The 72,089-nt window shown below is 38.9% G+C and overlaps 3 protein-coding genes and 1 non-coding gene across 6 annotated transcripts; 2 read left to right on the top strand and 2 right to left on the bottom strand.

Annotated features, from left to right (window-relative positions):
- Positions 1 to 6,018: 6,018 nt before the first annotated feature.
- Positions 6,019 to 19,399, top strand: si:dkey-192k22.2 (uncharacterized). The gene is made up of 11 exons (XM_053480320.1): positions 6,019 to 6,281; positions 9,051 to 9,272; positions 9,384 to 9,746; positions 13,325 to 13,438; positions 13,556 to 13,621; positions 13,782 to 13,826; positions 15,754 to 15,798; positions 17,139 to 17,222; positions 17,358 to 17,390; positions 17,498 to 17,569; positions 17,975 to 19,399. Exons 1-11 carry the CDS (start codon positions 6,197 to 6,199, stop codon positions 18,037 to 18,039), a joined length of 1,194 nt encoding a protein of 397 aa, XP_053336295.1. The 5' UTR covers positions 6,019 to 6,196; the 3' UTR covers positions 18,040 to 19,399.
- Positions 19,400 to 19,415: 16 nt separating this feature from the next.
- On the bottom strand, positions 19,416 to 31,611 carry fam114a1 (family with sequence similarity 114 member A1). Of its 3 annotated transcripts, none has more exons than XM_053480319.1 (13): positions 31,534 to 31,611; positions 28,534 to 28,842; positions 28,355 to 28,439; positions 26,928 to 27,112; positions 25,870 to 26,004; positions 25,627 to 25,779; positions 24,992 to 25,154; positions 23,153 to 23,232; positions 22,790 to 22,978; positions 22,180 to 22,319; positions 21,865 to 21,937; positions 21,707 to 21,760; positions 19,416 to 20,647 (listed from the first exon to the last, which is right to left on the bottom strand). In XM_053480319.1, the coding sequence occupies exons 2-13, from the start codon at positions 28,834 to 28,836 to the stop codon at positions 20,510 to 20,512; spliced, it is 1,698 nt and encodes a 565-aa protein (XP_053336294.1). In that variant the 5' UTR covers positions 28,837 to 28,842; positions 31,534 to 31,611; the 3' UTR covers positions 19,416 to 20,509. The 3 variants fall into 3 exon arrangements, with proteins under 3 accessions (XP_053336294.1, XP_053336293.1, XP_053336292.1); XM_053480318.1 differs by having other exon boundaries at positions 23,153 to 23,238; XM_053480317.1 differs by having other exon boundaries at positions 23,153 to 23,238; positions 24,953 to 25,154.
- Positions 31,612 to 33,362: 1,751 nt separating this feature from the next.
- trnap-agg (transfer RNA proline (anticodon AGG)) lies at positions 33,363 to 33,434 on the top strand. The gene has a single exon. It is a non-coding gene; the product is annotated as a tRNA-Pro (tRNA).
- Positions 33,435 to 34,215: 781 nt separating this feature from the next.
- On the bottom strand, positions 34,216 to 49,286 carry klf3 (Kruppel-like factor 3 (basic)). Its single transcript, XM_053480086.1, has 7 exons — positions 49,170 to 49,286; positions 43,749 to 43,809; positions 41,380 to 41,739; positions 41,137 to 41,281; positions 40,392 to 40,500; positions 37,296 to 37,447; positions 34,216 to 37,195 (listed from the first exon to the last, which is right to left on the bottom strand). The coding sequence occupies exons 2-7, from the start codon at positions 43,788 to 43,790 to the stop codon at positions 37,014 to 37,016; spliced, it is 990 nt and encodes a 329-aa protein (XP_053336061.1). The 5' UTR covers positions 43,791 to 43,809; positions 49,170 to 49,286; the 3' UTR covers positions 34,216 to 37,013.
- Between the last annotated feature and the right edge of the window lie 22,803 nt (positions 49,287 to 72,089).

Raw genomic sequence — 72,089 nt, forward strand, 5'->3', positions numbered from 1 at the left:
TGTTTGTTTGTTTTTTGTTTTTTTACTCCCATAATGCAAAGTGCAATGCAAGTAAAAGCATGTATTACATCTAAAAAAAAATAAAATAAAATAAAAATGTACAATTGAATGCATGCTACAAATAGTCAAGCACACTGCAGCATCAGTGAATGCATGCTACTATGAAATGAGATAACTTAGTATATGGTGTTACAGGTTGCGTAATGAGCTGATCTGTTGATCTGGATTAATGGTTATTACTGTTCCGGCCTCAGGTCTCTGTGTTACTGTGTGTGTGTGTGGAGTTTGCATGTTCTCCTCGTGCTTGGTGGGTTTCTACCCAAAATCATGCAGGTTAGGCTGATTGGCATTCCCAAATTACCTGTAGTGTGTAAATGAGTGTGTGAGCGAGTATATGAATGTTGACCGGAGGTCCTACTACAGGTAGGATACAGGCAAGAAACATTATGTGAACCTTTTGGAATTTCATGCATTTGAAAATGTAATGTGATCTTCATCTAAGTCAAGCTTTTTTATTTTTTTTTTTTGAGGTCACCTGCGGTCGTGTAAGCATTTTACTGTACAGTGGAACCTTGGATTACGAGCATAATTCGTTCCGGAAGCGGGCTCATATTCCGATACACTCGCAAACCAAATTGAATTTTCCCATAGGAAATAATAAAAGTTTAAATAATTTGTTCTACAGCACAAAAAATAAATACATAAAAATAATTAACACAAAAGTAAAAATAAAACAAATTTACCAGCACTTTACCTTAAGAAAAAGGAAAAGGAAATCCCGACAGATAAGTGTTTCTGTTTGTGCACGCAGGCGCTGTGTATGTGAGAGAATCTAAAGTAAGCTTCCCTCTTCCCTTCTCGTCTTACACATTTACCCTTCCTCCACTCTTTACACACACACATGTGCGCGCAACTAAAACGCTGTTTTATCGGAAAAATAAACAAGAAATCTCTCTGATGACACTCGATTGAGCGATACACTAACACAGTACACACACGCATACAGACACAAAATAAAATATGTTTTACACACACACACATGGTCACAGTGTTGTAATAAACAGTACACGCGTGCACGGATGTTGATTATACCAGTAAGAGACGAGCACTAAGACCCAGCAGGGGAGACGATTACCCACAATTCCCCAGTCCAAGAGTGAGAAAATCCGTTGGCTCAGATGTGATCACGTGACGCTCAGTTTCAAAACAAGAAGCGCATGCGTGATACATGATACTCGGTACTCGTAAACCAAGACTTGTTCGTTTTCCGAGTCAAAATTTATTACAAATCTTTGCTCGTCTTGCGGAACACTTACAAACCGTGTTACTCGCAATCCGAGGTTCCACTCTTTATCGTACTGTGTATGACTGGGTATGTGACAAATAAAATTAGAATTTGACTATTGATAATTATAATGTTTCTAAAATAATAACACAAAATCTGATCTTTTATGTCTTTATTAAAGACACTCATTCAACATTTAAAATGGTAGTGGAACAAGTAAGTGAACCCATGAAATTAATAAATGGTGGACCCCGCCCCCTTGGCAGCAATAACCTCATCCAGGCGCTTCCTGTAGCTGTGGATCAGACCTGCACATCGTTCAGGAGGAATTTTAAACCATTCTTCCCGACAGAACTGCTTTAACTCTGTCATATTCTTTGGACGTCTCACGTTTATGGCTCTCTACAAGTAATTTCACAGCATATTGGGTTGAGGTCTGGGTTCTGGCCACTCCAAAAGGCGGATTTTGTTTTTTCAAGACCGTTCTGTTGTGGACTTGCTCTGGTGTTTTGCGTCACTTTCCTGTTGCATCACCAACTTCAACAGAGTTTCAGCTGACGTATAGACCTTCTCACATTTTCCTGAAGAACTTTTTTATAAACTTGGGAATTCATTTTCCTCTCTGTAGCTGTAAGCTGGCCACGCCCAGATGCAGCAAAGCAAATCCAAATCATGATGTATGACTCCACTACACTTTACGGTTTGGATGATTTAGTTTTTAAAGATTGTTTTTTTGAAGATGATATTCAGTATTTTTTGTTGCATCAGATGTAGTGCTGCGTGTTCTTTCAAAATAGTCTTAGTTTCATCAGTGCACAAAACATTTTGCCGATACCTCTGTGGCGTGTCAATGTGCTCTTTCACCAACCTCAGACATGCAGCAATGTTCTTACGTAAGCAGCAGCTTCCTTTGTGGTGCCCTGACATGGACATCCTACTTGTTTAATATTTTACGTACTGTAGACTCATGAACACAGATGCTAGCCAGTTTCGATGATGGTAGAGTAGCCACAGTCCCAAAGTGTGGAACTGTCGACTGGTGAATGTCTAAAGTCTTTGAAATCACTCGGTAAGCCTTTAAAGGTGCATGTAAATCAACTATTTTTGATCACAGATCCTCGGAGAGCTCTTTTTTGGCGATGCATGGCTCACATTAGCGTATTCTTCTTGAGCAAGGTAAGTTCAAAAAGTTTCAGTGGTTTTTATCAGTCAAAGTAGCTCTAGTCCACACCTCCAAGCTCATTATCTTACCAAGACTCCAGGTATGTTAACACCTGACTCTACTGTAGGTCATCACCTCAAGGGTTCCCTTACTTTTTCCACTACCACTATGAGGTTTTTATGGTTGTTCTCAATAAAGACATGAAGGATCAGATTTTTTTGTGTTGTTATTATTATATTTGTCAATACTTTTGACTCAGATGAAGATCAAATCACATTTTTTTAATTACAAATCAATGCAGAAACCCATAAAATTCCAAAAGGTTCCCATACTTTTTCTTGCCACTGTAGATGGATGTATGAAAGAAAAAAGGTAATGTAATGAGACAGGAGTAAAGGAGCCGGCCTGGGACTTGGAGGCATATGCCAGTACATACATTTATGCATGTAGGTCTAATAAGGTGGCCACTGTGAAGTAGGACAGATGAAATGATGAACAGGAACAGCCAGGTTCTCGTGCAGCACCATGTATTCTATTCTGCACGACTCATGGTACTGTAGATGCATGGACAGGTGTAAAATCGGACGTTTTATATTTATTCTTAATGTAGCCGGAGAAAAGCTTATTACTGTCATGTAAATGAATATGGCTGTTCCGTATATACGTAATTGTCCCTGCTATACTGTATATTATACAGCACTTTTTCTTGTTTGAAAAAGAAAATGAATGACATCTGTTCCCATTCTCTGACTTAGTTATATAAGGAATGTCCTAATGTCATTCATTTATGAATGAGGACAGAGGGGGGAAAAGTGAATAAATTGAATTCTTAATCACTGTGCACACATGAGAAAAGCTATTTTTGCACATCTGGGCTTTATCCAGGTCATGAATTTTTAGAAGGTTTTATCGCTGCATTAAAATTTCATTATTTATGCATGTTTTATAGCTACGTTATGATTGTTCTTTGTTTCTGGGTGTTATCCAAAATGTTAGATTATCTAATACATCCATCACACCATGCACATACTGTAGTTCTGGCATAGTTCATGATACATCACTAAACACCACTGCGCTTGTGTAATCTCCAGAGTAAAGCACCGAGCGAGAAATCGTGACTTCGGAGGCCATATAATGTTCTCTCTCTCTTTTAGCAAAAAGCTGGAAATCACCAGCAGGCCCCTCCAACCCTCCTGGACTATAACGATAAGAGCGCACCGTTCTCCAGGCACTCGTTTACCGCAGCGGGGTCCCGCAGGAACCTCATCCTGGCCTTGCACGATAACCGTGAACAAGCTCCGCAACAGCAGGAACGTCCTAGAGCTTCCCACAGAGAGCACTTTACCACTGCTGAGTGGATTGGGAGTGTGCATTACATTCACAGCTTCAGGCTGAGAGAAGGAAACGGACTGCAACTCAAACTGAAGGTTTTTATAGAGGACGTTTATAGTTACTAGAGCTCAGAGTTCCACCCCGGGTGGATAAAACACGAAGTCGGCATTACTGCTTTAGTGCCACAACGACTCCACATGCGATTGAAACACAGCGTAGGTGAATATCATACTTTAATATTACATAAACATAACTCGCGTAAATACAAAATGCAGTTTTTAAATGATGATTTCATTTATTAACGGGGGAAAATGTTTCTAAATCTACCTGGCCCTATGTGAAAAAGTCATCATCTGTTGGGACAAAAACTTTTTGGAAGGTGTGGGTCCCATTACATCTTACATTTAAGCATTTGGCAGACGCTCTTATCCAGAGCGACTTACATTTTTTATCTCATTACACACCTGAGCAGTTGAGGGTTAAGGGCCTTGCTCAAGGGCCCAACAGTGACAACTTGGTGGTTGTGGGGTTTGAACCTGGGATCTTCCGAGCCATAGTCCAATGCCTTAACCACTGAGCTACCCCTGGCCATCTTGCACGAAGCTAACGCAGTGTTTCATAAAAAGGACATTATACGAACAGTCAGATATAGCGGTAGTAGTGTGATTGTCCTGGACGACTTCGAGTTGTTTGAATTCTGCGCTCTACCAGAAAATCCTGAAGGAGAACGACTGAACTGAATCTACACAACTTCTGATATATTGAACTTTCACCTGCACAACACACTTGATGTTATTTCTATCTGTTATCACCCAGATGAGGATGGGTTCCCTGTTGAGTCTGGTTCCTCTCAAGGTTTCTTCCTATTGCCATCTCAGGGAGTTTTTCCTTGCCACTGTCGCCGTCACCCTTGGCTTGCTTCATTTCATTATTATCTAGACACATTTTTCTCACACATACACACTTCCAAATATTTTCTTTTCTTTTCTTTTCTAAAAAAAAAAAAAAAAAAAATCTTTATTTTTTATTTTTTTTTTTTTTTTGTGAAGCTGCTTTGGGACAATGACCATTGTTAAAAGCGCTATATAAATAAAATTGAATTGAATTGAATTGAATTGAGAATATCCGGCCATCAGATTGTGACCTCCAGCTCAAGCATGCAGTGGGTTATGCAGACTTAAATCCGATTGAGATGCTGTGGCTTGACCTTGAACAGGCCGCTCATGCTAGAAAGCTCCTCCGATGTGGCTGAATCAAAACGATTCTGCAAAGAAGAGCGAGCCAAAATTCCTCCACAGAGATGTGTCTGTTTGTTTTCTTTTCGCTTTTTTTTTGCATGCAGAACCAAAAAACTTCCAGCTCCATATTCATTTTTTTTTTTTGTCTTTTTTTAAATGCCTGGCATCTAGCCTTTCTTATGCATGTAAAGCTGGCTTGGAGTCAGGGAGGGCTGGGGTGGGTGCTATAGGGTTTATAAGGGGGTTATACATTTTACAGTATATTGAAACATTACATGTTTACCCTGTTATATCCCTGTTTAAAATCAATAAAAATATTGTTGAAAGAAAACTGTAATTTATATTTAACCGGATTATCTTTGTGTAATATTAAACATTTGTTTGACGATCTCATTTAAGTGTGACGAATATGCAAAAAAAAAAAAAAACATTAAAATCAGGAAGGGGCAAATACTTTTTCACAGCACTGTAGGCAGGTGGTTAGGGTTGGTATCTGGGACATGTATTTGAGGGTGAGGTGAATAGGTAGCTGAAATGGAAAAGAAAGAAAGAAAGAAACGGCAGAAGAGGTAAGGGAAGTAAGAATGCTGAAAAAACAGAATGCTCTTGACAGTGTGGCGGTTAGCAGATAGCGAGCAAGTAATTTGATTTAGCTCTTTCGCTCTGTGTGTGTGTGTGTGTGTGGTGGTACCACCAGACCACACGCGCGCCATGTGTTTACTCCCAGTTTCCTCTTCATCACCAGCATGTTACATAAACACAAGGCCACAGACTCCAGGCCTGCAGCACCACACTGACCTGTTTACTCTGAGCGCAGCAGCAGCAGCATCCGGTCCCAGGTGATCCCTCGTGCACTTTAGTCAACTTGCAAAATCCGATATGACGCTGTCTTTCTCTCTCTCTCTCTCGAGATGCGTCTTTCACTCCTTTCACATACTTTTTGCTGCTACAACAGGAAGAAAGACAGGAAGTAAAGCGACGAGACGGTTGCATTGTTTGCTCAACTCTGACACGTGTTCTCAAGCACAGGAAGAACCCGTGAAGTCAGTGATTAGTACTACTGTTAGAGCGTGCCATATTGGCTGCTGACCATCTGGTACTCCTTAGGGCAGAGATAGAGTGTGTGTGTATGTGTTTGTGTGAGAAAGAGAGAGGGTTGTCCATCATCACTTTGTGTCCATGACGAAAGCTACAATCGCCAAACTCGCCATAATCATCTTCCTCGCTTTCATCGTGTGCCTACCAGAGTTCTTCCCGTCAGAAGGTGAGAAGTGTGTGTGGTTGAAGCGTGAAGTGTGGTTCACTTAGTGCAGAATAAAGCATGTTTGTAATTATACAACATTAATTGGCTAAATGTAATTCTGGTCATATCAGGATGGCATTGTGATAATGGTCTCCTAGGCTAGGCATAGGATCTCACCTCACTATCATCTAAATCAGAGCTGTTAATAATCACATTATTTACTCAGACAAGAAATGCTTGATTAGGAGAAAGAAAGAGGGAATCAAAAAAATTGGCATCATCATCATCATCGTCATCATTATTAATCTTGTGCATATCTCGAAAACAGACAACGCACTTCACAAATCAGAATTATCCCACACCCTCGTCCTCACACATTCGAGCCGTAATCATGGAGGAAGAAACCAGCACGCGCAGGTCTGCCCAGGAGTAGCGTAAGCAATCTGCTTGCGAAACGGTTCATCCGTTCTGATTTGAGTCACGTGGTGATGTTTGTGCCATTTCGACGTCCTGTCTCAGAGTCTGCATTTTTCAATCGCTTACTCTACCAGATCATGTATCATTTGATTCTCGAGGCTTCCAAATTAATAACAGACAAACACATGGTTTCATAGTCCTGTGAAGGTTCCCAGTCATCCAGGTGAGGTCATCTGGGAGTTGAGTCGTGTGGAAACTCATCCAAGCAGCTCCTTCAGTCTGAAGAAAGTTCCTCATACTGTATTTGTATCCTCCTGGGTCAAAAGTGTTTTGTTATGTGAGCAATGGAGAAGGAGTAGAAGGTCGTTTTGAGAACATGAGTGGCCTGTTTAAGGATCTCAATCGAATTTAAGTCCGGACTTTGACTAAGCTACTCCAAAACCTTAATTTGGTTTTAGTTGAGCCATTCAGAGATGGACTTGCTGGTGTGATTGAGCTTATGGTCACGAACTGATGGCCGGACATTGTTGTTCAGGTCCTGAAGCTGCAAATCAGCCCCAGACCATCACACTACCACCACCAGGTCTAACTGTTGGTAGGATGTTCTTTCATGAGCTCCTGGATGTGTCGTCGTGTGCTCTTGGAGTAATTTTGATCCTGGGTGTGTCAAGTGAAATTTAACTCACCTCTTCAAAAAATGTGATTACTTTTTCACATACAGTAGGACCAAATTTATTTGTTGAACTGAATCATTTAATTGCAGCATTGTATTATATTGATCTTCTTATGGTCTGGTGTCCGGTTTTTGGGGTGGACGAGTCTCTGTCGTAGTATGTTTATTCGGTTTAAAATGAACTGGTATTTGGTCTTTGGCTGAAATAACCCTGTTTAAAAAGCTAAATCATAAACGAATCCTCCATGCAGCAAACATTTAGTATCGTAATAAACAAAGTATTAAAAATGCATGAATGCATCTCTGTGATTTAATAATTCTTACAGACATCCTACAGGCTAGTAAACGGTAACGAATATAGCTTAGTCCAGAAATCATATCTCATCCGAACATCACCTAAGACATAGCTACATAAATTACTAAAGAGCTGAGCTGAGATTTCAGTCTTCATACAGGTCTGAGAGTGCGTCACGCGTCTGGCCCGGCGCGGATCGATAGAAATGGCTCTCTGATGCTTTTAAAGGAAAGAAGCTGCAAAGTTACACGGTTTTGTTCGCCGCAGCCTTTCATCCAAGGTGACTTTTACGAGTGAGCCCGGATCTACCTGAAGCCCAAAAGCAGCCCACTGGCAGGTGTGGGATTTAAATTCACAACCTTCCCAGGACAAGGACGGGATCTTAACAGCTGAGCTGCTGCTTCCGTTTCCATGGCAGATCAACTAGAGACACGGAGACAGGGAGAGACAAGACAGAAACAACACCTGGGTGGCTGTATAACACTGTTAAACTGGGTGTTTGTTTTGCCATGAATTCTTAGAATGAACGTTCTATTGGTTTGTTGTTTTGTTTTTTCCTCAGAGGAATTTGTGATCCCGTAAAATGTTAGAACTGAAATGCAGAAATTTACCAAACATCAAATAACAGAGAATGTTTTATTTCAGTCTGTTATTAACTCAAGAAAAGACCCTAAAAATAAAACAAGCTTTACAGAAAACAGGTTAACCAATAAACTAGCATGATATTAAACAGAGTGACATTAAACTAGCATTACAGAGAACCGCCTAAATATAAACTAGCATTACAGGGAACAAGTGAACTAAAACTAGCGTTAGGGTAAACATGAAGTAAACGTGAAACATTTCTATCTAAGAAGTCCAGTTGACGTGATAGCATTGGAGTGAGTAAACAGGCTAACCCCTTAAACTAGCATTACAGTAAACAAACTAAAATACAACCTACCAGTATAGCAAACATGCTAATCCTTAAACTAGCACTGAAGTAAACAGGCTAACCACCAAACTAGCATTATGGGAAACAGGTAGCATTAGAGTAAACAGGATAAACCTCAAACTAGCATTGTAGCTAGCCCTCAAATTAGCATTATAGAAAACAGACTAGCCCTTTAACTAGCACTGGAGAAAACAGGCTAATCCATAAACTAGCATAATAGCAAAGAGGTTAAGCCAGGCTAAACAGGCTAAGCCCTTAGACTGACATTATAGCCAACAGGCTAACCCTCAAACTAGCATCATAGTAAACAGCTAACACTTACACAAACATTAGATTAAAAAACCTAACTCTTAAACTAGCACTAAATTAAACGGACTAAAATTCAAACAAGCGTTGCAGTAAACAGGCTAAAAGACAAGCTAGCTTACTCCAGCTAACTCTCTCTCTCTCTCTCTCTCCCTTCTTTTCTAGTGTTACAGATCCAGTTCCTTTGTACGCCTTTTGACCCTTGTGACCCTAATAACACGCATGGTCGTTATGACAGACAGGTGTGTGAGATGTATGAGAGTGCAGCTATCACGCGGCCGAGGTGTGTGGCGAAAAACACCACCAGTCAGGACGAAGCAATAAAGAAGTGGTTTGTGTGCGAGACCCAGGCCCTGCGTAGTCTCCGTGACAACGCCTCGATCTCAGGTGATGCTACAGTGTAACATTGCAATCTTTAGACCGGAATGTAAAATAATGTGGTTTTAAATTTTGTATATTATTGGGTTATGTGTGTGTCTGTTTTTTTTGTTTTTTCAGAAATGGGCATGGCGGTAATTGTTACGCTACAGATCACAGCTCCTCCTCTTCTGCAGAACATTACTCTGAATGGACACTTTAATCACAGTGGACTTCACATCGAAATACAACACAACATCACGCAGTTCGTCTGCTGCGCACAGAACGGCAGCACGCAGCATAACCGAGATGAAACACCGCTATCCAGCTCGTCCAAACACAACTCAGTGTCTCACAAACCAAACACAACAGAAGCAGGCGTCTTCCTAGCAGGATCTTCTGACGTAACATCCTCTGAAGGAAAAAACTCTGGTTCTAATCAGAACAGAAGAAGCCTTTGTCTTTTTCACGTCGAGAACATTCGGCTCATGGCTTCGAAAACAGGTGAAAATGATGATGAATATGTTCACGTCATGTTTTCTGATTCTCTAGAGATCCTTAAAGGTCTCGGCATACTTCATCTGGAGAAGACGTTCATCTGGCTTTTACAAACGATATGATGTAATTACGGCACAAAAAAATTACTACAAATAAATAAGGCGTGTCCAAGCTGATTCATTTCGTTTCAAGTACTGCATGGGTTTCTTCGGCATGATTAATTTTACCTGCTGATCTTATGCCTGTAGTCATAAAAATGGCCATGAAATCTTACTAGCGCCACCTACAGTATTGGAGTACTATTAAGAAACTACCAATATGAAACCCTTGAGATTGTTCAAGCTTGAAAGATGTTTAATGGACGTCGTCTTCACTTGTACAATGAGGCCTTACGCCAATCTCTGTTTATTTAATAATAATTTTATTATTATTATTATCATTATTAATATTATTAGCGATGTAAACGTGTTAATGCATGTTATGTTTTTTGGGATGTCAGTCTGTCAGTTGAATGTTTGTAGAACTGATATAGAGTTATCATTGTAAGAAATACAGAAGAAATAGAAGAAATACAGTATTAATATGGGTTTGGAATTGATTCGATCAGGATCAAGGTCACAGCAAGGTCAAATGTTTGAAAGGAGGAGGCTTGTTGACTGTCGAGGCATCCCTCTTGACATGGATGGTGTTGAGTTCTGTTTTGTTGCATATTTTTATGGTATTGCACAACTAATTTATTCTCACAGTGGCACTGAGCAGCATGACAGTTCAACTTTTGTTACATCACTTTTTTGTTTTTGCTACTCGTTTCTCACACCAATGCGCTAGCTAGCAGTATGGCTTCTCCGCTCCCAGCACTGGCTTCCTGTAGCTGCTTGCATCAAATTCAAAACACTGATGCTCGCCTACAAAGCTACAAACGGCCCAGCACCCACTTACCTCTCAGCGCTAATCACACCCCGCACCGCACCACGTTCCCTCCGATCCTCCAGCACTGCTCGACTGGTCTCAACATCTATCAGGGACAGAGAAAGACGTGCATCTAGACTGTTTTCTGGCACCGAGGTGATGAAATAACTTTCTCTAGATCTCTGTAGCCAAGTCATTGGCAGTCCTTAAGCCTGTGGTTCTCAAAGTGTGGGGCGGCCCCACTAGTGGGGAATCCAGACATGACAGGTGTGGCGCAATGAACGGGAGGGAATTAGTGGAAAGTAATAGGAAAGTACCTATTCTAATTCATGCTTTTCTTTATTGACAATAAAGATCGGACACTCGAAACTAAACAATTACACGCAAAGAAATAGATCACTAATACAAGTAAATTAAAATAACATCAGAGAAAAAGTGGAACCATAGTGCAACAATAACGGTTTAACGTCGGCGTGTTAATTGCAGAGAAATAATATATAAGGAAACATTAGGTATTATATATGTAATTTTATTTATTCCAATGTGTATGCTGATGTTTCTGTATTTTTGTTAAACATTAATATTTTATCAGGCAGTACTAGTCTGGCGTTTTTAGTTTCCAGTGTTGCAACAAAGTTGCTTTTTGATTCTTCAGGCGCTGAACAGAAGGGAAGATCAATATCGTTCTACGCTTTTTGTTGGTGTGCAGCATTTTGCGATGATCCCTAAATCATTCGTAGCATCATCAGCCTAATCAACCAAAAAGCCAGCCGAAAGGAAAACATGATGAAGCCTACTGTATGTTGCACTTGAATTCATGATGGGGATGGTAGGGGCAGAGGAGAGACCCGTGTGTGTTTTGTGTCTTAAACCGCTGGCAGCAGACAGCACGAGACCCAACAAAGTAGGAAGACACTTAGAGACAACACACCCCAGTCACGTTAATAAGCCACTCAACTTCATTAAAAGAAAGCTCTAGATAAGTGACAAAGTGTTATAACAATAGCATGTGTATTTTATCTGTTTTGAACTTGGTGTTATTTGATCTTATTGGTTTAGAAATTGATATTTAAATAAATAGTAAACTTGCCCGTTTTCGTTATCATTTTGTTGACAAGAGGGGCTTGAAAATTCGCCCACCCCCTTAAGTGGGGAATGACAGAAAATGCTTAAGCACTACTGCCTTAAGCAATGACTAAAGACCTATCTATAGACCCCCACCTGACTGATGGTACTCATAGTTAGTAACCTAGTAACCATAGTAACCAGTGTAAGGATCCATCCAACGATGAAGATTTCAAAGCACTTTTGTATAAGCACATCTATGATTATACTGTAGGATCCAAAGCTTGGTTATTTTTATATTTACACATCCAAGTGGAATTTCTGGATGACCCTAGACCAGCTAACAACAGCTTAAGGACAACATAACCTCACAGACACTCTTCCCAGGCAAGCAGAAATTATTCCCACACGAGTCCCAGACAAGGGCAGTGGGAATGATTTAACAGTTGCCTCTAAAACTCTAAAGCTCCAAACAAGTGTCTGTAAAGATTCTCAGTCATCCAGGTGACTGTTATCTGGGGGTTGAGTCATGTCAATTGAACCTAACTAACATGAGAGAAGAAAAGTCAGTACTTTTAGTGCGTTATATCAAAGGTACCAGTGATGATAATGGTTCTACTGGTAGTGTTTCCACATCACAGCTTCAGATTCCTTGATATAATCCTAGAACCTCATAGAGATTGCTGTCTGGGTGGCGTTTTGCCAAAATGTTGTTTTCCTCTGGATTCCTTCAACTTTTAAGAAACACACCTTCAGCTTGGACCATGGATTAGCTACTCTAAACTTCCCCAGGTCGAAATAAGGGTGTACCTGGTGCCCTGTAATGGAATGACGTCCCACCCACAACATGGTCGTCCCAAAGAAACTATGTCCAGAATAAACTGGCTCTGGATCCACCTCAACCGTCTCCAAAATAACTGAAGAATATTCACTCCAGCATATATTAAGACACACTCTGGATGGGTTGTACATGTACACCCTGAGTGTTGGCTTTTTTTTTCTTTGACGAAAAGTCTTCATTTCCTTCATGCTGAGTTTCAGAAGCTTCAGGATCCTAGACTCCCATGAGACAGCAGCCCACATATTCAATATCAATTTACCTCTTTCTGTCTTCCCTCCCTCCTTCCCTCCTTCCCTCCCTCCCTAGCTCTCCATCCTCATCGCTCCTCAGAGTATATTGAGTCTAAAGGTTAGTCAAGGCCATTTTTCATCCTGTCTATCGATTCTGGCAGGGACGACCAGAGCGCCGCTTCATATTTCAGCTCTGCCGATGATAAATTTATTGCCTCGGTACGTCCCTCTTATCTGCCGAGAGACGACCCGCTGCAAAGCCACAAATCCCTTCTGGCAGTCGGAGTCATTTAGGGTGAGAAAGTTTAGAAGTGTAAGGAAATAAGTGTAAAAGTATTGAGGATTCGTTCTGATTAGGGAGAGAATAAATGAGGGAGCTTTATATGTTCTTACAAAATAAGTTAAATGTAAAATGCAGTTCACACGTCATATTTTCCATGTACATTTTCCTAATGCGGTTTTAAAATTTGCCGCACTTAGATGTGATGAGATTTATTCCCTAATATTACTTCCGATCACTCGTCTCCTTGTCTTCTCAGTGAGTTGGTGGACTCTCAGTACCATCGTCTGGTTGGTTCTGGTCCTATTGGTGGTCGTGTTGGTTCTTCTCGGAGTCAGCGATCAGGTCAAAAACAGATGCTGCTGCGGCCAAAGTAAGTCCCTCAACCTTTGTTTAAATGTGAGGCAGAAATTAAGTCTCCTAGGGCGGTTCCTTGGCTGGGCGAGCTGTGAGAGGGAACTAAACCTACCTCATCTCTGTACATTTCTAGAAAAGGTGATGCCGGTGATACCGACCAGCAATCAATTAAAGATGTTTTCTCAACGCAGAGTTAAATGTGAGTATTTCCAAACATGTTGGTGAAACGTTTGAGCAAATCCGGGATCTGCATTTTAATTTATTGTTCCTGGAGTTGTTCCTGATCACATGCAACATGTAGATGAGTAATAATACCAATACTCCCTTAATTCTCTTTTTTTTCTTTTTTGGTTTTCCAGCTTTGGGCGACTTGCCTGATGATGTATCAGCAATAAGCATAGAAGGTAAGTGTGTCCGTGCTTGTACTCTAGGGATATATGTTTAATACTAATTTAACAAATTCATTAAAAAGATATAACTTTGTGATCCAAAACAAAGAGTCGCTTGCCTTTTAGTTTTCATTAAAATCCATAATTCCATGTCATAGTGGTCAAAAACGAACTAAGCATTCATTAAGCTAATACATACTTAAAAAATTATTTTGATTGTGTAAAGCTGCTTTGTGACAATGTCAATTGTTAAATTGAATTGAATTGAATCAAATTGAATCAAATTGAATTGGGTGGCACGGTGGTGTAGTGGTTAGCACTGTCACCTTGCACCTCCAGGGTCCGGGTTCGATTCCCAGCCAAGCTTGATTCCTGTGTCTGTGTGCATGGAGTGTGCATGTTCTCCCCCTGCTTGGTGGGTTTCCTTCGGGTACTCCGGTTTTCTCCCACAGTCCAAAGACATGCAGGTTAGGCTAATTGGTGTTCCCAAATTGCACCTTGGCACCTTGTCCAGGGTGTACCCTGCCTCGTGCCCTAAGCCTCCTGGGATAGGCTGCAGGTCCCCGCGACCCTAAATACAGGATAAAGCGGTATAGAAGATGAGTGAGTAAATTGAATTGAATTGGATTATATGATATGCAGGTAACGTTAACTAACATACTGACATTTCAGGATTTCTAATTAATAGCTAACAAACTATTTGCATCCCAAAAAGCGGCTGTAGTGTGCTATGTACTGTGTATATATACAATCCCTTGTTCCACACATCAAGTAAAGCCCTTGTTCAGGGGTTAGAAAAGGATTTGGGATCATATTCATCTGCACTTTCCTCCAGTGAAATATCTGCAATATGATGTTAGGAGTTAGTGAGCCATGAAACACAATACAGACGTCCAGAGGTGATTGGGAATGATTTACAACTGGTTATAAAGGAGACAGTATGCTGTTTTAGATGGCATAATGTTATCAGATGTGTTTCCTTGCTGAAAGTGCTTCTGTGACTTCCAGTTTTGAATGTAACATCACTTTTGCTGTACAGAAGTGGGTGGGACCACAGCGGACACACATCCTGACGTGAGGTGTAAAACCTCGATAGAGACAGGAATCACACTGCCCCATGGTAGATCACGGGACAGTTATTGACAGGGTAGCCAGGTTCTTATGCCAGATTTTCTGCTGATTTAATGACACTTGGATGGTAAGAATTTGTTTTATTGCAAATAACCAAAATTATGGACCAAATACATTTCTACAATAGTATAATTGAAGACTATTTTGTAGAAATTTTGAAAAAAAATTGAAAATGTCTCCTTTTTCCAGTGGGTAGTTCCAGGTCTTTTTGTGTATGCATACAGTATGCGTGTTTTTTAATGCAGTTACTTTAGGTACTTTAGTAGTAGCAATACAAATCTGACAACCCTAGTTAATGATATTTTATCTTCTGCAATAAAAGGAAAACGCACTTCCTGTATCGAAAAACTGTCACGCCTTAAACTGCGCTGTTCGACTCCATGCTATAGACTCTTACCTCCCTTTCCCATAGCATAAATCAAATGTGTCCTGACCCAGCATGTTCTACCACCAGGAGCATCAACTAGATCCAAAGATTTTTGTTGACGCAAAAAAAAAAAAAAAACAAGAAGAAGAAAGGAAAGTCTGTCCTTTCTTCTATCCCCTCTGGAAATTTGCAGCTGTCTGAGCAAAAAGAAAAACCCTATAAATAAATAAATACACAGAACTTTGAGGATGACATGAAAGGAATACAGACAAGTTTCAGTGCTCTCGATAAGGCGCGTTCTAGAGAACAAAAGTTTTCTCGAGACAGGCGTTTTACTCGTTACACTAATCCTCAAACTACAGAAAATCTAAATTTAGTGTGAATATTGTGTTTCCATCAAAACTGATAGCCTTTAAAATGTCTCCGTTGCACATCTGTGCGCAGATAAAGAACTTTTCTTGGAGAAGACGCCTTCGGATTACTCAAGAGGTAAGGACATTTCTGATGTTCGCTCTTACCCTTCATAACCTCACACTGGGATTTGTCTTAATAATTCATTCTGACTTTGAAGTATGGATCAAAAAATACTTTCCCTGCTCTCTCCTTTGATACGCAGTGTCAATCCAGATTACTGTTTCTATTGAAAAGTAACTATAATCAGACCGGGCGGCACAGTGGTGTAGTGGTTAGCACTGTCGCCTTGCACCTCCAGGGTCCGGGTTCGATTCCCAGCCAGGCACGATTCCTGTCTCTGTGTGCATGGGGTTTGCATGTTCTCCCCGTGCTTGGTGGGTTTCCTCTGGGTACTTTGGTTTCTTTCCACAGTCCAAAGATATGCAGGTTAGGCTAATTGGCATTCCCAAATTGCTTGTAGTGTGTGAGTGTGTGTATGTATGTGTGCCCTGCGATAGATTGGCACCCTGTCCAGGGTGTACCCTGCCTCGTGCCCTAAGTCTCCTATGATAGGGTCCAGGTCCCCGTGACCCTGAATACAGGATAAAGTGGTATAGAAGATGAGTGAGTGAGTGTGAGTATAATCAGACCAGAGATCAACTGTTAATCCCTATACCAATAGAATGGGATTGATTTAAAACTGATGAAATTTTAAACCCAGGATTTTAATGTCAGACCCAGTTTCATTAGGTCTTAGTCTAATGAGTCAGAATCTTGATCTTGAGTCCAGTTATTCAGGATCTTCGTCTGAGTCTTGTTACTTTTATTCTAACTTTGATGTTAATTTTGTCAGCTACTGTATTTTCAATTTTAGTCTTAGTCTTAGTTCCGGGATAAATGTCCCTGTTAGTTTTTTTTTCAAATCATATTTAGTCAATCTTATCCTATTTTTGTTTATTCAAGTTTTAGTCAACTAAAAGTCTGGACATTTTGGTCTAGTTTTAGTCAGAGGGACCCCTAAGTATTTAAGTCCGGTTTTAGTCAATGAAAACGTAACATAACCTTAGTCTTATAACCCTTAGTCTTAAACTCAGTATCATTACCCCTAGTCTTGGTCTGAGTCTTATAACCCTGTCTTGTCCTAAGTCTCATTACCTTTAGTCTTGACCTGTGTCTTATAATTCTTAGTCTTGGTTTGAGTCTCATTACCTTTAGTCTTGACCTGTGTCCTATAACCCTTTGTCTTGGTCTTAGCCTCGTTATACATAGTCTTGGTCTGATCGTCACTTCTCTTACTCTTGCTCTAAGTCTCACTAGTCAGAATTTAGGTCTGAGTCTGATTAAACTTGGTCCTTAGTTAGTCTTGTTGAGGTGCTTTCTAGTTTCACTGTCTTGGATCTTCAGTTAAAACCATACTAAAGTATTCTTCCTTCCAGGTCATGAAACATCTCTTCAAAGAAGAATCTCTTTGTCTTCCACAAAAACCTTTCTTCGATCTTTTCAAGAATCGTACAATCGAGGTGAGTCGTATATTCAATGGTGTGAGCTTACGCCTAGGACTTGGAAGTATGACATGGAAGTGTGTACATACATGTTTGAGGCAAAATACTTTATCTAACAACTCACTCGATTTTGCGATTCATCTGCTTGACCAGGTCTCTCTCCGATTCCTGAGATATCATTCACAGGTACAGCATGAAGTTCTGTTTACTCTTTACACTCATCCTCAAACTACAGAATATTGTTGCTATAGTGAAACTTTGTGTTACATGTGCATGTGTGCATCATATTGCAGATATTTCACTGGGGGAAAGTGCAGATGAATATGATACAGAAACCTGGTCTGATGATTTAATAAGAGAAGAAGGTTGGAAAACATTTTGTGAATGTAGATTTTGTTGTATAAGAATTTTACGTTTTTAATTTAAATTCTTTCCAATTTCTTTAAGCAAGCCAATATACAGCACATATACAATACTGGTTTATTGATGATACAGTTACTGGGATATGTGTAGGCAGAGCCAAAAATCTAGTTTTTCTGGAAGATTTTTCATTTACCAAAAAGTCCTGGTTTGAGTTGAACTCTAAATTTAAAGATCAACAATATTTTTTTAGGTTTTTGGGCTTCTGTAAACTTTGGTTGATTTTTCTTTAATTTGTCAAATGTTATGGCTCATTTCAGAAACTTGAGAATGGCAGGATTCTAGGGTTATAGTTCAAAATAATACTGTAATTTCAGTTGACCTCTTTTTTTTTCTTTCTTTCTCTCCAGGTCCCTTGCATCATCGAAGTCTTCCATCAATCATTAGTTACAAAGTTCAGGAGGAAGTGATATAAAATGAACTCCAGTGCTATTTTTCAGCACATCTGCATTAACTTCCTCTCATAGCTTATTCATAGACAAATGAGGACAGGAGAGGTTCAGTCATTGGGTCATGATAATTTTGGCTATTTTTTTTTCACACCGTAGTTCAACACAAGTCTATAAAGAGACGACAAGATGAGCTAAAGCTTGCTGTATGTTAAACTGATTTACACTTTTAAATATGTTGATGAAGCTTAATTCTTGTAAAATCGGTGAGACAAAGGAAACAAGCAAAACCTCACTGACTTGAGCAAGTGTGTAACTTCTATTGACAAAATGTAACGCTAAAACACGCCTGAGAAAAATAGAAAAATTTATAGACTCAATCACCTGAGAAAAAAAACGAATTAAGCTAATTATAAAAAATTTAACTATGGGAGTGAGACAGTAAGTATGTAAGTAAGTAAATAAACAACAAGACAGCAAATCAGAATTACATCAAATAAATCACAAATTTTCAACATACAAATTATGTTCGTCCAGGACAAACAGATGGAAATTCCTACTATAGTGACTAAAATACCTAAAATGACACATTTGACATTGATCAACTAACAAGCTGCTAGCTAAAATTAACACAACGAAGTATCACGCTAACCTGCTAGTGATTTTACATACCAACTAATCCAAATTTTGCCACAAACTGAACAAAAAACAAAGCTTAACAGTAACACACTCACCTCTCCAGCATCTCTACTAAAATGAAAACACGTCATAACTTCAATGCTAGAATTGATTAGAGACTAGCTGAAACGAAATGAGTGTATAGCGAATAGTTATAGTATAGAATTGAGTAGTAAGAGAAAGCGTTTTCTGAGATCGGTGCACTTAGGCCTATAGGATTGCTAACTCGCAAGTACCTAGCATTCATTCGCTAAACTTGCTGTTTAACTACAGTAATCAAGTGTGTGTGTAGTAGATGGAGTAGACACATGGATTATTCTCTAAAACTTTTTTTCACTTGTTTTATGTATTTATAGAATTATATTTTGGTTCAATTTTAGCAAATGTTTAATGTGCTAAAACTCAGTTACACTGAATGTATTTTTGAACTTAAATTAACTTTTTTTTACAATGTAAATATAAAACGTTGGGGCAAATACATTTATTAATGCTTGAATAGAATTTGACACAGTTTGGCTTCATACCTACTTTACGCCATGTCTGCCGAAGTGTTAAACAGTTATTTGGGGTAATGTATTGCATAAGTTTATATTTCTAAATAATTTCATGTGTTAAAAAATATTCTTTAATGTTTGTGCTTTTATACAGAATATTTGAACATACAACTTCAAACTTTCAACTTTGGTACAAATTTTAATACACTGATGCAGTTTTAGAAATATCAATTTTTTTAATGAAAAAAAAGATTAATGTTTAATGTCTAGTGATTTTATTTTGTTTTATTAATATTGACTGTGAATTCGTTCAGTAAGGCAACAGAAACATTTATAGAATTTAAATTTTGTAGAATTTACATTTAACAAACACAAATAAACATGAACTGGACAAACAGAGTTCTGTAAATTTTTGAAAATAAGACATTTTTAGCTAATAAGATCATGTGACACGTTCATTAGTTCTCAGAAATAAATCCATAACCGAGGTACACTACGTCTGCGAACTGCGTCTGACGTTACTTAGAGATAAATGGCGCAATTCAAAATTAAATGCCCACACAAATGGACATATTTGGTACAAATCAACGTTCTTTGTTGCTTGGCTCATTTTAAAACACAAATATCTTATTTATGATTACCAAGCAAAGTTATCCACAGCTATTACAGTTACTAATTACAAAATCTTTGGTAATCAAGTTAATTCAGTCATGGACAGATTTAAGAAAGAATATTTCTTCTTCTTTTTTGTTTAAATATCATGGATCATCTTTAGCTTCCACCAACCTATAAGCGGTTTTTAATTAATATGTCTTTTATATGCATGTAAAATTTAAACTGTTTGTTACTATAGTAACAGAAGGTGATTACCTCCTTAAAAATTCCTGCTTGTTATGTTTTTTTATAAACCACTATTTCTTGAAATCCTGACGTTACGTAATTTCCTCTGGTACAAAGTGCTAAAACTGGAGACTCTTTCCGTTGCTGTTAAACCTTCTAACATTACCCCACCAACGAGTAAATATTGTTTACAAGCCGTTACTAAAAAAAAAACAGCAACCGTTGATTAATCCAACAGCAACCGATTTGTGTTAATATACGCCTGTCATAAGCAGCGAAATGAATGCCTGACCTACTGGTGAAGGTTCATCATGCCGTTACTTTCGCCTGGATTTGTCTGTACAGTAACTGATTATACAGTACAAGATCCCGTTATAACACTAGTCTTAAAAATAAATTAATCTAATGCATTTTCTCTTTCATCTGATTCGAAGTGTCTGTAAGACGATTCCGACAGAAATCACACACAAAGGGGACGAGCAGGTTAGTCTGTAGGAGCCGGTTCTGGTTTCGATTCGGGTTCGGTTCTAGCCAGGGTTCTCCTGATCTGGATGTGGGAGATCTGCAGGACCGGCAGCAGCAGCTGGAATGCGTTGTGGATGTAGGTCGTGCTGTTTGAGCCCTAAAAAGACAAACAAGGCTGAGGGTCATAGCTGCAGCTAAATGGTTCATCGAACTAATGCAGGAATATTAAAAATAACCCAGAATGTAAAACCAAATAGAGCATAGTTGTAATTAGTAATTAAAAAGTTTACAGCTGCTAGAACCTAAGCGATAATAGGAACTTGTTTGATCTTTTAATTTTAATGGACAATGCTGTTTTAGGAAAATAATCAATAATTGGTAGCGATTATTATATTATTATTAACAGTAGTGCTAATGCATACTGTTGAGCTCCTATAACAATTATGGGACAGTGTCTACCCGATGAGGTGTGACATTTACCCCTAACTGTAGTGTGGTCTAAGTAAGTGTTTTTTATTATTATTATTTGTTCATGTGTTAATCAAATCAATATTATAAATTTGCATTAAAAGAGCAGTGGATGTACAGTATACTCTTGAGAGCCCTCTGCTGTCTGTCAGGTGAACTGCAGCTGAAATGAAACGATCGACAAGCGTTCCCCTTAGTACTTTTAAACGTCCTGACTTACTGATGCGAACTCGTGCTGAGAACTACATCAGTCTTGTGAAATACATTTTAGAATTTAAGAAAAGTCTAATCTAGATCGCAGAGAGGCTCGATTCCAGGCTGGAAAACAAACAATTGTTTATAATAATAATAATAATAATAATAATAATAATAATAAACTAGCCAGATCCACTGCATGTCAGTATCACAAGTCTCAGTGTTTCTAGGGTGTCTTTAAGATTATATAATTAGCACAGATCTAAAAGCTGATATCAAATATACTTATAACAATAAATGAGATTAGCGTTAATTGCTTGTTTGTTTGTTCAGGCTATTTTTAAAAGAGTAGCTTGCAGGTTCAATAAATGAAACTCTGACTAAAAAGGAAAAATCTTATCATCCCTACTTATGTTGTATGAAAAGTCTGCCCGGTCATTGACCCTCTTTAACTAGAGCGTTCGTGTAAGATAAAAATGTCGATACGACGCTGCCTCCTAGTGTTCTTCCTGGGAATTTCAGTATCGTTTAAACCCCCGAACGCCATCATTACCTCAAGCGTCACGCTGTTCACCAGAGGATTCAGCTCTTCTGCTTTTCTCAGACTCTGAAAGACATGGAAAGAGCATGACAATGACAAAACCTTGGCACTGTGTGTGTGTGTGTGTGTGTGTGTGTGTGTGTGTGTGAGAGAGAGAGAGTCACACTCACCCCTACAGCCACCAGTGTATCTGTGAATCTGCGGGCCAGACAGCCAACCTCCTTACACATAGCACAGGTCAGCCTGAAAAGCAAAAGGTCGAAGGTCATATAGTATTTATAATGGCTTATAAAGATTATGTAATGTTACTAAGTTCAGTCTAACACACACACACACACAAACACACACACAGTGTTACAATATAAAAACACTCCCCAGACTCTGTTAGTTTAGTTTTGACATTGTGTGGATATGTAAGTAGTGCAATCTGCACACACACACACACACACACACACACACACACACACACGCACACACACACACACCTGGACAGGATTCTGGCCTGCTGGCTCGCCGTTTTCTCCACGTCTTGTCCGTGCAGGATGAGCTCGGCCACTTTATGGAGCTGCTCTATACTCCGAGCGGTGACCTCAGCGAGACTGCCTATTGACCACATATACACACTCTGGAGAGAGAGACAGAAAGAGAGAGAGAGACAAGAGGGGAAGAGAAAAAGACAAAGATATAAAAAAACAGGCCAAGATATGAAGAAGATAGAGAGGAAAAAAGATAAACAGAGAGAGAGAGAAAGAAGGAGGGAGGAGGAGACAGAAAGAGAGACATAGGGAGCAAAGGGTGAGACAATATCACAATATACAGACAAACAGGAATATAGATAGAGTGAAAGACAAGCAGGCAGGCAGACAGACAGAAGTAGACAGAGAGACATAGAAAGGAGAGACAGAATACAGACCGACAGAAAGATGGTGAATGAACGACAAGCAGGCAGGCAGACAGACAGGGGAGGGACAGACAGACAGAAGGAGACAGACGGGGAAAGAGAGCCAGGCATAAGAGACAGAGAAAGAAAGAGAGAGCGAGAACTACCTGTTACTTGTATTACTGTAAAGACTGAAAACACACACACACACACACCTCAACTTTGTCCATCTTGCTCTGCTCTGTGTTTTTCTCCATTTCTTTTGTCCCTGCATCTTGATTATCGCCTACGTCCCCCTGTCCTGTAGGGGGCGACTCCGAGTTCCCCGCCTCCCTGTCCTCTGCTTCACCCTCGGTAACCGGGTTCTCCATCTCTCTTATCCAGTCATAGGCCTTCATTCGGGCCTGGGATCATAAGCATTAAAGAGCAAACATCACAACCTCTGTGTGTGTGTGTGTGTGTGTGTGTGTGTGTGTGTGTGTGAGATAAGCCTATGATGCGAATGTTAGCATGACATCTATAAATACAGGAGTGTGTACAGTGAATGTGTGTGTGTGTGTGTGTGTGTGTGTGTGTACCTTGTTCAGTTTGTCCGGTGTGGCAGCAACATGCAGTTCAAAGAGCAGCTCCGTGAGAACACTGACAAACTCCTCCCCATCTGCGGCTAACACACACACACACACAGAGAAATAAATATGTAGGTACAATAACTAAGTTAAACTCATTAGCATGTAGATAACTGATTGAATAAGGAAATTAGGAATAGGATTTTTACAAATTGGGAATGTGACGATTAGCATTAGCAATTAATCTTAATTAATTAGCGATTAGCAAATAATCTTATCATCATCATCGCTTCATGTACACAGCCCAAATTAATATCTGATTTTGAACCTGCCCTGCGCTCTAATACTGTCACCGGAGTGGCCACTAGCAATGCACGCTAGTTTTACTGTACTCGTTTTAACATTTGTTTTAAAATAAATACCAACTTGTATGATCATTTCTTCAAAACTTGGCTAAACCCTGTCAGGACAAGCTAGCTAGCACTATTTTTACACTATTTTAAGCTATTATCTAACTTTTTTTTTTTTCATTGAATCTAGGTGTTTTAATCTAGTACGCTATTTTTAGTTAGCTTTATAATAATTAGCTATATCTTGTCAAGTTAATCTACTGTAGCTAGACAATGTCAAGAGTTCTAACTCCATAATTGTGTATAAACACATACTAACACAAACTACATGCTCAGAAGCTAGCCGTCTAATTGGCTTAATTGCTAACTACCTAGAATCAGTTTTAAACCTGTGAAAATTGAAAGTAAAAATCGGTCTACAAACAATTATTGAGGAAACCATCCAGGTTTCAGTGTTGCGCTAGCTAGCTAATACACAGAGCTTAGATAATGTTTCGCTAGGGCAACGATAGCCTCTTAGCATAACACTGGCATAAGCTACAGTAGCATAGTGACAATGCTCTATATTTAACATCTTATTTAATTTCAAATATTTCATATTTTAACAGCGTAATACTAGCTAGCTAGCACAAATACAATTTCATATTAGCCATCTAGTCATATTTAGCATATGTAGTTTCACCCTTTATTGTAAACATGACTAGCGCTATTTATTTCTCTTTTATTATCTAGGTATTAGCTAGTTACTATTTAACTTAACACTAGCCCGCTAGGTTTACCTTATTTACACTATTTTAAGCTGTTATCTAGTGTTTTAAGCATTTTTAAAAGTATTTTAAGCCGTTATCTTTTTTTTTTTTTTTTTTTACCTAAATCAGTGAATCAAGTTCTTCATTGTATTTAGATGTTTAAAGCTAGTTAGGTATTTTTAGCTAGCTTAAAGATAGATACTGTATATCCTGTCAAGTCAAGCTAGCTAGTCAAAGTTAAGAATTCTGACTAGCTATCCAAAAAAAAAAAAGATGTAACTTCGTTCCATCATTGGTTATTTACACTAACCACAAACTATATTGAAAAAGCTAACACGCAAGGTAGCATGCTAACCAGCTAAAAGGCTAACTATGTAGGAAGAGTCTGAATCCTTTATGAACCATAAAAACTTTACATTAATTTAAAATTACTCCACTAAACATGAAAAAATTATTCCTTAACATGTTCCCTTGTTCAATTTTTACTCATGAATATTTTAAGAAAAGAAAAAACAGGCTTTCTAACTATCTAGCATACAAAAATTTCATATGCTAACAATCTAGCAAAATAAAAGTAGTATAACTTTTTTTGTGGTGAAACAGTAGAACACAGGGTTGGTATGAATCAGAATCGTCTCATCAATCATTCGATTCGTGATTCAGTTGCGGCTCAGATATGAATCCGATCGCTTCGATCGGCACTCGGGACTCACAGAGCGTGCTGAAAGAGCGAATTTGGGAATAAAGTTCACCGTTTCCCCCTGGACCTGAACCCGCCTCCTGCGTCTCGTTCTCCGTCTCGTCCGTCTCGTCCTTCTCGTCCTCTCTCGCCTCGAAGATCTCTTTAATCTTGATCAGCTCTTTTTTCAGAAGCTCCAACTCCTCGCCATCGAGGGAGGAAAGAACATCCTGAACCTGAGGGGGGGAAAGTAAACCGAGAGATGCCAAACCTTAAGGGTGAAACGTCTCAGAAGAAAAGGAAAGAAACAAGCATGAAATAATTAGCGCTAGTTATTCTACGCTACTGCAAATCTTCTTAAAAAAAAAAAAACATTATTGTGGGAACTACCCAGATTTCAGTGTCACTAATTTATAGAGTAGCGAGTAGATAATGTGTAGCTAATGCAACAACAGCCCCATAGCATAATGCAAGCTTAAAAAAAAAAATAATGCAAGCTTAAAAAAAATTTAAATAATTGACTGCAAAATCAATTATTTTATATTACGTTTGTAATTTATATATGTTTGCAATTAAGGTTGTATCATGTTGCCATTCCTCTATAATGCTCTAAAATAGTCACATAACCTTGCAAGAGATTTAACATGGCCTTCATGTGTTAGTTCGTTGTGTGTGTGTGTGTGTGTGTGTGTGTGTGTGTATGCTCACCCTCCCCTCGCTCTCGTTACTCAGGATCTCCAGAGCTTCCAGATGAGACAGGCCTTGATAATCATCAAACAGGATGCCGTAATGAGCCGTGGGTTCACACACCATCTGGCTGCTCAGCCTCTCGCGTGCCTTTTCCTTGGCTTCCTTCAGCATCTACAAAATACACACACACAAATATTAATCAAAGCGAAGGTGTTAACAAACACGTCTGTCAGAACATGTCAGTGTTTACGTCTTCTGTACCTGCGAGAGCGAGACGGTCCTCTGCATGAGGATTTTAGTCTTTTTAAAACCAGGATCGCTCTCCGCCAACACCGTCATGGTCTTCTTGCCGATGAACTCCAGGGCGTCAAGGCCTCCGGTCAGCACAGACTTCCCCTGAGAGACAGAAAAGAAAGAGTGGGAATACAAGACTGAGAAATCAAAGAACACGCATAAACTCTGATATGGCCACAAAAATATGCAACAGTCCTGTACTCCTGTAGGGACTTATTAAAGTACAGTGGAACCTTGGATTACGAGCATAATTGGTTCCGGAAGCGGGCTCGTATTCCAAAACACTCGGTAACCACTGTCTCATAAGAAATGATGGAAACATAAATTATTCGTTCCACAGCCCAAAAAATTAATACATAAAAATAATTAATACAAAATATAAAGTAAAAATAAAACAAATTAACCTGCACTTTACATTTAAAAAGAATCGCGACAGAACAGTGTTTCCATTAGAGAGTGTGTGTGTGTGTGTGTGTGTGTGTGTTGATACAGAGGGGGAGAGAAAAAAAAAGAAATTTTTAACATCTCTAATGAGACTTGATTTTGCTTTACAAGCACGCTGTACACACACGCATACAGACACTAAATAAAATATGTTTACGCGCACACACGTGGTCACTGTGTTATAGTAAACAGTACACGACGCACTAAGACCCAGCAGGGGAGACGATTACTCACAATTCCGCAGCACAAGAGAGAAAGACAAACCGTTGGCTCAGTTGTGATCACGTGACGCTCGGCGTCAAAACAAGAAGCGCGTGATACATGACACTCGGTAATCGAAAAACCAAAACTTGTTCGTTTTCCAAGTCAAAATTTATTAAAAATCTTTGCTTGTCTTGCGGAACACTCACAAACCGCGTTACTCGCAATCCGAGGTTTCGCAATATTACATTTTCAATCTAAAGTGGGCCAGGACAGCCATGGATAAAGCTTGCATACACCTTACCCCCCATCAATGACATTGCCAATATCAGGTACAGAATGAAAAATAGATGGATGGTGAAATAAAGGTCAGCACTAACCGTGTTTTGCACAGCGCTAGTGATTGAGGAAAACACCCCTCTGTTGGTTGGGCTGACGGGCTGAGCAGTTATGTCTTCCTCCTCTTCGTGATGTTCTTCAACCTCCAGGGCTTCCTCACACGATGATGTGCTGCGAATCCGCAAGGCCACACCCGCTTTCTCCCGAACTGAGCTTAACCCCTGACCTGAATATTGGGTAAGAGAACCAATAATGTTCACAGCAGTTAAAAGTTGAAGAGTAAAGATCAAGACACGGTTGATAAATTAGATGGTACTGACCCACTGTGGGTGGACATGGTGCTGACCCACGGTGTTTGGAGTTAGAGGCGCTGACCCAGTGTGAGGGGACTAGATGGTGCTGACCAATTATTGGGGACTAGATGGTGCTGTTAGTACTGACCCACTGTGAGTGCTTAATGGTACTGACCCTGAAGAACTAGATGGTGCTGACCCACTGTTAATTTAACCCACTGTCAGTGTTTAAATGGTACCGACCCACTGTGGTTGCACTAGATGGTGCCGACCCACTGTGGATGGACTACAGTGCATCCGGAAAATATTTACAGTATTTATTGCTTCACTTTTTCCACATATTGTTATGTTACAGCATTATTTGATAAAATGGATTATATAAATTATTATTAATTTTCTCAAAATTCTCCAAACGATACCCCGTAATGACAATGTAAAAGAAGTTTGTTTAAAATCTTTGCAAATGTATTTAAAAAAATAATAATAATATATATATATATATATATATATATATATATATATATATATATATATATATATATATATATTTTTTTTTTTTTTTTTTTTTTTTTTTTTTTTAGTATGATGCTACAAGATGTTTTTTCTTCTGGTCGCTCACTTTTCCCGGGTGGAAGAGTCCTGGTGGTTCCTAACTTCTTCCATTTATGGATGATGAAGGCCACTGTGCTCATCTGGACTTTAAAAAAAATTTCTTTACCCTTCCCCAGATCTGTGCCTAGATACAATCCTGTCTCAGAAGTCTACAGACAATTCCTTGGACTTCCTGGCTTGGCTTACCACTGCTGGACTCCAATCGAGTTGTAGAAACATCTCAAGGATGATCAGTGGAGATAGGAAGCACCTGAGCTCAATTTTGAAAGGATTGCAAAGATTTCAAACTAACTTCTTTTACGTTGTCATTATTGGGTATGGTTTGTAGAATTTGGAAAAAAATAATGAATGTAATAAATTTTGAAATGAGGCTGTAACATAGAAAAATGTGGAAAAAGTGAAGTGCTGTGAATACTTTCCGGATGCACTGTAGATGATGCCGACCCACTGAGGGTGGAATAGATGGCGCTAACCCGCTGTGGGGGGAACCGATTGTGTTGATCCAGTGTTTGAGTTACTGTTAAATCAGATCTATGGCAAAATAGTTGCCATGTGAAACATACCTACTGTAGAGGTGGCAGTCGTCAACAAAGACTTCCCCCAGGATCCCCAACCACCCCAACCTTTAGCTGTGGTCTGCTCTGAGGGCTGGAGAAAATACACACAAACAAAAATTACATCAGAAATAACATACTTTTAAAATTATTATAATAATCACACATTATAATGTAGGTAATCGTACCTCCACCTCCCCTTCCACAACCTCTGGCTCCAAGCTCACTGTTTCATTGCATTCGGTCACCTGACCGCAGCCGTGCTCCTCTGATTGGTCCTGTGTTTGTTCTGTGACCTGGCTGAGAGGAGCACATGCTTCTGCAGCTTCATTGGTTATCACATGCTCTGGTGCGTCCAAAGAGGGTGAAGGACTGGATGAAGTGTCCTTTGTTCTGTCTGCAGCTAAAGGAGCATGTTCGTCAGACGGTTCTTTAAAAACAGGAGGGTCAGGGGGTACAGCGATGTCGCCTGCTGCATCTCCTTGTGACATGGTGCCCTGTGAATATACAGACACGGCACAGTCACAAGGTTTAACAGCTAGTATGCTAACAACTCTGAGTTTCAGTACATTATCAGTTCATACACCAACCAGCCATTAGATGTCCAACAGACAGACAAACCCACAAACAACAGAGAGAGAGAGAGAGAGAGAGAGAGAGAGAGAGACCGAGAGAGAGTTAATAGACGTACAGCAGACAGATAGAGACAGACAGAAAGCCAAACAGTATCCAGACGTACAAAAGAAAAAAGGCAGACAGACAAACACAAAGACAGGCATGCAGCGGACAGAGAGAAATACAGGAGACAGACATACAGAGAAATAGACAGACAGCAAAAAGACTGACATACAGACATGCAGACAGACAGAAAGACATACAGCAAACAAACAGAATGACAATAGATAGACAGGGAGCTGATAGACAGATAGAGGAAGACACATCCAACAGACAGACAGATACACTAATACGCTAATATAGAACAGGCAGACAGATTTATCAACATACTTTGAATGTAGGTAGTGAGACATAGACCAAAGACAAACATAGACAAACATACAGCAGACAGACAAACATAAAGCAGACAGGCAGAAAGTCAGACAGACAAACATATAGAAGACAGACAGAAAGACAGACAACCATACAGCAGACAGACAGAATCAGACATATATTAGACAGACATGAGAAGGAGAGACAGTCAGCAGATTGACAGACAGACAGACAGACAGCGACAGAAATGCAAACATATCACAGACAGACAGAATGTCAGACATACTTCAGACAGACAAACATCAGACAAACAATTAAAAGAGAAACAGACAGCAGAGACAGAAATTCAATAATACCACAAAACAGACAGACAGAATTACAGACATACCTCAGACAGACACACATACTGTATAAAGTCAGACAGACTAGAGATAGAGAGACAGACAGCAGACTAACAGACAAAAAAGAGGAAGGGAGACAGACAGCAGAGACAGAGTGTCAGACATACTGTAGACAAACATAAGACAGACAGATGGAAAGTTAGACATATTTCAAAGAGGCAAAAGAAAGATAGACAGATAAAAGACTAACAGACAGAAAGCCAGGTATACAGCAGACAGAGAAACATATGGCAAATCAACTGAATGTCAGACATATCGCAGAGACAAACGCACAGCAGACAGAAAGTAATACATACATCAGACAGGCAAGTGGGATACAGACAGACAGCAGACTGACAGACAGCAGAAACAGAACGTCAAACGTGCCGCAGACAGACAAACATATAGCAGACAGACAGAATGTCAGACATACATTAGACAGACAAGAGAAAGAGACAGACAGCAGACTGACTGACAGATAGAAAGTCAAACATATCGCAGAAATACAGAATGTCGGACATACAAACAGTCAAACATACAGTCAGACAAACATACAGCAGAAAGACAGAAAGACAAACATATATCAGACAGGCAGACACAGAAAGACAAAACAGCAGACTAAAAGACAGACAGCAGACAGACAAAAGAGAGAGAGACAGATAACAGACTGAAAGACAGACGACAGACAGACAGAAAGTCGAACATATACAGTATCAGACAGGCAAACACAGAAAGACAGACAGCAGACATACAGCAGACAGACAAAAGAGAGACAGACAGCAGACTGACAGATAAACAGCAATGAAGATCAATCGTTAGATCCAACACTACAGTAAGACAGCACTACTGCTCAGTAGCTGAGTGAACACACACACACACACACACACACACACACCTTTTTTTCTTCCTTTGCTCTCTATATAAACTGTCCATCCCTCCTTCGTTTCTATGTTACAGTTCTCGTATTTTCACTCCAGCTAGATGCTACGCTGCACTTTGTGGCTGAGTATCTGTGCTGCTGTGTCATGACGCGAGGTTAAAGGTCAGACCTAACACAGTTTACACCCCCCCAGCATTCTGGTCTGCTGGATCTGATCAGGGATCAGCATGACTGACTGTATATTCTCTCACACACACACACACACACACACACACACAAACACACACACACACACACACACACACATAAGCAGAGAATTATGCTGACCAAATGAATAAGAGACTGTGTGTGTGTGTGTGTGTGTGTGTGTGATGACAAACTGCTTTGTTCTTGAACCCCACTACATCACCCAGCTTCATTTTGACGTTAGGTTACAGCGCCATCTTGTGTGTGTGTGTGTGTGTGTGTGTGTGTGTGTGTGTACACACCCTGAGACTTTCAGAAACTTATTATAAAAGTTATTGATGCTGTATAAAAAAATATATATTTACAAAATAACTTAGAACTTTGAAATAAGCTCTGTGTGTGTGTGTGTGTGTACAGACAGGATGAGTGTGTGTAGCACCAGAACTGACACTTTAAAGCACAGATTATTCTAAACACGCGCACTATTATAATAATAAACGTGCATGAAGTTCCGCATTAGTGCATCAAACACAACTTAACAACACACACAACTTCACAACACACACAACTTCACAACAAACAAGAAACAACACACACACACACACACACACAACTTCACAACAAACAAGAAACAACACACACACACACACACACACACACACATGCACAACACTTAAATCCAGCCATAAAGCATTACCACAAACTTAAATAACACACACACACACACACACACACAGAGGTTCCCGCAGGCTTACCGGTGGCTCTGACAGCGCGCGCCGCTTGTTTCCGCCCAGCCCGAAGCTCGCGCGCCACGTCGGCAGCCCGGACCACGCACTGTGTGGAGCATGACGTCATTCCCGTAATAGAGCGTCGCAGAAACCTCAGCAGCGTCACAAATACATCAAACAACATTAAATAATTACATTAACTGAAGTTAGAACAGTGTCCTATAAAGAGAGACAGATCTCAGAGTGTGTGGAGTGGGACTGGAACTCAACCCCACTGGACCATTGTTTTCTATAACCAATATTTTATATATATTTTTTTATATATTCTACATTTTAAGATATAAAGAGAGACATATCTCAGAATGTGTGGAGTGGGACTGGAACTCAACCCCACTGGACCATAATTTTTCACAGTATATCATATATTTTATATTTAATTTTTTTATATTTTATATTTTAAGATATAAAGAGAGACAGATCTCAGAGTGTGTGGAGTGGGACTGGAACTCAACCCCACTGGACCATAGTTTTCTATATCCCATATTTTATGTATATATTTTTTTTATATTCTATATTTTAAAATATAAAGAGAGACAGATCTCAGAGTGTGTGGAGTGGGACTGGAACCCAACCCCACTGGACCAAAGTTTTTATATCTCACACTTTATATTTTACATTTTTATATCCTGTTCTTCTTATCTGCAGTTTTTTCTATATTTTAGAAATTAGGTCTATATATTTCATTCTTTATTTCCATTCCCTTATTTATTTCTATTTCTATTAATAATTTAGATTTTAAAAGTCAAGCATAATTACATATTATATATAGGATATAACAAATAGGTATAAGCATTTCACTACACATGGTACTGTGTATGACTGTGTATGTGACAAAAAACATTTCAATCTGATTTTCAATTTGATTTGATTTAATTTGCTTTGGGACGAACTGGACCTATAGCCTAGTCTCCACCCAGGCTTCAGCACCAGAGCTCCAAAGTTTAGTGAAAAAGAAGAAAAGTGGAGTAGACTGGAGTGAAGTGGAGTGGAGTGGATTATTATTATTATTATTATTATTATTATTATTAAAAATTCTCTTGTTTTATACATGCTGTAAAAACATGTACATAAAAATTGCATTCTATAATACTGTAAAAAATAATTAGTTAATAAAAAATAAAAAAATAAATAAAATAAAAAGGCATTCTGTAATAAAAACTAATTAATTAATAAAAAATCAAATAATATGAATATGCATTCTATATTTTAATAAATAAATATTTTAAATATAACGATGATAATAATAATAATAATAATAATAATAATAATTCTCACATTCTGTCTAGGCTGTAACGTAAATAAAATACAGCAAAAAATAAAATAAATAAATTTATATTAATATATAACTAATAACAAATAAAGCGTATGATTTATATGTTTCAGTGTTTTATGTTTTTTTTTATAATAATAATGAAATAAAATATATGTGCAAATATTTCTCTTTTTTTACTTGTTTATGTTCTAATGTTTTAAAAAGAGTTTTAGCTTAATTTTAAGATAATATATGTTTTTGTATTAAATATTTACAAAAAGCTCTCGCACCGTTATAATAACAAGATAAGCACCTTGAAACGCAGTGAGATCGTGAGAGCGCCCTCTGGCGGACGTGGCAACCCGGAAGTGCACTTTGCAGTTTGTTAATGCGAATCGGGAAGGTTTGTAGTTTTTGTTGATGTAAATAACGAGATTTAAAATGATACAAAATGCCAAAATAAACAATCAAGCAATAAAAAGTATTACCATGATGAACTGATATGACCTATAGATAGCCGCACTTTGAACGCCGTTTGTCAGCCGGCTCGTTGGTCTAGGGGTATGATTCTCGCTTAGGGTGCGAGAGGTCCCGGGTTCAAATCCCGGACGAGCCCACACCTTTTAGATATTTAGTGTTACATATTCTAAATAAATTACTGGAGATAAGTAGCGGTTTGCAAAATCTTTACCACTTATTTGAAGTCTTACAAATGTGGAAATGTTTTACTTGTTTTGCTAACATCATCATCTGTTTAGAATAAAAGTGAAGTTAGCATTTAGGTAAGATTTATGCTAAAGACGACAATATGGGATGAAAAACTACAACACAACAAGTTTTTATATGAAAATTAATTTATTTGTAGCTTTTAAGGTCAACTCTATACACAATTCTCTACAATTTTACAGTATGTACTATGTTTGTGTTAGCTAGCACTCGGTCATTACCTCAGGAATCGTTATTAGCTCCTGAGGGAGCGCTGGCATGCGGGAGGACTAGCATGACTCAGCACTTTTCCAAGCTTTTTCATTCAGTTTAAACATCAGATAAAACGTGGTAAAAAAAAAAAAAGTGTGTAAAATTTCTAATTAATAGTCTAAACGTAGATCCCTGAGATACCAACCTGTAAATAAACCTTCATCTTGTAAATTTGTCTTAGCTTTGCTTTCTAGCTATGCTAGATTTCTAACATTATCGCTAATTAGATGATAAATATTGTTATGTAAAATGAAATGAGCACAAATTTCCAGCATATGCTTGGTGTTCTAAGGTTTTAAACATATTCAATTTTTTTTTTTTTTTAAACTGAGCTTTTTGAAGAGGATATCTGTCGTGAAACTGTGTAAATATTTTTGTATGTTTGTTTTTAAGTGAAAATAAACAACACTGAAACAACCTTTTTTTGCCAAAAATTGCACAGATAAAGTTTATTCAGTGATACGTCACATATTTAAAATAATACGTATTAGTATGTACAGCATAAAATAATATATATTTTCACAGCTTGATATACGATTCCCTTTGAAGAGCAAAAAAAATAAACAAATAAACTCATGAAAAGACAGAAGCTCCAGAAAATAACGAATCACATCTTCAAAGAAATGCATAATATTTGTCGAAAGTAAAAATCCATCATAAAAATCACAAAATGTATAAAATTCCTTTAAATTCCCTTTAATATTAACAATCCTTAAAAATAGATTACAGTGTGCACTATAGGGTTTCTCTATGTGTTGTGACTTCATCATTTTTTATCTTTCAGTCCGTTTGTCTGTGCATCAAGTTAAAAGGCGTGTCCCAAACCCAGAACAGGTTTCTAGTGGGATGAATAACGCATACATGCTACAAAAATGCTAGATACCTATACGTAGCTAGCTAGCGAGTTGATAGCTAGCTAATCAGGTCATTAGCAGATAGCAACATAATGTAAGCGCTACTGCATGTGATGTAAAACAGAGCTAGCTTTTAATTTTATTTCCTTACACAATCAGTTGGTACAGCAAAACGGTCTAGCCAGAATGCTAATTAGCCAGGTTAAATCACTGCCCGCATGTTTAACCTCAAAATAATTACATTCCGGATACACTTAGGTGGAACACAACAGGGATGAGATCTGAAATGAAGTGCTAATCTGTCACATGTGTTTTACGCTAGCCATAAGGAGTTGTTTTTATTTTTTAATTTTCCATAAAAATGTAAAAGAAAAGGTGTGTTGGTGAAAATTTTGCTAAATACTTAGATTCAACCTAGGTGTGTTTGGTGTATGTTATAATCGGTAATGTTAGCACTGTTAAGGGGCCAACATAAATATATATTATTTAAAATCATAATTTTTCTTCTTTAATGTTTAAAAACTTCACTTTTTCAGAATAACAAAACATTTCATTTGAGCGAATGCATTTAAGAAATAATTTTTTTTTATTTCAAAATTAAACTTTTGAATTTAAAAATATCAAAACATTTTCTTTAAACTTTGAGATACATTTCCTTTTCTTCAAAAGTTGAATTTTATATTTCAATTCTGAAATTCCATGTGTGAAATTTCCCTTTATTGATAACTGCTTGATTATTGCTGATGAGATTAAAGTGCACATTTAGCTTTACAAAGTTCTTTACATAAAAAAGCAATTTTCCAAACACACACACTTGCATCCTTGTGCTACGCAAAGTGACAAAAAGAAATGACACTCCCCACAACCAAACCAAACTCCATTACCATAATGCCCTTTTTAAATGATTCACATTTATCTGTGTAAATACAATGAATGAACCCCAGACTGCTTCCATGCACAACAGCCCTGAACGTCCGTCCACAGCCGCAAGCATGCATTCAAACCTAACTCTATCGCTAGTAATTCAATGCTACGACATAGCAGCTAACTGTGTGTTTGCTTGAGTATTTGAAGAGCTTTCTAAAGAGGACGCTGGGTGCATTGCTGAAAAAAAAAACGGTAGACTTGAAGTAGAATTTACCAGACCATTCAAGGTTATTGTGCTAAAAGTTTTAGCACCCTTCCACACACTCTTTACAGACAAAACTGCAACTGCACTAAACAACATCGTTACTCAATGTGCAAGTACAGGGTCCTGATACAGTACATAGTACTTACGTAATAAACAAAAAAAAAAAAAAAGGATGTAGACGCGCTGCAACAACAGAGTCTGGTGATGCTGTGAGCAATTGTTTCTAATATATACACTGTTTTCTGAAGTAGAAGACACAGGCCTTTTATGCCTATTGAGACCAAAAAAATTGAAACAAACAGAGCGCCCCCTGTTGGACATGTATAATATACATGTAAAAAAGAAACTACTTATAAAAATGGATAACTGTTTGTTGCTTTGACTTTAGTGCCCTCTAGTGGACAATGACGCAAATACGTTTGAAACACTAATTTCCATCTGTCTCATATTTCCAGATGTGCATGAAAAGGTAAATATTAGGACGAGTTTTCTCTATATTTTGGTATTAAATTATCATGTTAATATTAATATTAAGAATTGATAATAATAATAATATTAATAACAAAGCTTAGTATTCTAATATAACACTTTCCCAGGACCTTAGTAAGAACATTTTAATCTTTTCCGCTTATTAGAGGTCAAAATATACGTCTTATAACCCAGAAAACACCGGATTGCAAACACCAGAGATTATGGATAAAATATCAATAAAGTCCATGCAAAAACCAAAACAAATGAAATAAGCATGAAAAACGATTTTGTGATTAAAAACCTGCCTACATTTATGTGTGTGTGTGTATCTGTGTGTGTGTGTATGTGATGTTACAAAATTAAAAACTTACAAGATTTTCCTGACTAATATATACCATATATTTAAAAAAAAAAAAAAAAAAAAAAAGGATTCACATTATTCAGGATTGACCCGAGCTGTGTGTGTGTGTATGTGTGTATATACAGTATACGATGAACCCTTTGACCAGCAGAGGGCGGCCGACAGAATTGTGTGTGAAGTCATGAGGAAAGAGATATAAAAAGAGACAGAAGTACTTAAGAAGAGTCTATTAGAGTCCATTAAAGGCTGATGTTAGAGATCAGGCTTTGGTGGCCAGACGATACGATACGGATACAGGAAGTCTTCTGTTGTTTGTGACTGCGTATGGAACACCCCTACACCCGGTTAAATAATAGTGCAGTCCGTCTGGAAGGTGCACAGGTTGGATCGGCGCTGCGCTCACACCAGCAGGTGGCGCTTCCTGTGCAGGGCGAGGTGATCGGAGCGCGAGAAGCTGCGCTCGCAATCCGAGCACTTGAACGGCTTGGATCCGGTGTGTTTGCGGTAATGACGTGTCAGCTCGTCGGAACGTGCGAACTTCCACGTGCAGCCTTCCCATGAGCACTTGTACGGCTTCTCTCCTACACAAACAAAAATAGGAGGCTGTTAAGTCAACTGTCAACTGTTTGACCTGTGAATTCACTTAGGGGTGTGTGTGTGTGTGTATATGTGTCTGTATACCTGTGTGTGTACGTCGGTGGGCTTTGAGGTGCGAGCTCTTCGTGTACACTTTATTGCAGCCCTTAAAATCACAGCTGTGGGTGCGTCGCTTCTTCAGCGGGTCAGGAGACTCCGCCTTAGGGGGGCTTATAATCACCGAGTGTTTGTTCCCACTGAAAAAGAGAGAGAGAGAGAGAAAAAGAGAGAGAGATTATAATTAGTTTATCCATCCTTCTATCTTATAATTCAACACATCTTGTATCGCTTCTTGTATGGGTCCATTCCTTTATGCCAGTGATTTTCCGGTGTAGTTAGTGTCTTTGGCCACTAGATGTCACTGCATGCTATATAATCGCGCAACCTTAACATAGCATGTTCGATGTATCTTAGAGTGAACTGCTGTACATTTTAAAGTGACAACACACACTCACACACACACTTTAAAAAGTGTGTTTGGACGGGACAGATGTGACGCTCATTACATCTCTGACACGCCCAGGAGCTCTAGCCCCGCCCTGTGAGTTTACACACACTGTAATTACTCTTCTGTCTCTTTGTCGCTCGTCTTCCTTCTCGTTTTTCTCGCATTCGCTCCTTAAAACTACATATTTGTCTTTGGGTCGGCGTGTCCCTGTGGAGAGGGTTACAGCCCCACCTTCCTGCTCCTCCCTTCTCTCTCTTTCTGCTCATGTTTTCTTTTCCTTCATGAGTCAGCATGCCTGCCTGATGATATCACACACACACACACACACACACACACACACACACACAAATGCTGACAGACGTAGGTCAGTGCCCTCCCACTCACACACTCACACATACACATATACACACACAGATAGGTACAGAAAAGTATACAGACACAAGCAAACACACACACACACACATTTACACACAGTGTCACCGCCTACATGTGGACAATTGGAGACACGGTGTCTCCGGAGTGCACACTGGGAGATTTTATCTGTACAGTTAAAGAAACACACACACACACACACTATATGCTCAACCAGTTCTGCATATGATTCGGATCAAATAATCTTCACTGTTGAATTGAGGAAATAAATCAACGGTCATTTGGTTAGTTGTTGAACTGGTCGCATTTTACTGACAGCTAATTTAAATTAACGCAAAAAGGTCTTACACACACACACACACACACCAAGTATAGGCATAAGCCTGGAAATGGACGTTTATATGTTTTGATAAAAAAAAAATACTAAAAATAAAAATCGTTTAGTGATTGGAGTCACAACAACAGCGACAAACAGACGCTAGCTCGTGCTTTAGCTCTTGCGCTGACGTTTTTCCAGGGAAACTTCATCACAATGACCCGCACTTGCACTTGGCGCCTCCGAGTTCTACAAGCGTGAAGAGAATGCAGGATCGTGTTGACGGTATTAACATCGACGGGACAAGTCTGGCATTGTGCCAAAGTTATCTTTCAGATTTCACTTCATCAAAATCCATCAGGCTACAGAAACATCGACACTTTTTTATTTATCCGTTTTTTAGCAGCGTGACAGCAACCTGGGTTTCGTTTTGACTCCATGAAGGTTTTTCTTTTTTTTTTTTTTTGTTATTTGATTTTTTTTTTTTTGTTATTTAGTCATCCGGAGATGTAAACATGTTTATCGTCACGCTACGACTTCATTTGATTCCTGTGTAGCGACGATTGTGGACTTCATTGTGTAGCTCACAGCAAGTGAAAAGGAAAGAGAAAGAAACAAATTGTACATAACTAACATTGTAAATAAAATCTGTCTCAAAAAGTAAATAGATACGTTTATACATAAAGTTAATTTCAAATAAAAGTTTTTAATAAAATGGTAAATAAAAAAAAATACACAATATATTATTTTATATTGTATCGTTCTAGTCTCCACTAAACACTGTATTTAAGAATTTATTCATTGTGATTTTGATGTACAGGGTTCAGTAAGTAATTATAATTTACATTTAGTGTCAAAATATATAAAAATATTTTTGCTATTTTGTGCTTTTAAAAATATTTTATTTAAAAATTTTCTAAAAATTTCATAGCAAGTAAAAAATGTTTTTTAGACACATTTACAATTTTTATGCTTAAAATTATTTAATTTTGTTAGCTAATTATTTTAATCAATTATTTAAAAAAAAAACGAGATAATTTATGCGAGAAAGAATTCAAATATAACTATGGAAATAATTAAATTAAACGTTGCTTTAAAAAAAAAGTAAAGTTAATTTTTTTTATTAACTCAATAATATGATTATATGTAATAAATGTTTATTTTTAGTTTTATTTATTTGTTTGTTTGTTTGTTTGTTTGTTTTACAAATACTTTGTTGGTTTTATGAACATTGATTTTTTTTGACTAATTTTGACTCATTTGACTAATTAATTTCATTAATTAATTAACGTGTCTAACTTATCTTGACATTAGTGTTAAAAAGTTAGCAGATGAAAAAAATTTAAAAAATTTTTTTTAACTAAATGAGCGATCTTTCAGCTGCCTGAAACAATCTATCATAATAATAATCATAAATTACTTTTGAATAAACTGTATAAGTGTCTTCATAAGCAGTTTAAACTCTATAATAATAATAATAATAATAATAATAATAATGAACATTTTCAGAATTGTTTGTAGGAAGTTTGTGAATCTTCATTTCAGCCATACACACGAGTAACTGCACATACCTACACACACACACACACAGACGCGTTTGTGTTATTTTCTGCGCGTTTGTTGTCCCCATAATGACAGACTGATGTACAGTGTGTAGGTTGGGGGTGTTTCTTTTCTTTTCTTTTTCTTTTCTTTTACGAGCAGGTGTACAGTGTCAAAAACAATGTGACCTAAAAGAATGCAGATAAATACCACTGGGGACAAGTCAAGACTGAATTCTTTCTGCGCCTTGCTCAAATACCCACGCACACACACATACCCCATTATTCCGTCCCGAAAACCCATGATGAAACAGCTAGAGATATCTTGTCACACAAGGTATATGCATGTGTGTGTGTGTTTGTGTGTGTGTGTGTGTGTGTGTTTGTGCACGTGCGTGCAGTGCGTCACGCGCGTATGCAGGTATGTGTACGTGTGTGTATGATGGGGCGCTTGTCCCACTCACCCGTTAAAGGTCGGCATCGGAGGTGATGGAATTTCCTGCCTGAGTGGGCCGGGAGCGAGCTCGCCCTGAGGCTCGGATTTGATTGGCGGCTGGTGGTCCTGGGCGGAGTCTGAGACGCAAAACACAGCAAGGTTAGCCAATTAGATGATGCCTTACAGACAAAACAAATAGACATCCATCAATCTAGAAACTTCTGTACCTGTGGGACCTGCTGGATACACACACTACAAGCAATTTATATTTAGATATACGTGAAGTAGCTGACATTGTTTTATAAAATGAGTATAACGATATGCTTAAGGTACAAACATCACAATTGTTTTTTTTTTTTTTTCCGGACAATCAATAATCGTTGTTAATTAATGATTAACAATATACAACGTCCAGTACCGCGCACGATCCGAAGCGCCCTCTTGTGGCCAACAAGTTAACAGCTAAGAAGCTACGGAGAAACATCACGCAAAACATTATGAATATTATGAGTAACATTTCGAGCAGGAGTTCTCTGATTAATGGATTGTAGCATGATTATTATTAAGTTCCTGGTACACATGATGGTCAGCGGTGTGGCAGCAGCTGCTCGGAGAGAGGAATTATTTTTAAACCTATTTGCGAAGGGATGCAAATTAGCACCGAGGTGAAGTAAATGCAGATGATACAAAAGACGCTTCACTCTTTTTTTCCTCTCTTTTGCACGGTCGGCATAATTTTATATCAACCTTGCGTCGAGTTTCTTTCCACTCACCAGATTTGAGCGAGGTGGGCGAGGGCAGGATGATGGACGAGGGCAGGACGTGGGGCGAGTACAGCAAGGGCAAGTGGGGCAGGATGACGCTGGACAGGACAGGGATGAGACCTGTACCTGAAGCTGAAACCAGCGGAGTCACCAACTGGACACACACACATGAACATGTTTTACACACACATATTGTTAACATGAAGTATGACTTAGCATGATTTAGCATTTAGTACTTGTGTTTCAACTCACGGTGGAGAAAGACAGCGGCATGTTCATGGAGTCGGAGCAGCTGATGTGCTCGTACGGAGAGGGGGGCGTGGCTCTGGACGAGGAGGACGACGCCGAGGACGATAACGGCGAGGAGGAAGAGGACGGCGCCGACGGCGGAGGCGAGGACTTCTTGCTGAGCGACAGGTCCACGGGCTCCATCTGCGCGTGCGCCGGAGCGGCGCCGCTGTGAGGCGGAGTGTGTGGGTGAAGGTGTGTGTGCGGAGGGCTGTGATACGGACGGTAGTGGTGAGGGTAGCAGTACTGTGCGGCGGGCTGAGAGCCGATGGAGAACATGGCGCCGTACGCTTCGCCCTGAGACTTCACCAAGGATGAGTAACCCTGAAACACGGCACACACACAGAGGAGAGAAGGTCAATATCCCCAAGCTCTCGCTATTGCTATCTCTATCTCACACAGACACACCCATGCACTTTCACACTCTCTCACACAGCCACTCCCACCCATGCACTTTCACACTCACTCTCACACACACACACACACACATTTCTAGAGGCAGCTGTGTACTCTGGAGAGAGATGATGAAAAACTGCTTTTCTGACTTTCGGAGCCAAAGCTAACTCTCTGGCCCCCTGAAACGCCTAACCTAATGAGAAAGGAATGTGCGTCCATCTGAAAACAACACACACACACACACACACACACTCACAAGATGAAATGCTGTAATATTAGAACAGAATGAAAGTCTTTTCTAGAATCGCATTACTGCGAACACTGCTCTGGGTTTTCCGCTACATTTTACGCGATCGTGAGTAAAAAAAAACATAACATTGCGTCTTCCATTCGACACACGACACTAGACGGTCGGAAATACTGTACGTAGCGATATGTAGAAAGTCCCTACGTAGTGTACGCCAAACGGAGCTCCTCCGGTACACTAGAGCACGTGAACACTCGCGCCGACATTTTTGTTTTTTGCCGTAATGTAGCGAGCGACGAAGGTGGCGGATGGGAGCGTGTCGCGCACCGCTCACGCCGGGCCGGTCGACCGAGTCGCCGACATGTCACGCCATCTGATTAATCGTTATTTTGTTTTGCTAATGTCATGATTACAGTTGTCATCAGTCATTGCATGACAGATATCACCCTCTGGCCGTCTTGTGTTTTAATAGCACCTGCACAAACAGAATATTTTATTAGCAGCTGATTGATTACAAGCCGCGGCGGCGCGGGTTTGATCTTCAACCTGGCATCAAGCGCTATATAGTTTTAAACCCCCACCTCCGAGTCGCTCCAGGTGTCGAGTTACGGGACCTTAAACACTGGAGTAAGTGTAAAGTAGCTCATTAGCTCATTTTTTTGTCACTGTTAATGAGGGAGCGTTCAAGTCAAAACGGGACTCGTGACTTTCTGGCTTCTGGCTTTAAGCGCAGTGCGGCTGATGAGCCTTTTAGCCGCGGTAACACATTTGTGTTCACCAGCACCGCCTGCACGTTACAGGAGCTCGGCTGGGAGTTATCGTACAGTCCTGACCTCGAACCAAGACGTATTCACATTAAAGGAGTTCCTGGGAGGCCGGCGTTTCAGACGTGAAGCACACAGACAGTTCGATCTACCTAGGAAAACTTTCTCTGGTCCGTTTAGGGTGTTCCTGGGAGGCCAGTGTCCTATCTACCCGAGAAAACTTTCTTCCTTGATGGTGTCCAAGCACTAGTAAAACGCTGCGAAGTGCATTAGTGTGGCAGGGGATTATAGAGAGACATAAAGGGAGTTTTTACTCTCAGAACTCATAAGTCCCGCCTTGACTCGAACGCCCCTCGTCCCGTATGATTTCCACTGTAGGTTCCGTTTCCGTCCCCTTTGTTCCCTGTACATCCGTGCATTGTGGATGTCCTACACAATCCTTACGTCGGACACCACACCCTGTTCGCCCGCTATATTTGCCTTCGCGTAGGATGAGATAATGGAGTCTGTGTGGCGAGGCAGGAAATCCCACAATGCACTGCAGGGGGAGGGAGAGGACGGAGTACACGGGTATACACGCCGGTGAGTGAATATAATACAGGGAACAGGAAGTAAAGGTTAGATTGATAGATTTCCAAAACATTTCTAGTGAACCAGCGGTGTGGTTTCAGGTGTGTGGATGAAAAAAACAAAAACAATAATAATAATAATAATTATAATAATAATAAATTGCGCTCCCACAATGCACTGGGAGAAGAAGGATGGAGTTTCGTCCTGAAGTTGAGGGGATGAATAATAATAATAATAACTATTTTTACTCTAAATGAAATAAGCAGGGTTTATCGTTATTATGATATAGTGTGTGTGTGTGTGTGTGTGTGTGTGTGTGTGTGTGTGTGTGTGTTAAAGAAGGCTTTGGTACACACCGTCTCCCTGTCTGCCTTGACTGGATAGTCACACATGAGCATGGCTGCTCCCGCTGGAACACTGGAAAATAAGATAAAAGATACGATTAGTAAATGACTTGCACACACACACACACACACACACACACGCAGAAACAACAAAGAAGTCTCAGAACGGCGGGATGTGATGCGAGCGCGGCGTTCAACTCTGTGTCTCTGAGGCGGAAAAGGCGAAGACTGAACTCATATAAAACTGTCATTACTCATGTTTTTAGACAGATCCACCCAACATTACAGAATCCTGTCTCTCTCTCTCTCTCTCACACACACACACACACACACACACACACCAGAACTGTAGATCTGCGCTGCTCACAGATGTTTTCCAGGGGAACTGGGTGAAATCCTGTTTAATCTGGACCGATTCATACAAAACACACAAAAGCCAATGGAGCAATAAAAACTCGTTGGCGACGAGAGACACCAGAGACACTGGCGGACACTGCACGCGGGGCCCCCAGCACGGCCCCCAGCACGGCCCCCAGCACGGCCCCCGGCCCCCAAACTCCCCACACCCCAGTCAGATCCAGCAGATACACCGGACGAACAGGTCTGATCCACGGAGGCCCCGCCCACCCCACAACCCACAGCACCCAAAGGATCTGCTGTTAACGTCGGGGTGCCAGAGTCCACGGCGCCCCCCAGGGGCCCTGCAGAGCCCAACGCACCGCGGGCACAAAGGGATCCGGCACCATACTTACCATGTGTGTGTGTGTGTGTGTGTGTATATATATAAATCAGTAGACACATAGATAAACAAATGAGATAATACTGGGTAAAAAACTTGGTAGACAATATAATATACTATTTACTGTAATAATAACCATGGGGGGAATTAAAGAAGATTTGGCAACGAACCAACAAAAAAATGTAATGAAATTATAGGACATTTTAAACACCACTTAAATAATAAATGAAAAAATAAATAAATACCATTGTAGGGAAAACTTTAAAACTTTAAAACAATCAGCACAAAAAAAAAAACACTAAACAAATCATAAGTGTAGGAAATAAAATTAAAACATAGGATGAAAAAAAAATAACACAAATTAATTTATAGAAATGTATAAAGTTGTAGTGGGGAAAACGTAAAAAAAGAAAGAATTATATAGTTAAGTTAATAAATACCTGATTTATTTCACAAAAAAAGGTTTTAAAGTGTTAAAAAAAATTATATTTTAAAACTACAAAAAGAAAACCTAATAAATAAATAAATAATATCTGGGAAATAATATTATGTGATTTTTTTCGTGTTTATGTAATAACAACAAACACTTTTTTTTTTTTTTTAAATAACACTTGAGGGAATTAAATCAATCGAGACTGACAAAATGTTTATTTAATAAAATAAACATTTAAATAAACAAATGAGATTACAGTCTTAAAAATCAGCTAAATACAATAAAGATCAAAGATTTCACCACATCTGAGTTTCAGAGACACATAAAGAAAGCGGACAGATGAGTGACAGCTCCTGAGTGTGTGTGTGTGTGTGTGTGTGTGTGGTCTCCGTCCCCTCACAGTGAGTCACAGGACCGCATGCAGGCCATCTCGAGGTTATTAAAACCTCAGTAGCTAATGACTCTCAGGGTTTCACTATCTCTGAGTGTGTGTGTGTGTGTGTGTGTGTGTGAGGGACCCACAGGAAGCAGCACTAGGGTGAGGTCGCATGGAAACAGCAAGTGTGAGGCCACACCTGGTATTACCACACACACACACATACAGCCTGTGAAACAGCAGACACGCCCTCTCTAGCTACCCAGCTCAGGGTCAGCTGAGGGTTAACTGTCCACACACACACACACACACACACACACGGGACTCTCTCGCTTTAAACATGTTCCTCTCCCTCCTTCATGTCTAGTCAGTTTCTCTCCCTCTCTCCAAGGCCATGACTTTGACCTTTAACCTCTCTGACCTCTCCCGCTCTGACAGTAAACTTGTATTTGACCTCTGACCTTTTACTCTAATCTCTCTCTTTCTTGGAAACACATAAATAGTAAATGTGACCTTTGACCTCAATAGTGTAAATCTCCTCACCTGTCTTGTGTGTGTGTGTGTGTGTGTGTGTGTGTGTGTGTGTGTGTGTGTTGCTTTTACACGGAAGACTGATCACACAGCACAGTGGTGACTGAAAACACACTCTTCTATTCTCTCTCTCTGTTCTGTCTCTGTCCATCTGTCTCTCTCTGTCCATCTCTCTCTCTCTCTCTGTTCATCGCACATTCTGACTGTCCTCCTTTCCCCTCATGTCTCTCCTTCTGCACTGTCCCTCCCGATATGAGTTAGTCCACGTCCCCCTCTCGTCCTCACTTGCAGTATTTCTCCTCGTCTCTCCTTGGCCTTGCTCTCTTCTTCTCTTTTTCTCTCATTCCGCACCTCTGGCTCAGCTTTGCTCTCCCACTATTTTGTCCATCTGTCTCTCATTTCAAGTTTATCTTTCCATCTTCTCCGTACGTCTTTATGTCTTTCCTCGTCTCAGTCTGTCGCTTGCTTCATGTCTTATCATGTCTTATCTCTCTCTCTCTCTCTCTTCCTGCCATCTTTAATATCTTTTTTTTTTGTTATCCCTCACCTCTTCCTGAGTAAAATATAATCTCACACACACACACACTCACACACACACACAGAGCTGTGCCCGTGAGGAAAGTCCCTGTCAGGCCTGCTTCATCCTGCTGATAACGAGACCCGGTGTTAACGACACGCCTAACGATGCTTATCACAATAATTCATTATGTCAATATCCACACTGTGTGTGTGTGTGTGTGTGTGTGAAGAATATCCTGTGTGTTCTCTAAAGATTAGAGCCTTTACAACACTAACAGGTTACAGGAACCAAAAAAAATTTATATATATATATATATATATATATATATATATATATATATATATATATATATAGGCCACGCCCCCTGCACTGGTACAGGTACACAAGCCACTCCCCCTTCACTCTGACTGATGGGTACACAGGACACGCCCCCTTCGCTGGAAATTCTCTGTATGTGTTAAGAAGTTATTGAGAGCTGGCGGATTATCCGGGCATGTTTGTGTTTGTGCTTTAGTGTGTGTGTGTGTGTGTGTGTGTGTGTGTGTGTGTGCGTGTGTGTGTGTGTGTGTGCTCCTCTCACACACTGAAAACAGGAAAAGAGGCTCAGTGTGCCAGATGGAATGCGTGACGCAAGACTGAGCCTTGAAACAAAAAGCCCCGGACACAGCAGCCTCGCTGACCTGAGCGCGCACACACACACACACACACACACAGTGTGACCACTCCCCCCACACACAGTGTGTGTGAGAGAGACCGCGAGAAAGAAAGAGAGCGGAACAATCCTGACAGTATGTTCCTTGGTAACCCACCCACCCATACACCGCACGCGCGCACACACACACACACACACACACACACACACACACACACACACACACACACTGACAGGTGTGAATTACACACACACTTTTATAGCATCGATATTAATCAAAGTTCAACAACAAAGACGGATCGTAATTTCCATTCGAGTGCAAAAGTTTGCACCCCCATGTTTTTTTTAGCATCATTTTTATCTTACAAATCTTTTCACTAATACAGTAAGTGGAAAAAAATAATTTAACCCGATGTTACCCTGCATTAAAACTACAGCCTAAATATATATTATTAAAAACCACTGACTTGAGAAACGCAGGACTCTCTCTACTCCCTTCTCCTTTTGTCTTTGGGTGCGCAAACTTTTGCTCAGCACTCTTTAGTGTCAAAACAGTTACAACTATGACGCAATATTGATGACATATCGACTACATTACTACCACACACACACACACAAATCCAACAAGACTCTGAGCTGAGGTCAACAGAACTGTTCAACTTTGGCCTCAAGCTTTCACATTTCAGTCACGTTCGCTGCATTTGCTCTCAAACAAAACACAACACACTATCGTAAGACACACACACACACACAATCCAATCACTATCTGATTTTTGTCACCAGATAAAAGCAGTCATTGCGATTGAGTGTGAAAGTACAATGCTGACCTGATTATCTTTCTTTCTTTCGTTTTTCGCAAGCGTGAACGTAACCGGAGATGCGAAAGGTATCCGAGGAGCCGCGAACACTGTCGCGCTTTTTTTATGTGATTTATTAGCAAAAAAAAGAAAAAAAGATAAGAAAAATAAAGCGAAAGTCTATTGAAAAATATAGTACAATTGTATTTTCAATGTGTTTCGATGGTACATTCTATATATAATACGACTGCATTTTCAAAATAGGATTTAAATAAAAAAAATTCTAAAAACAATGATTTCTAATCGTTTAACATAACATAAATCTTGAATTTTAGAATTTGGAATCTTTTTGGTGTTTGCAAAATGACATGTTCTTTTGTTCTATACAATTATTGATGTGCACATGCAAATACGTGTACATATATTTATATACAATATAATAAAACAGAATATTATATAATACAATATAATCAGCATTTAGAATTTATAACATAAATAATAACAAACAAAAATATAATCATAATTTAAATAAAACTAAAATCTATACAAACTTACATCATATTATTTACAACATGGCAGTTTACGATATTTATTGCAAACTGTATCGCAAGTTATTTTTTACGCCAGCTGGTGCTAGCTATAATTCTTCCATCGCCAATAATGTATAAATAACTTTATTACTCGACTTTCATGTATATTTAATTACATAAACCTTGTACAGGTCCATCACCGAGACAGACAAAGCTCTTTCAAGGTTTGAGTTTCACTTCTACATAAAATCCCAGCCTGTTTCTGAAATTATATGAATTTTCAACTTAAAAAAAAAAAAATAAAGAAACACGTTAAATGTGGTGAGGCTGTTGTGTAATAATTAACGTTACCACAGAAACACTGATATTACACAAGATTTAACAACATTACTTAAGCCATAACTACTAACAGTATAATAATAATAATAATATAACAAGCATATATATTTATCAAGAAAACACACAAGAGGTAAAGTTAATTTCAAGCTTTTCAAGTTTTTTTTTTTTTTCAAGTCAGAGTGCACGCGCACTAGCCTACTGAGCAGCGCGTGCGGATAGAGCGCATGAAGTTGCCGCCCGCGCGCGTCGCCATGGTTACGGGTCAGAACGCGCACTCGCGCAGAGTGTAACGAGCGCGGAGGAAGAGCGGGACGCGTTTATACCGTTTAACACCTAAATCATGAGACCGTCGGAACGCTGTTAGCACAAACACGTGTGTGTGTGTGTGTTTTAGTCAGGTGACGACAGATGAACATACACACACAGTTTAAGGAGTAAAGCTATCACATTATAAGCCAGATATTATTTCCCGCTGATCCATCTAAGTTAAGTCATGAATGAGCTAACAGTACTCACATGTCGGTGAAGCGCTGCCTTCCCGCGCGGCTGAGGACAGAGAGATATGGAGTGAGAGCTATAGTGAGACACAGAGTGACCGAGTGAGATACACGCTTCTGTATGTGAATGCCGAGACTGTCCTCCGCGCGCACACATGAGGAATAGGGCGGAGAGGGGAGGGGCGGGGCGAAGGGGGCGGGGCGGGGTAAAGGGCGGAGCTGGGCGGGGTGGCAGGGTGAGGGAATGGGTGTGTCGCTTCACTTCTCACAGAAGGAAAGATCAAATATAGAGTAAAGGGTGTGGATGCGCTCGCGCTCTCTTTCTCCCCTCGAAACTGTTTCTCTTTCTCTTACTTTGTCACTTTATATCAAAATCTCTCTGACTGACATTCTATCTGTCTCACTCCCCTTACCTATTTGTCTTACAATCGTGTCCTTCTTCAACCTCTCTCTCTCTCTCTCTCTCTGTTGCTTTCTGTCATTCTGTCTGTTTGTCTCTGTCGGTCCCTCTTCCTGCAGTTTTATATCTACCTGTCTCTCTCACTCTCTCACTTCAGCGCCTCTCTGTGTCCATTTTTGTCACTTTCTTTCTGTCTTTCCCTGTCCCTCTGTCTGCCTCTCTCTCTTTGTCTCCTTCACTCACATTCTGTCTGTCTAAATGTCTCTCGCTCCCTCTCCATCCCACATTTGTCACTTTCTTTTCTTCTGTCCCTCTCTCTCTCTTTGTCTGTCCGTCTCTCTTTGTCACTTTATGTTGGTCTGTCTCTCGAGCTCTCTATTTATATCTCTCTGTCTCTATCACTTCTGTCTGTCTGCCTATCTGCATGTCTCTCTTATTGTTTCTCCCTCAGTTAGTATGTTGGTCTGTCTATTCATCTGTCCCTTTCTGTGTGTGTGTCTCTCTCTCTCACACACACACACTGTTTCCCCTTTCTGTTTGTCTGTAATTTTCTGTCCACCGGTCTCTCTTTGTCTCTCTGTCTGTCTCCCCGCCTGTCTCACTCCCTCTCTCAGTCTGTCTGTTGGCCCCTGTCTCCTTTCTCTCTGTCTCTTTCTGTCTGTTCATCTCTATTACTACATGTTTTCATCTGTCTGTATGTCTGTCTGCCTCTTTCATTTTATCTTCGCCACTCTCCATCTTCCTATCTTTTATTGTCCCTCAAGCTAATGAGCTTAACTGAAATTACTGTTACAGCCGAGTAATCAAATTGTCTAAAAATTATGTTCGGGCCTGTCTGTCTGTCTCTCGGTGATTTGATTATTACATCCTCATGCCTTCAAACACCCACAGATAGAGAAAGAGATAGAGGAAGGAAAAACATGTGTGCGCGCGTATGAGGATGTTAGTTTGTTTATAGGTAAAAAAAAGAAAAAAGTAGTTCTAACTAAAAACAATTTGTTTCTAAATTATTTTGCGGTTTTCCCCCTTTGACTTTGCAAATCATCATCAAAACATTAAGGTTTAGGAAATGGTTTGCTTATGACACTGTTTTTCGCTAATCCATTGGGGCCTCAACTCTTCACGCCTCACACCTTGAAGCTTCCATGGAGAGGGGGCGGGGCTCTATGGAGTCTGTGAAGCGACAGGAAATGAGGCGGATGGGGTGAGGGGGCACGTCAAAACAGTAGTGATAACTTGTCAAGGGCGAGGTCAGGGGTCAGATCATACGTCAGACGAGTAGCTTACAAACGCCACACAGACGTGTGATTAAGCTAGCTAGCTAAAGCAGTTCTCATAACAATTGTGTCGTATGCTAATATTTTAAGATCTGTTAACGCTTCAGCTTGGAGTGTTTTGATAGCTTGTGATACTTTTATCAAACGTAATTCCTGCTAAGTGCAGACACACATAAACACACACACATACACACACACACACAAAAGGTGGAAAAAGTTCAAGGGGACCTGATTTGCATGAAGCAGTGCAAATTCTATGTTGTGCCTTTCTTGTGAAGATGATTCATGTCGACAATGACAGTTCTGTGCCATATTGCATCACCTTCAACATCTCTCATACACACACACACACACACAACGGCGACAAGCTGAGTCACGCACATATAGACACACCCGGAGACGTAAACACACCCGCTCATACCTCACACGCCCTCCTCACTTATACCTTTCAACGCATTTTCCTCTCAACTATTCTATATACAATCATCTGGATTGTCTTACACACACACAACCACACACACACACACACACACGTACACACATATGCACTGTTCTACATATACATGCTTGCACACAATGCATTTACTGGCTTTATAGGAACGGAGCCAAACGGGTGTGTGCATGCCATGCCTGGTAGCACTCAAATAGCTCACACACCCATGTGCATATGTGTGTTTGTGTGTATGTGTGGGGGTGTGTGTTAAACCTCATATTATTCTATACTTTGTGTGAGCAAATTCCACTAATTTGTACTTTGCAAAAAAAGAGGTGATGATGTCACTCATAGAGGCTAGAAGTGTTTTGAGAATGCTGGTGCTTTCCAACAAAATTTGAGCTGTCTTAAATTAGTTTGTTAATTTCGTTACTTTGAAATTATGTTTGGTGAAATGAATAAAAAATTTTAATAATTTTTTTAAATATGCAATAGTCAATTATGATAGGCAATTATTTGACCAAATACTACTGTAGAATTTAAATTCTATTAAAGATTATAGAAAAAAAATCAGAAATTTATAGCTACCTAATTGTGTTTCTATGACGCTTACCTAAAACTGTTTGCGGAAGCAAACAGTAAAAGTAATGTTTATTTCAACAATTATACCTGAGTGAACGGGTAGCTAGGGGTTTTTAAAGCTGTAGCTAAGTATTTCAGCTAGTATGAAACTACGTTCAACAAAATGAGTAAGCCTTGAAGTATTTCATCCACAAAAAAAAATCATCAAAAAACATTTATCACTACAATTTTGCAAGTTTGATTATATGTTACATAAGATTTTTCACAATTTTAATGTTAAATATCTGTTTGGGAAATGACAATAATCCTGGGAACGGCTGATTAAAATATCAAAACCTCAACAAAGAACTTAGCAAATTGATCGGTAAAATTTTTAGGCCAAACAATAGATCTAAAATCCTATTATAAATGTCATGTTAAATATTTTACAATTTTATCGTTACATTTTTTATGTCGTGGCAGCCTAAACCTGTTAACAGAAGCATTTTATGAAAATCACAAAACATAATGTTTATGTAAACAATTGTAGCTTATTTAAACGGTAGCTAGGTCTGTTTAAATTTCGATAAATAGCTAAGTATTTTAGTTAGCTTGAAATTATGATAGATGAAATAAGTACTTTAATTAATAAGGTGTACTTTAATTTAAATAAATTATATATAGATATAACAAATTTCTCTATGCATTTTTTTTTTTACCTAAACAGTACTATAGATCTAAAATTCTATTATACTGTATATGTAATATAAAATGTATCACAGTGTTTTTGCTACTTTTCTGTTTTTGTAAAATGTCATGCTAACCTAAAACTGTTCCCGGGGGAATCTGATTAAAATAAATAAATAAAAAATGATTGTATCTCAGTAAACTGGTAGCTAGGTGTGTTTTAAAAGTCATAGCGTAGCTAAGGTTAGCTCACTTGGAATTAATGCAAAAAAGAGTAAAAAGAGATAAATAAATAATTTGAGAAAAAAATTATTGCTACAATTGTTTTCCATTAAAAAAATCAATCATTACACATTGCGTTATGTTACTCCTCACAGCTCTGATGCGAAACAAAAAAAAGCACAAATTTTATAAATCCAACTGTGTGAGATGTTTTTATCGAAGCGCTGACTAATTAGAACAAGAGCGTTAATATCCAGTAAACATGATTTTTGGTTTCTGGCTGCCCCACTGTCGGAGCTGCTGTTACGGAGAATTAATCAACGCCTTTTAAGTTTTAATCAGGACCACGATTTTATGATTAGTTCTTCTAAAGAATTGGAGGCTAAAGCAGTGCAGGCCAATGTGCAAGATAAATATGATATGAAAAAAAAAAATCAGACTTACAGCACACACACACACACACACCCCTGCGGGCTGGGTGGGTGTCGGGGAATTTGTTCTGTACTGAAACTGGAAGGAAAGCTTCAGGCAGATGAGCGACATGGAGCACGCTTCACACGTCAGGTAACAGGAATACAAAGGGATACTGAATATGATTAAAATACAACACCCACACACACATACACACTCACACACACTCACACACACCTCCAGCTTCCATTCAGCTCTCTCACAGCTTCACACACTTCCTTTTCGCCTCGTTCTCCCGAACGTTATCCTTTAATAGCTTATTACTAATCTGTGACGTCAATGGGATTAATGGTGTGATTAGCAAATCGTAGCTGAGAGCAAAAGTTTGCACACCCTTACTACAAAAAAACGAAGACGGCAGAACACGTTTTTCACGGATGTTCCTTTGTTACTTCACGAAACAACGCATATTGTTTTATTCTAAAGAATAAAGCTTGTCTAAATATAAAAAAATCATTATAATAATAATAATAATAATAATAAACACTTAACAAAACTAATTTTCATTTTATTTTCTGTTGCCTAAATAGTTTATTGTTTTATTTTTTTCCAAACTTTTGCACTGAGGTGAATTTTGTCACTTAAGTTTTATACATAGTGTGGAAGGAACTTAATCATTAATAGTGGTGTGTGTCGATACATTATTAGATAATAAACATAAACATAAAAACATTTATTTATATAAATTCTGCGCTTTGATGTTAGATATCTCAGAGAAATACAAGGTGAAATTTCTTAATATTTTTCTCAAATATTTCCCCAAAAATAAATATATATATATATTTTATACAATATTTCATATTTTTACGTTTAATGTTTCTCTATTGTATCTTTCCTAGAGCTATAGCTGAACCTTTAATGCTTCACTCTACACACTGAATACCTTGAATTCTCTTTAAGGGTACAAGTCCAGGCACAATACAAGATCCCTTTGTTCTCAAACAGCATGGCATAAATATCACATGTACTAGGGGCGTTCGAGTCAAAGTGGGACTTTCGCTTGTGCAGAATAACAGAACACAGCTCTGAGAGTAAAACCTCCCTTTATTTCTCTATATAATCTCCTAAAACACTAATGCACTCATCCCAGTGTCTCACTAGTGCTTGGACACCATCAAGGTAGAAATTTCTCTCATTCGCGTCTAAAACGCGGGCCTCCCAGGAACTCCTTTCATGTGGAAACGGTTTGGAGAACGTGCTGGTGAACGATTGTGTGTACAGTTCACCCACAGATACAACATGTTATCAGTTGATTTTAGGGATCAGGCGCTGAATGCTCACGGAAACGATTGCACCGTGCTCAGGATCGCCATTCACGGATGTACAGCACTTACAGTTTGCACTTACAGTCTCATCACCGTACCGCGCTTGCTTGAAGTCTTCTGTAAATGTCAATCGTCAACCTTTACATTTCTGCTGAACGAAGAAGAGCAATAAAACAGGCGCATTACACCCTCGTTCCGAAATTTAAAGACGTTATTAACTTCTTTACAGCTTCAGTGGAACATTTTCATTTATTTATTTTAAAAAACAACATCACTCTAAGCTGGGTCAATCACACACACACACACACACACACACACGTGATGAAAAGCTTACTAATAGGGAGTGGCAGCTAGGACTTTCATATGTCATATAGTCTATTAAAGCATACACACACACACACAGTCCCACCCTGACCAAAACCCAACCTTCAGGCAACGTTTACCCTTTTTACAGGTAACAAGAGAGTTATTGACAGACACACACCCAGAGCAGACAGACCAAGGGAGACAGAGAGAAAGACACAGAGAAAGAGAGAGAGAGAGAGACAAAAACACAGAAAGAGAGACAGAGAAAGACACAGAGAGAGGGTTGAGGTTTAAAGATCAACATCAGAGTCATATTTTAGGGAATGATTTAGCACCTCTGTATGTAACAGGGTGTGGTAGGGTGTGTGTGTGTGTGTGTGTGTGTGTGTGTACACGTGTTTGTGTCTATGGTGTGTGTGTGTGTGTGTGTGTGTGTGTGTGTGTGTGTTTGCTGCTTTTCAGGGCTCACAATGAAAATTCCAGCGCTGGGTTTGGCTCGCTGTATACAATTGCCTCTTCCAGGCAAAGACAGCTTGCAAAGCTGCAAACACACACACACACACACACACACACACTTTTAGAAGAATGCGTGCACATTATCAAATTGCATGCCACTTCCTTAACTCTTTTCAGCCAAAGTAATCAAGCAAAAATTGGCTTTTAATGGATATCAATATTCTGATCATGTGACCAGAAGGTTACAAGTTCGAATCCCAGGACTTACAGGCATCTTCGTGTTTATTCTGCTTCACAAGATTTCAGTGAAGTAATCTTGTTCCTCTAGACATTCCAAGTGATCCAGACAAGTGTTTTTCAACTCCCCGATATCACCTGGGAAGCCCCGCCCACCCAACCGGAACAAACTGTTGCCTAACATTAGACATTTTCACATCAGTCAGCTTTATATAGCCTATATTTTTTTCAAACGGCAGGGTTGTAAAATGTAACAAAAAGGCTGGACACGTGCGCGTAAATTTAAGGCTTAGTCCGAAATTCAGCGCCATGGCAGCGATGCTTCAAAACATGAGCGTTCGATGTTATAAAAAGGATAACCTGTAATCATAAACGAGGCTTAAGGACGAACGTTAAACAATAGCAAGGATTTTAAAAGACGTAAACATTCATTATACACATGGAAACAATAAAGAAATAAACCGTGTCATAAGGAACAACAAGATCGAGGACGACGAAATGATTGCGGTTTTCATTTTCTACAATGTTCTGTCAAAGGGTGCCAATAATTTTGAAGCTGTAGGATAATGCCCAGCTAGCATAAATGAACTTCACTGTTTTGGTGTGCTTGTTTTGCCTGGGCTACTTACCGGTTGTCCCATGCCAACAGCTGTCACACCACCTGCCCTGCCCGTACCACGCCCACTGCCCCACCCACTGCCCCTCAATAAACACATTCTGTGCAAATAAACCCACTGACCCCCTCACTATTTGCCAGTGTTGCCCTAAACATGCAAAAGGGATGATTTTAACTTTTTTATTATTATTTTAACATACATCAGTTATTATTTTTGTAAATTTTGCAAGCAATTTTCATAAATAGATATCTTCAAAAAGTTTTATTTTATGCATACAACCTTGCTTCTTTTTTATTTCTATTCATTAATTTAGTTTATTTTCTGATTTGGTCATATTATAAAATTTTATTTTTATTATTATTATCATAATCATCCCATCATTATTGGGAAATGCCCTTCTGTATATATTGTATGTACAAGTCATTGTATTTTCATTTTGTGTCAAAAATTTTACATGTGCACTTGTTATTAAAGAGTTTGATTTTCTGCTAGAAATGTAATCATGTTGCTATAAAACTTGTTAAATCATTCCAAGGGCACATAACAATGCATATCAAGGTATCAGTGTTTAGTTTGGTATCATCTCTGAACTCTCTGATAACAGTGTAACCCCGAACCCCAGGTGACCAGATACAGGTGAAAAAGGATATAAACAGCGTCCTCAGCATGAAGCCCTGTGGGACGCCAGTGCTCAGGATCAGGTTGAAGAAGATGTTGCTTTCGAACCAAACAAATTGTCAAGCTTTTTGTCGATTTATCTTATATTTATTCCTGGATAGATCACAAATCAAGCCAAGGAATCAAATAAGGCATGTCATGGTTTAAGAGAATAAGACATTCAGTGCCCCAAACGGAGGCAAGAATTACCCAATGAAGCAAGACGTCAAAAACAGTCACGTCAAAATAAATTCTTTAGAGCGATGAACACCCTGGAGCTGTAGGTTACATCACGTCAGTGACGCTTTATGGGGTGTACATTGGTTTTGTAATTTTGGAAAAATCTTAAACAAAAAAAACATGGAGCTGTAGTTTACCTACCACATGGGTTACACCACTCCTAACAATCCCAAGGACTACACGAGTACACAAAATTCGAGTGACGTGGCAGGAAAACGTCCTGATTTTGATGTAATACTGTAGAACCAAACGTCCGCTCACACACTTGCATTCCTGCGCAGACAGAAACCTGGCAACGGTTTCACAGGTGTGAAGTCAGAGATTTACAAGCTTTAGTTATTAGTAGTATTAGCCTGCCTTTATTGTTTAAATTGTGTACATATGTAACAAGTGGTGGTTGATCTTGTTGAGGACATGGAAGTAAATGTAAATGCAGGAGAGATAAAAATCTGGTATTACATATGAACACGAGTACACAATTTACGCGAGACATCATGGACGAGTTGATTTATTGTTTACATCTGTCTGGTTCACGCTGAGAAACGTGACCTGACGTAGTGAAGAAACACGAGCCAAATAGAACCCACAGTCAGCCCCATTCCCAACTGTGCCCTGCAAAAAAAAGTGGGCGGGGCTTGTGGGTGATAACGGACAGACACGATTGATGACAGTGGGAGGTGCATTGTGAATTTCAATTTAATTAACTGATGATTAACATTGATCTGTATTCAGATTTAAGATAAGCATTAAGGATTTAGTAAAGTCATCACGAAACTTCATCGACTCAATTATAGCTACGTGTAGGATCATTCGTCACTAACCAATCGTGGGCGTCTTTGAGGAAATTATAAGGATTCTTATTCCTGAGCTGCCAAAGACTCTAATGTTTGGATTTCTAACAAAATGAGATATCTTAACAGATAATAAAACATGTCTAGACGTCTAGATCATCATCATCATCGAAATATTTGTTTTACTCTTAAATGTTAAACCATCCACTTTTTTTGTTGTTAATAGTTTTAACTTTTATAAAAGATTTTTCTTGGACAGAACTTCAAACATCTTTTCCATATAAAGAGACGGCAGTAAGACACTTCTGTCCATAAGCTCACTTGTTTGCCACGTTATCTTTATTATTCACACATCGTGGCAATTCAGCCGCGCCAGTCCACTTACCGGTATGGCACAGGAAGGTGGAGGAACCCTACATAAGAACTCGACCATGAAAAGATCCAAAGTTTTCAAGAAAAAAAAAGGCCAGACAGCAAACGTCTGGAAAATATCTTCACCTTTAATACTTTTCTGCAGACTTGGCTCGTTTTTTTTTTTGGTTGCTTTTATCACAGGCCTTATCTTTATAGCTGTGCAAGTATCATATCCATGTATTTACCGCAAGGTTCACGTGTCAGATTTCACAATCTGTCCCATCGCACAGCTCTGGTATGTCCATTTTCCGTCCAGGAATCGATAAAACCTTATCTAATCTTATGGCCGAGTGTACAAACAACACGTACGGTAGCAGTATGAAACGCTTCAGCGATCAGCTACTCTGATTAAATATGTGTAAAACACCATTATAACACTTTCCCCAGCGTCCTTGTAGTATTTGAACGTGCTGATTTCAGCTCTGAAAAACTTTGATGTGATTACTGATGGATTTGGTATGAGCATGCTCCGGTTCTTCAAGTTCTTTCTCTTTTTTTATTCATTTAATGTTTAACTCATGTGTTATTAAATGCAATGATGTAAGTCTCTAAAAGACAAATTACTGGTCATAAAATTGTATGAGATATCAGACTAAGGATTGTTTAACTGGTGATGAAGTGATGCTTGGCCAGCGGACTTATCCAGGAAACACGCCAACAACAATTTAGTTACATGAATTATAAATATACATCATAACCATGAATAATATCATGTATAAGGGGTGTTCAAGTCAAACCGGGACCGGTGAATGAAGGCGATAGGACCGATTGACAGTTACAAAAGAATTAGCTGACATTCGAGGAAGTTAAATGTCCAGGGGTGCCAATACTTATTTTCACTCGGCGCCAAAATGGTGCACGTGAAATGTCCCGGATTTATTATTTGGATGCCACGTTAAACGTAAAAAACGTCTTAGTCTTTCGATAATAAGACTTTCTCTTAGCCGCTCCCATCGAGGGGTCGCCACAGCGCACCGTCCAATCCGTACTGGTTTTACACCAGATGCCCCGCCCATCTTTTTTAAACAGGCTTGGGACCGGAACCAACTGATCGGGGGGCTCAAACCCGGATCCTCATACACCCAAATCAACAACCTTGAGCCTTAGCTGGAACTTCTTTTCCGTCTCTCAGTAATAATAATAATAATGATGATGATGATGATGATGATAAAAAGTAGTTGGCGTTTCAGATTTATAGTTAGAGGAACATAACGTAGCTCACGGATCCCAAAAGCAAAACTAACCCAAAGCTACAGAGACAGCCAGAAAAATGTATACAAACTTTAGGAAAAGAAAAATACTATGATATATATTATATTCATATAATATTAATAATATTATCATCTATAGCAATAACGTATAGCGATACATTTGGTAGTAAAATATTTATTCAAGTTTCTCTTTTCCTGAGGTGTGTATATATTTTTTTTGTATTTCCGCTCCATATTGTTGTTTTTTCTTGTTGCACTTCACTTAAGAGTCGAACGTCTCTGACTTAATTGCTAATTAACAGTTTTTTTAATTCATGTACTTGTATGCACGGTTGCATTTCTTCGCAAAAAAATCTAAATACGCCAACAAAAAAACCTCAAACAATACACCCAAAAAAATGATCGACACTTCCATCTTTTCCATTGCAACAAACACACACCCTGTCATTAAGCCCATCTTGGCCTTTGTTCTGATATCATTAACACCGTTAATCATAAATTCAGCTCTGATTAAAATCCAAAGATCAGCTTGAACACCTGGCGTTCAGTCAAAACAAAATATTTAAAAACGATGGCAGGTAATAATGACAAGTTTGACAGAAATTTAGTCGTCCATTTCTTCGAAATGTACTCTAATTGTTTAAATAATAATCATAATATGAATAATAGCAATAATAATAATGTGTGTGTGCGTGTGTGTGTGTGCGTGTGTGAGAATGTTTTTATGATTCCTCCATTTAGCAGGAACTCCACAGCAGGTGTTAACCCTGAACTTCGATCTTAATAACAGCTTTATTTATGGTTAATAATCGCCAGTCATACTGTAAGGACAAAGACGTGACGTCTCACGTAGGAGCTGCTTAAATGATGTACTATAGTGTACATGTAGAGAATTGAATCCAGGCTCAACACAATTCGAGACTTGTTTTTTTTATGTTGTTGCACGGATTACGACATTCTGACACTTTACACAGAAAAGTCAAGTTCAAATGGCTTTCTAGGTTGTGTAGAAACACATACACACACACACACACACACACGCAAAGATCTCATGTTACCTTTCAGCTTCTTTGTCCGGACTTCCCAGGAATGATTAGATGTCAGGGTGAGAAATGGATGGATGGAAGTGAGGTATGCACGAGGCCTGGGGAGGTATATATATAGAGAGAGAGAGAAACTGAATGTTTACGAGTGCGACTAGTTTAAGATTCTACTGATCACGTCACCACGAGTTCATTTCTGTTTACTCATCACGTTATAATAAAAGTTTTCCTACATACTGGAAATCTCCGACGTTCCCATGTAGCCCCTCCTCCCTTAAGCTTCAATACACTTCGAGCTGCTTTTGCGCTCACCGCGGCTGTACAGAGCGGCTATTTGAGCTCCGATCGGGAAGCCGTCCTGACTCCCTCTCGTTTAGTGTTCTAATGTTTTTTGTTTTCCGCACCATTTGAAATAAATTCCACGAGCCCCTCATCAGGCTAACCAACCATTTGGATCAACACTATTGTAACCTTTACACCTACCTTTAATGATGTGAAAAGGCTTTGGAAAATAACTCGGCTCTCTAGCGTTCCTCCGGACGTACACAATGAATAAATGTTTACAACAAACATGTTACGGTTCTTTTATACATTTATCTATTACCATAAAAAAAAGTTCCAGCTTATGAATCAATTAGATGTGAAAAATCGTATGATTGCGCATAGCAAAAATATCTTCCTTTATATACAAGAGTCAAAAATGACCTGTTATATTAAGCCTTCGGTTGGCCGCAATGTCTTTTCAGCACTTTTTAGTCTAAGAGTGCAGGTGTGACGTGTTACATCAGTTCAATTGTGACTGCGGTGGGAGAAAAAATCGACACCCCACTTGTGATTTGCAGTCTGAGGTTGCGGTCTGAGGGTGTACCTGGTGCAAAACAACTCATGGCAGAGCATGAGAAGAAGCGTTTGGATATCTGCAACAAGATCTGAAGCGATTCTCTAAGAAAGGTGAAAGTGTCTTAAAAAGAATCGTTGCTGGTGATGAGACACGGATTCATCACCGACCGAGAAAAAGTTCAAAAGCCAAGACTGTCAGCTGGAAAATTTATTAAGGCTGACAGTTTTCTCGAATCTCGGGGGCCAGAAGTATTGGAACAGCATCGGGAAAAATGTTCAACAATCAACAGCGCTCGTTACAGTGAGACGCTTATGGAAGAGCTGAAGACTTCCACTCGAGGGCGTCGTGATCTTGCGTGATGATGCATGTCCGCACACTGTCCACTTTGTTTTGAGGTGTTAAAGCGTCCTGATCTCGCTTCATCTGACTTTTACCTGTTTGGTCCCCTGAATCAAAAACTCCCTACGAGGACGAAGATTCACTCCTAATGAAGAAGTGAAGACAGCGGTGCATTCATGGCTCGCAGCTCAGAGTAAAACATTTTTAATGAGGGAATACAGAAGCTTGTTGATGGACAGATGGACAAAGTGTACTGAAAAAATCCATAGTCTATCTTGATTTTCATTTCTTTCTATGCTGTAAAACAATGCTGAAGCCGCTGTAACCTACTTTGAACGGTTGATATTGAGATGTTTATCTGCTACTTCTGCTCTGTAAAGCTTCATAACGGCTCTAATCTGAGGTGCTGGTTGAGGTTAATTGGTGATTTCTGAGGCTGGTGACCCTAAATGAACTTCTCCTCTGCAGCAGAGCTCAGTTTTAGTCTTGCTTTCCTGGGAAGGTTTTCATGAGAGACAGTTTCATCATGGAGCTCGATGGGTTCTTCAAAATTGTGTCCAAACGTTTGACTGGTAGTGTATATTTCTATCAAATTCAAGATTTGCACTTAATTAAACTTAATTAAGGTTGCTCATTAAACCTCGAGTTGAAACCTACATTCTAGACCTCTAATTTTACATGCTGTTCTGATGTGTTTGATTAGTAAAAAAAGAAAAAGAAAAAAAGCTTACGATTGCAGTTCAGTTTACAGATTGTGCCAAAAACAACTGAAACAAGGAAAGAAAAGTAAAAAAAAAAAAAAACTTGGCACAATAAAACCCGCCCTGTTCCAGCATGTAACAGCAGGGCCCAAGTACTTATTAAGACCTGTAAAAACCTATAATAAGTAATAAGTAGGAGCTATAATAATTCCTATGAGAATCCTATGTTCCCTAATTAAGGGCTCGGTTTTACAGCGTAACCTTTAAAGTAAAAGCAAGCTAAATTCCTTTTTTCTTTTTTTTTTTACAGTATTGCACAATTGGCCGAATCAAAATGTGTGCTTTTATATAAAGGTAAATCATAATTTATAAGGCTTTCTTTTTTTTTTTACTTTTGACAATGAGATCAAACCAGTCCAGTAACAAATTGGACGGTCATCGAAACACAAGAAAAAAAAAGAAAAATTAATAAATACTAGAAATTCCTGTTTTAGGAAAACATGACATTCTACATTCTTGTTTGCTTAAGGATAATCCGATAGCAGCTTAACAGCTTCCTTGGAAATTCAAAAGCTGGCAAAAAAAAAGTGGGCAACTAAAACAAGGGCACAAAATATCTATTGATCTCGTATCAGAATATTTTAAAATACACAAAGGCCGATTAATACGGTAAAATCCCCAGTGTTGATTCAACACTCTAAATGTTAACTTGACACGGAGGAATTCACTGTGTGTATAAATCTTAAAGCAAAAATGTTGACTTATTTGATTTATTCAACCTATAATTCAGTGTTTCAGGGCGAGACCGTAATAAAACACCTCATTCAGTCTGATTCGGAGGGCAAACGTTTTGTTAGTTTTACTTGCGCTAACATTACTCAATACGACGTGCGGTGCATAACTATGAAATGCTAATTGAGCTGTTCTTCAAATTTGACTCTACATTGCATTTTGCACTACTTTAGACTGTGATATGTTGATGCAAAATGTGAGAACAATTTATGTAGATGTAAGATCAATATGTGAACATAAGAGCAATATGCAAATGAATGCAAATGAATGCAAATTGGAGAAACGTTTTAAGTGGATGTAAGAGCATGCTAGGTACTGTAAATGTGAGAGCAATGAATGTAAAATCTAACAGTATTTAAATGTACATGTGAGTGTATTTTATGTAAATGTCAGTGTGTGTAGAGTAAATGTGAGAGTGTATGATAAATGCGAGATGTGAGAGTGTATAGTGGATGCGAGTGTTTAGTGTATTTGAGAGTGTATAATGTGAATGCTGGATTGTACAGTGTATATGAGTGTGTAGTGTGGATGAGAGAGTGTATAATGTTAATATGTATATGTTTTGATTTATACATATTTTCTTACACATTTCATACACATTAAAAAAATTTTCAATGATTCTGTAAAACTGCGTTTTGACAATGACCATTGTTAAAAAAAAACACTATACAATTAAATTAAATTAATGTGAATGTGAAAGTGTATATTTTCAACTCTAAACTAAATTTTATTTGAACAATTGCCATTGTCGCAAAGCAGTTTTACACAATCTAAGGAATAATGGAAGTTTGAATGAAATGTGAATGTGTATGAATCAAAATGATACGTCTGTGATAAACAAGCCGAGGGCGACGGTGACAGCGGCAAGGAAAAACTCTCTAAACAAGAAACCTTGAGAGGAACCAGACAAGTGTGTAGTGGATGCAAGGGTATATAATGTATATGTGAGAGTATATAATGTATATGTGAGAGTTTATAATGTAGATGTGAGAGTTTATAATGTGGATGTGAGATTGTATAATGTGGATGTGAGGGTGTATAGTAAATGTGAGAGTGTATAATGTATATGTGAGAGTGGATAGTGGATGTGAGAGTGTATAATGTGGATGTAAGAGTGTATAGTGAATGTGAGAGTGTACAATGTGAATGTGAGAGTGTATAGTGAATGTGAGAGTGTAAATTTTATTTTTTTTTAATTTCTTTCATCTTTGTGAAGCTGCTTTGAGACAATGACCATTGTTAAAAGCGCTATATAAATAAAATTAAATTGAATTGAAATAATTTATATGTGAGAGTGTATGGTGGATGTGAGAGTGTATAATATATATGTAAGAGTGTATAGTGCATGTGAGAGTATATAATGAATGTGAGGTGTAAGTGTATAGTGGATGTGAGAGTATATAATGAATGTGAGGTGTAAGTGTATAGTGGATGTGAGAGTATATAATGTACATATATGTGAGAGTGTATAATGTAGATGTGAAAGTGTATAGTGGATGTGAGAGTGTATAGTGGATGTGAGTGTATAACGTAGATGTGAGAGTGTATAGTGGATGTGAGTGTGTACAGTGGATGTGAAAGTGTATAATGTAGATGTGAGAGTGTATAATGTAGATGTGAGAGTGTATAGTGGATGTAAGAGTGTAAAGTGGATGTAAGAGTGTATAGTGGATGTGAGTGTATAATGTAGATGTGAGAGTGTCTAGTGGATGTAAGAGTGTATAGTGGATGTGAGAGTATATAATGTACTGTATATGTGAGAGTGTATAATGTAGATGTGAGAGTGTATAGTGGATGTAAGAGTGTAAAGTGGATGTAAGAGTGTATAGTGGATGTGAGAGTGTATAATGTAGATGTGAGAGTGTATAGTGGATGTGTGAGAGTGTATGGTGGATGTGAGAGTGTATAGTGTATATGTGAGTGTGTATAGTGGATGTAAGAGTGTATAGTGGATGTGAGAGTGTATAGTGTATATGTGAGAGTGTATAGTGGATGTGAGTGTATAATGTAGATGTGAGAGTGTCTAGTGGATGTAAGATTGTATAGTGGATGTGAGAGTATATAATGTATATGTGAGAGTGTATAATGTAGATGTGAGGGAGTACAGTGGATGTGAGAGTATATAGAGTATTTCAAAACAATGAACCGATTTCATGACTCATTGCTTTAGTTCTTAAGTATCATTATGGAATGAGTCAGTGTCACTTGTAGGACAGGAAATAAAAGTTGATTATGAGTAGAATACTTGTGACTTGGCTGGAGGGAGTTTACTTTTCCTTATTAAAATATTGCATAGTAAAATCGTCTTATTCTTTTGAATTACCCTGTATAATTTAATGGCGATAGTGTATCATGTGGATGTGAGAGGGCATAATGGATGCAAGAGTGTATAGGGTAGATGTCAGAGTATATAGTGAAAGTAAGAGTGTATAATTTGGATGTGAAAGAGTATAGTAGATGCAAGGTTTATAATTTGAATGTGAGACTGTACAGTGGACTTGAGAGTATTAAACGTAGATGTGAGTGTGTATAGTGCAAATGTCAGTGTATATAGTAGATGTGTGAGTGTACAGTGGATGTAAGGGTGTATGATTTGGATATAAGAGTGTACAGTAGATGTGAGAGTGTATAGCAGATGTGAGAGTCTATAGCAGATGTAAAAGTGTATAGTGGATGTGAGCGTGTATAGTGGATGTAAGGGTGTATAGTGGATGTGAGGGTGTATAGTAGATGTGAGAGTGTATAGCGGATGTGAGAGTGTATAGTGAATGTGAGGGTGTATAGTGGATGTGAGAGTGTATAGTAGATGTGAGAGTGTATAGTGGATGTAACAATGTGTAGTGGATGGGAGAGTGTATAGTGGATATGAGAGTGCATAGCGGATATGCAAGTGTATAGTGGATGTGAGAGTGTATAGTGGATGTAACGATATGTAGTGGAAGTGGGAGTGTATAGTGGATATGAGAGTGTATAGCGGATGTGAGAGTGTATAGTGGATGTAACGGTGTATAGTGGATGTGAGAGTGTATAGTGGATATAAGAGTGTATAGTGAATGTGAGGGTGTATAGTAGATGTGAGAGTGTATAGCGGATGTGAGAGTGTATAGTGGATGTAAGGGTGTATAGTGGATGTGAGAGTGTATAGTAGATGTGAGAGTGTATAGTGGATGTAACAATGTGTAGTGGATGTGAGAGTGTATAGTGGATATGAGAGTGCATAGCGGATGTGAGAGTGTATAGTGGATGTAACGATATGTAGTGGAAGTGGGAGTGTATAGTGGATATGAGAGTGTATAGCGGATGTGAGAGTGTATAGTGGATGCAACGTTGTATAGTGGATGTGAGAGTGTATAGTGGATATGAGAGTGTATAGTGGATGTAACAATGTGTAGTGGATGTGAAAGTGTATAGCGGATATGAGAGTGTATAGCGGATCTGAGAGTGTATAGTAGATGTAACGATATATAGTGGATGTGAGAGTATATAGTGAATGTGAGAGTGTATAGTGGATGTAAGAGTGTATAGTGGATGTGAGCGTGTATAGTGAATGTGAGAGTATACAGTGGATGTGAGAGTGTATAGTGGATGTGAGAGTGTATAGTGGATGTAACAATATATAGTGGATGTGAAAGTGTATAATGGATGTAAGAGTGTATAGTGGATGTGAGAGTGTATAGTGGATGTGAAAGTGTATAGCGGATATGAGAGTGTATAGTGGATGTGAGAGTGTATAGTAGATGTAACGATATATAGTGGATGTGAGAGTGTATAGTGGATATAAGAGTGTATAGTGGATGTGAGGGTGTATAGTAGATGTGAGAGTGTATAGCGGATGTGAGAGTGTATAGTGGATGTAAGGGTGTATAGTGGATGTGAGGGTGTATAGTGGATGTGAGGGTGTATAGTGCATGTGAGGGTGTATAGCGGAAGTGAGGGTGTATAGCGGATGTTAGAGTGTATAGTGGATGTGAGGGTGTATAGTGGATGTGAGGGTGTATAGTGGATGTAAGGGTGTATGCTGGATGTGAGGGTGTATGGTGGATGTGAGGGTGTATAGTGGATGTGAGAGTGTATAGTGGATGTAAGGGTGTATAGTGGATGTGAGGGTGTATGGTGGATGTGAGGGTGTATAGTGGATGTGAGAGTGTATAGTGGATGTAAGGGTGTATAGTGGATGTGAGGGTGTATAGTGGATGTGAGGGTGTATAGCGGATGTTAGAGTGTATAGTGGATGTAAGGGTGTATAGTGGATGTAAGGGTGTATGCTGGATGTGAGGGTGTATAGTGGATGTGAGGGTGTATAGTGGATGTGAGGGTGTATAGTGGATGTTAGAGTGTATAGTGGATGTGAGGGTGTATAGTGGATGTGAGGGTGTATAGTGGATGTAAGGGTGTATGCTGGATGTGAGGGTGTATGGTGAATGTGAGGGTGTATAGTGGATGTGAGAGTGTATAGTGGATGTAAGGGTGTATAGTGGATGTGAGGGTGTATGGTGGATGTGAGGGTGTATAGTGGATGTGAGAGTGTATAGTGGATGTGAGGGTGTATAGTGGATGTAAGGGTGTATAGTGGATGTGAGGGTGTATAGTGGATGTGAGGGTGTATAGTGGATGTAAGGGTGTATGCTGGATGTGAGGGTGTATAGTGGATGTGAGGGTGTATGGTGGATGTGAGGGTGTATAGTGGATGTGAGAGTGTATAGTGGATGTAAGGGTGTATAGTGGATGTAAGGGGGGTATAACGTCTGTCCAAGAATGTAAAATGTGAGATTGTTAGGTAATGTAATGTATATGAGAGAGTAAAATGTGAATGCAAGAGTGTACCTAATGTAAGAGCACATTTTGAATGTCAGAGCATTTAATGTAACACCATAAGAGCTTTTGTTTTCTTAATATGCGACCATCTTATATTATTTCTAGCATTTAATTTTAGTTTAAAGGCCGTTTATAAATGTATTGAATTTCAATTTCATACATAAGATTTTCTAAACAGCTTAAAGAATGGCTAGTGTATCATGTATAATTAATAATATAAAATGTTTTATTTGTGTGTGTGTGTGTGTGTATGTATGTATGAGAGTGTTTGCGTGAAGGAACTTAGGATTTCCTTCTTGTTCCCTGGAAACTACCAGCAGCGGAATTAATTTGTAGCTCCTTTTATTAAACATTACCAAAGCCAACATTAGGCGTTAACCCCGGACTTGGCAGGCGTGTGGGTGTTAGTTTACATATCCACCCGTCCCTCGGCGCAGGTAGGTCATGTGATCCAGACCAGCACAAACTGGCAAAGCATTATATACGAGGTGGAGAAGTAAACACACAGTCATGTATTTACCCAGAAGATTTCCACCCCATTCTGTCACACCCATCGGTCGGCAGAAGCTATTTTTATAACAGGTTTATGATTCTGACGTAACGAGTGCTGATTAGGAGCCTGACAGACGATGATTTGTGCTGGAATAATGATTGTTTTATATCATCCAGCCTTTTATTTGTACACCACGTCCTGTAGATTTACGAATGTCAGTCATTATAAGACCATTGTATTTACTCAGTGTTTAGGCTCAAGTGTGTTGTAATCCATTCCACTGGTAGAATTCAGTTAATCATTATTCAACCAATAATTCATGATTAAATGGATAAACGGCAACTCTAAATTATAGCTAATACACAAAAAATTGACAAAACAAGGGGAAATTAAAGTGTAAAGTGTGTTGTTATTATTATTATTATTTCTTTAGACACGTTTCACTTGGTGGATTTTCTCCAGTTTCCTCCCACAGTACTAAAACATGCAGTGTGTGTAACTGGGTGTAATTGCATGTGTATTGCAAGTTCAATTCAATTCAATTCAATTTTATTTGTATAGCGCTTTTAACAATTGACATTGTCGCAAAGTAGCTTTACACAATTAAAATAATTATATAAGTCTGTATGAAATGTGAATGTGTTTGAATCAAAATGGTCTGTTTGTCCCTGATGAGCAAGCCGAGGACGACAGTGTCAAGGAAAAACTCCCTGAGATGGTAATAGGAAGAAACCTTGAGATGAACCAGACTCAACAGGAAACCCATCCTCATTTGGGTGAAAACGGATAGCAGGGATTGATCTGCATTATACTGTGAGAGACTGGGAGTTCAGTATAACAGGAGATGTGTTAAATTAAATGGAGTCCAGTTTGTTCCTGGAGGCTCAATTGAGTTAGGTATGGTCACAGTTGAACAATGTATAATGTGAATGTATATTAACTGTAGAGTGCAAGCAGGGACTCCAGCAGGACTAACTATGACATCATAACTAAAAGGGAGAGCCAGAAGGAAACACAAACATGAGGGGAAACTGAGATGTAAAGCGACCAATCACCTCACCGTCAACAAACCTGAGTGATCAATGAGAGTGAGGAGGACAGCATCTAAACATACCAGTTCACCATAATACTCTACGTCCATGAGTCCCCCAGATCTGCTCCTTTACCTATGGCAAATCTATTTATAAAAATGCTTGGCTAAATAAATAGGTTTTTAGCCTGGACTTAAACACTGAGACTGTGTTTGAGTCCCGAACACTTTTTGGAAGACTATTCCATAATTTTGGGGCTTTGTAAGAAAAAGCTCCGCCCCCAGCTGTAGTTTTCATAATACGCGGTACTGACAAGCAGCCTGCATCCTTTGATCGAAGTAGGCGTGGCGGATCGTAAGACACTAGCAGATCGCTCAGGTACTGCGGCGCGAGACCATTTAATGCTTTATACGTCAAGACTAGTATTTTAAAATCAATGCGAAATTTCACGGGGAGCCAATGCAGTGTGGATAAGATAGGGGTGATGTGCTCATATCTTCTGGTTCTAGTGAGGACTCTCGCTGCTGCATTCTGGACTAGCTGAAGGTTGCAATACAATAGTTTAACCTAGAGGTGATAAAAGCGTGTACTTGTTTTTCTGCATCATTGGGGGATAATATATTTCTTATCTTGGCAATATTTCTGAGGTGAAAGAATGCCATCCTGGTAATATTATCTACATGAGCTTCAAATGAAAGGCTTGAATCTATAATCACACCGAGGTCTTTCACTGTTGCACTTGATGGAACAGAAAGGCCATTTAAAATCACAGTGTGATCAGAAGGCTTACTTCTAGCTGTATGCGGTCCTATGACTAGAACTTCTGTCTTATCTGGATTAAGCAGAAGGAAATTAATTAACATCCAATCCCTTATGTCCTGCACACATTGCTCAACTTTAGTAAGCTGGTTTTTCTCGTTTTGTTTTGCTGAAACGTATAGTTGTGTGTCATCAGCATAACAATGAAAACCAATACCATGTTTACGAATTATGTTGCCCAGAGGAAGCATGTAAAGGGAAAAAAGCACTGAACCCTGTGGAACACCAAACTCCACTTGAGAACATGCAGAATGGTCACCATCTAAATCTACAAACTGATAATGATCATTTAAATAGGATCTGAGCCATAAGAGGGCCGTTCCCTTAATTCCTACTAGATTTTCTAATCTGTGAAGGAGAATACTATGATCAATAGTGTCAAAAGCTGCACTGAGGTCGAGTAACACAAGTAGAGTTACACAACCCTGATCAGAGGCCAATAGGAGGTCATTTACCACTTTAACGAGTGCTGTCTCTGTACTGTGATGAGGCCTAAATCCTGACTGACAGTTACGTAGCTTATGCTATTTCTATGTAGATATGAACGTAGCGGCTGTGATGATCTTTTCCAGAATTTTAGAGATAAAGGGGAGGTTTGATTTCGGCCTGTAATTGGAAAGCTGATAGGGGTCAAGGTCAGGTTTCTTGATTAGTGGTTTAATAACTGCTAATTTAAGGGATGTATGAACATACCCACGTATTCACATTAATTACTTTTTATGCTCAGTAGTACTTAAAATTATAAAGTACTACTGAGCATTAACATGCTTATGGAGAAGAAGAAATGAGAACTAGTTGCCTATAAGTATTTTAATGGTGCAAAAAGTCAAACTTCAGAGGCGTGTCATCGGTAACCTTTATTGGAATGTAAATGTACATCCAAGCTTAGCTGCAGGAATCTGTGAGGGCAACATACAGGAAAATTAGTGCACCCAGGGCAGGCTTACTTACTTTTCATCCAACCATAATCAAATTCACTCCATCTGGATGGCGCGGTTTATCCGGATGTTTTTTGTTTGTTTGTTTGTTTTTAAAATAACAAGCTAAAATAAAACGAGGCTATTTTTAAAATGTAAGGAGTAGAAGTAAAAAGTCGGCTGAAAAATTATTACTCCAGTAAAGTATAGATCCCCAAAATTTCTACTTAAGTAAGGTAAGGAAGTATTTGTACTTCGTTACTTGATACATCTGGTGCTGAGTGAACAGTTAATTACTTTTAACAGGGGTTCTGGTATTGCTGGAACTATCTGCTTGAGAAAATGTGTCGGTATAGAATCTAATACACAGGTTGACGATTTTGAAGAAGAGATGAGTGAAATTAGTTCACTCGCTTCAGGGGGAGTAAAGTATTCCTGGTTCTGATGTGATGTGCTTAGTTTATCATCTGTATCACTTAAATTGTCTGGTTTCAAAGCCTGAATTTATGCCTAATATTTATGATTTTGTTATTGAAAAAGTTAATGAAATCCTCACTACTGTATGATGTTGTTGTGGAGATTTCTGCAGTGGTCTTGTTCTTAGTTAATTTAGCTATGGTATTAAATAAGAATCTAGGATTATTTTTGTTATTTTCTAAGAGTGAAGAGATACAATGATCTAGCATCTGCTCTCCTTCCATGCTATTTGAAATACTAACAATTTAGTTTGACGCCATTTACGTTCTAATTTCCGAGCGGTCTGTTTTAAAGTGCGCGTGTGATCGTTATACCAGGGAGCGAGTTTCTTATCTCTAATAATTCTTCTTTTAACTGGAGCTACATTATCTAAGGTATAACGGAACGTCGACTCAAAATATTCAGTCGCCTGATCGAGTTCTGTGG

Source organism: Clarias gariepinus, chromosome 20 (assembly GCF_024256425.1).
Source record: "Clarias gariepinus isolate MV-2021 ecotype Netherlands chromosome 20, CGAR_prim_01v2, whole genome shotgun sequence".
Taxonomy (NCBI): domain Eukaryota; kingdom Metazoa; phylum Chordata; class Actinopteri; order Siluriformes; family Clariidae; genus Clarias; species Clarias gariepinus.

What these genes read in the sequence shown, in the direction of transcription:
- si:dkey-192k22.2 (XM_053480320.1), top strand. Translation starts at nt 6,197, where the DNA reads ATGACGAAAGCTACAATCGCCAAACTCGCCATAATCATCTTCCTCGCT. An exon ending in AGAGTTCTTCCCGTCAGAAG is followed by an intron (nt 6,282 to 9,050) that starts GTGAGAAGTGTG and finishes CTTCTTTTCTAG; the next exon opens with TGTTACAGATCCAGTTCCTT. An exon ending in CAGATGCTGCTGCGGCCAAA is followed by an intron (nt 13,439 to 13,555) that starts GTAAGTCCCTCA and finishes GTACATTTCTAG; the next exon opens with AAAAGGTGATGCCGGTGATA.
- fam114a1 (XM_053480317.1), bottom strand. Translation starts at nt 28,836, where the DNA reads ATGTCACAAGGAGATGCAGCAGGCGACATCGCTGTACCCCCTGACCCT. An exon ending in TCGCTCTTTCAGCACGCTCT is followed by an intron (nt 23,239 to 24,952) that starts GTGAGTCCCGAG and finishes TGTGTGTGTTAG; the next exon opens with CCGCAGATGGGGAGGAGTTT. An exon ending in CACCGGACAAACTGAACAAG is followed by an intron (nt 22,979 to 23,152) that starts GTACACACACAC and finishes TTATGATCCCAG; the next exon opens with GCCCGAATGAAGGCCTATGA.
- klf3 (XM_053480086.1), bottom strand. Translation starts at nt 43,790, where the DNA reads ATGCTCATGTGTGACTATCCAGTCAAGGCAGACAGGGAGACG. An exon ending in TGCCGCTGTCTTTCTCCACC is followed by an intron (nt 41,282 to 41,379) that starts GTGAGTTGAAAC and finishes GTGTGTGTCCAG; the next exon opens with TTGGTGACTCCGCTGGTTTC. An exon ending in GCCCACCTCGCTCAAATCTG is followed by an intron (nt 40,501 to 41,136) that starts GTGAGTGGAAAG and finishes TTTGCGTCTCAG; the next exon opens with ACTCCGCCCAGGACCACCAG.